We start from the raw sequence: 72,089 nt of genomic DNA, 5'->3' as shown, positions 1-72,089 counted from the left end.
AGCTGTGGGCTCTCAAACCCGGACAGCTTTGTTAACCCATTGGTTGGGTGACTTTAAACAGGTAGTTTATAATGTCTGCATATCCTAATCGGTAAAAAGGAAAATTAATATCTAGTAAGATTTTGAAGTTTAAACAGGTTAAAACGGTAGCGACTAGTTACATAGGTGTTATGTGAATGATGGTGATGATGGTGATGATGATGGTGATGATGATGATGATGGTGATGGTGATGGTAGTGATGATGATGGTGGTACTGATGATGATGGTAGTGGTGATGATGAGGGTGATGATGATGGTGGTGCTGACGATGATGGTTGTGCTGACGATGATGGTGATGACGATGGTAGTGGTGATGATGATGATGGTTATGATGATGGTGATGACAATGGTAGTGATGATGATGGTGGTGCTGACGATGATGGTGATGATGATGGTAGTGATGATGATGGTGGTGCTAATGATGATGGTAGTGGTGATGATGATGGTGATGATGATGGTGATAATGATGGTGGTGCTGACAATGATGATGATGACAATGGTGGTGGTGATGATGGTGGTGCTGATGATAATGGTAGTGGTGATGATGATGGTGGTGCTGACGATGATGGTGATGATGATGGTAGTGATGACGATGGTGGAGCTGATAATGATGGTGGTGCTGATGATGATGGTGATGATGATGGTGGTGCTGATGATGAGGGTGATGACAATGGTAGTGGTGATGATGATGGTGATGATGGTGATGGTGATGATTATGGTGATGGTGATGATGATGGTACATCAGTGATGATGATTGCTATAAACTAGGAGAGAGTAAAGGGGCCATTCCATTGGGCTCTACATACAAACACTGGCCTTGTGATCAGCAGACACCATGCCTCCCTTCTTTCGAGAATGGCTTCTCACTCGCACTGTATATGCCCTTGTCATCACTCTGGCATATATGAGAAGCATCCGATGAAGAAGACCGCAATGGAACACATCTCCAATGAGTCTATCCTTTTAATCCTGTAACTCCTGAGGGCCTTCCAGCTGCTGGGGTAAAGATATATTTTCTCTAATCTGTCATCAACAAGCATAGTTTCACAAGCACCCACATGGGCCATTGAGAGTGAGATTAAATTGTGCTTTAAATTAACTCAACAAGGGCCTCCCTGGTGGCGCAGGTGGTTGAGCGCAGTGTTGTGAAGCTGTCCACAGCCTCTGTAGTGGCAGTTCAATCCCCGCCATCTGTGGAGATGCCCACATGGCACAGCAGACCTTTCCTGTCTTGCCCGCTGCTCCCCCCAGCAGTGTATCCCATCAGTCTGTCTGTTCTGTTCCCGGATCCATCTCTAGTTAATACTTTACCCTCCTGTACATCTGGCCTGTACCCTGGTTTTTGTATAAATAAATAAATCTTTTAAAAAAAGAAATTAACAAAAAATAACTCAATAATACAGAGTCTACCCCATGTGCATACTCAAATGAAATAAAAGCATGTGCCAATGGAAAACTTATGGACAAATGATCACATCAACATTACTCAAAACAGTGGAAAAAAGGAAACAGATCCAAATACCCATCAACTTACAATGCAGAAACAAAATGTACATTATTCAGCCTTTGAAGGAATGAAGAGATGAAGATATACAGGGGGTGATGGTGAGAAACAAGAGGCGGTGCGGGGCATTGGCTGACCCTCGCAGTCTCTGCCAGCACTGCCCTCCTGCTGCTGCAGCTGAAACAGTGAATACTTATCGACCGTCACTAGGTGCCAGGCACTCTGTGTCACGTGCTATTTAATTTAATCTTCCCCAAAGACACTGACAGCTAAGCAACTCTTCCTAATTAGCTGGCGCCTAGAGTTAAAGAACATGCCAGCAAAGAAATGACTAAGCTGGGATTTGGTCCCTTGGTGTCTGGTTCCCAAGCCAATGCTCGCCGGCTCTGCATCCCTACCCACCTCCCTGCAGATGGGACAGAAACTAGCTAAGGGTCTTGTACAAGACCTGAGCCAGGGCTATGTCCCCCCACCCTCCCCGACCCTCTCTTGGGAAGGAGAGAACCCACTGGGGGTCTCCCTGCATCTTCTCTCTCACCTGGACATCCAGGCTTTCTTTGAGAAGATGGTACTTTGCTGCTTTATTTTTTCACTTGAGCAACATGCATTATTTAGTAGCAGAGTTTCAAAAACATTGAAATGACCCTTGTAAACACGGTTAAAACGTTTTCCTTTCAAAAGGCTGTGCTGCTCTTTGTAGCAGTGGGATTTCGGCATACAGAAGCAGCTTTCTCTCTTTTTCCTTTGGTGCCAGATAAATCTTAATTTTGTTTGGCATGTAGTAAATATTTAGTTTTATTCTCCCAGTGCTAAAAGACATTTATACAAGCTTTTGGGTTATTTGGAAATTGTCTTGATAATTGACTGTTTTCACGGAGATCAAGAGGGCTTCAGGTCTCTCCTTCAATTAAGGTTTCTTTCTTTTTTTTTTTTTTTATTAGTGAGCATTTTTAAATGATCAAAAGAGGGACGCTTTTCTTACTCGAATGCTTTGGGTGTCTGGAATGAAGCAAAAATTTCATCTAAAGGGGAGAGAAGCCGACTAGGTGGTAACTTTCTTCAAATGCCATCATTTCCCTTTTTATTTATTGTCCACATTAAAAGTAACAACATACATTTATGAAGCAAATACAGAAGCAGTCGCGGGGTGCAGAGTGAGAACCTGAATGGGGCAGGGAGAGGGTTGTTCTTCTGTTCTGTTCTGTACATTGCAAACACTTTCAGAAAGGTTCTGTGTGAGCACCAGCCAGTTTCAAGTGGCTACAACAGAGAACATTTCTTTTAAAAGAGAGTAGAAGCCAGAGAAAGGTAGTAAGTCTGACTATTATTTCAAGAAGCCATTGGATACGTGAGCAGGATAACCCTAAAGTCAGCGGGAGGTCAGAGGAAAATGCACAGGTTGTTGAATCAAGTAGATGTGAATTTAAGCTTTAAGTCTCCTACTCCTACTTGCTGTGTGACTCTGGGCAAGTCAGATAACCTCTCTGTGCTTCGATGGCCTTCTCTGCCCACTGAGGAGTCATGGATGCTGAAGCTCCTCTCCTTCCTCCTTCCTGTTCCTCCTGCCTCCTTTTTCTTTTTCCCTCTTTCTTCCTTCCCTCAGCATATGTCAAGCATTGTTCTAGGAACCCGCAATGACCACGGACAGCAATTACAGAGGTTACACGGAGAGGAGTAAGCCAGAGGACAAATTAGCAGGAAAATAAAGGGGATAATTTCAGGTAATGACTAGTGCTATGAAAATCATAAAGTAAGTTAATGGGATGCTGCGTGGGGAGGGGGCGCCCCTGTGGATCAGATGTCTTGGGAAGGCCTCTAGGAAGATGTGATGTCTCAGCCAAGTCCTGGGGGCTGGGAAGGTTCAGCAATGCCAAGACCGGGGACAAGAGCAGGCACCAGTAAGAGCAGAGAGATGGGACCCAGCTGGTGCGGCTCAGCGGGGACAATCTCTGGTCGAGGCACAGACCAGGACTCGGAGTCCAGGCTTCCTGCCCTGTGTTCTTTCTGCTGCCTATCCCAGCAGCATCTCATTTAAAAGTCTGATGGCTTAGGCGTTGAGTCTCAGGTTATCACTGTTTTAGCCTGAGTTCGATCCCCAGCCAGGGAGCTACCCATATGGCGTGGCAGACCTCTCCTGTCTCCCTGCTGCTCCCCTCAGCAGTGTATTTCAGTAGATCCACCTGTTCTGCTCCCCACTCTGTCTCTGGTGAATCCTCTCACCCCCACACCTTCGGCCTACACCCCAGTCTTGTATGCAAAAATAAAACAAAAACAAAAACAAAAAAAAAAAAAGAAACTTAAAAAAATAAATAAGTCTCTGAAGTCACGTCTTACCCCGTGGTACTCCGCAGCACTGGCTGTACTCCCGGCTCTGTCTGCTGCTGGAGCCTCCAGGCAATCTGTGAAGGATGCACATGATCTTCCTCAGGGCCCTACACCTCCCAGGTTAAGGCAGGGTGAGGATCCTCTGACCATTTACTGCATCTCCCTTCCATGCATGATGATGACATGAGCAACAATAACCAAAATGGGGATGCGGAATAAACCCTGATTAGGTGCCATCATTGCTGTTCTAAAGTCATCACCCCCAAAAGATATTGGAGGTTGCTACCCCCACTTGAGGTAATCAATTAATTTTATTTTGGTCATTTGCCATTATGAAATATTTCCAGCATAGCAAAGAGCTCAGAATCATGTATGGCAAACACCATGTACGCAATTCAGCTTTCACGTGTAGGCAATGAAGCTGAGAAATGAAAGCAGAGCTATGATGAACTGCCTCTGGGGGTCCCCGAGTAGTGGGACAGGGACCCACTGTGCAGATCTTTACCCAGGGGGGTCTCTGCTTCAGCATTGCACACTTAAGCTGGACTGGACTGAAATAGAACTAGAAAAGGCCATCAGAATTCAGTACCCTCATCTGTGAGATGGGGTTGTGTCTCCTTATCTATGAATCACATGTAGTAGCTGGGGTATGTGGGGATGGGGCAGGGAGGAGAGAAGATGAACAAGATCTTGAGAAACTCCCCTGGATGGAAATCAAACTACTCTGCTGGTGTTTACAAGCTATGATGCTGCCCTTCTGCCATCGGGAAGCAAATGATATCACCCATTTTGTCCAGCATGTGGGCAGAAGAGTGTCTGTTAAGTTCTGTAACGGTGATGATGGTCATTTGCTATGTAGAGACTCAGCTGGACCCTTCCCAGTGCAATCCCAATGTGAGCAGTGGGAACCGATGGGACCCTAGTCCCACCCCCGAGTTTCTTGGAGCATTGAAATGGATGGCGGCATGGGTCCCCGATTCCACAGCCAGGTCTCTGCCGGTCCTGTGATGATGTTTCCATCCACTAATGCTCTGTGCCCCCGTGGTTGCCCTCCATTGCCCAAAAATATGCAATCACTTAATTGCCATAGCAATCCTATTATATAGCCATTATACCACGTCTAGTGGGGAAAGCTCAGAACATGTTATTAGTGCTGAAAGGGACAATTTACTGGATTTTGCTAAATGCCATCACTTCCCAAAAAATGAATCAAAATTACTTGATTATGCACGTTTCGCTTTAATGTGTCTCTACGAGAAGGATGGGAGGCTCATGGCCGGGGCTGCTGTCAATACCCAGTTTTGTGACAATGGTGGGGACAGCATGTCTCATCCTTCTGCTCCCACTGAGGTTCTCCCCTCAGATGCTGGGAGGGTCCGTGTCCTGTCCCGGTCCTGTGCCCGTGAGAAGGCCATCTGGGGTATGGCTTTCATCGGAAACTTCCAACCACACTGAATTCTACGGTGGCATCTGAGGGGCAGAGGCCACGTCAGGAGAACACAGGCATATCCACAACTCTGAAAATGAAACCATCAAGCCAAAACAAAGACAAACCAGGAGCCTTTGACTGAAGAGGGTGGAGACCAGTAAAAATGGAGCAGATCAAATGCTGGGAACAAGCTGTCCGGGGGAGCCACAGCTCAGCTCTGCCTGCAGACCAGGGCTTCCTCTACACCCCTCGACAACTGCTCCGTCTGTTCCCTGTTTTCCCACCACTATAAATCAGAGCAGTCATGATAATGAACTGCTTTTGAAAAGCTACACTGAGTCAAAAAAAGAAAAAAAAAAAAGGAGACGTGATGTGATTTTCTCCCCGCTCCTTCCTTTTCCAGTACAAGCTGTGTCGTTTAGATTTTGGTGGCCAGGCCTGTCTTGAAATGCCATAAAGCAGAATTAAAAGTCACCTGGGGTCACTTGTGATGAACCCTCTGGATGCAGGAAACCGCAAGGAATCAACGAGGAATGAGAGGAGCATCAGGACCCAGGATGCAGACACTCCCAGGCAAGGACGTCTCCAAGCAGAGTAAGAAGAATTTGTACAAGCCTTTGATTCTCTCTGATTTTTCTGAAAGCACAAAGAGGCTTCATATTTAATTTATGGCATTATATATGCTGCTCTGCGTGTGTGTGAATTTCCCAGCATAATCCTGACTCTGGTAGTTTGGATTCTGCATTATGGAGGTAACAACTATTCCAGGATCTGAATACGCATACTAGAGAGCTAAATTCAGGAGACTGAATGTGTAGCAGCAATTTTGCAGTGCTGGTGGCATTTCCCTTGCCTATAAAACCAATTTTAACTGCACAAAACCCTCAGCACATTGCATTTGGGAAATGCAGTGGCTGCACATTAAGCTGTTATGAATCACGGCTGTTGGGATGGAATGAAATGGAAACAAATCTGCATTTTATTTGCACTCGCTCTGCAATCCCATGCCATCCGGGCTGCAGTTACGGTTTCTGCAACACCGCTGAAAGAGGCGAGTTTTGCCAGGAAGCATTTTCATACTTGGATTTTCAGCCATGCGATCATTTGAAACTGCGGCTGTTCTTCCCTGACACTGGTCATTGAACATTATAATATAGATGGTTTGCTTCTATGGAAGAAAATATAATCCAAGTCAGGTCTGATTTGACTCAAGCACATATCTAACTCTCCCCTTCTAATTCAGAGGCAATGAACCTTAGGAAAGAGCTGTCAGGCTGCCTCTGCGACTGTGAATATTCCTTTGCTTAAGGAGCCATGAGCGTTCCATTGGCTGAGTCCAGCAGTCGCTGTAACTGGCCAGCGAGGCACCTAAGTTGGAGTAGGAGCTTGGACAATAGCAGGACAGGGCTGGTCGTATGAAGCTGCGACATCCTGGGGAAGAGGAGAATGAGTCTAAATATGTGCCCCGTGATAGGGGGATGATTAAGGAAACTATAACACAGCCAAGGCTATTGATGCAGAGTTCAAGCCTTGGCTTGGAAGCAGGGGTCCCCACAGGACTGCACAGAAGAGAACTGCTCCTGGAAGAAAAGGAAGGTTGTATAAAGCTGCTGAGGTTTGGGATGGGGGAGCTTAAGTAGTCTGTGTTCACCTACTTTGAATCGTTGATTCACATGTTACGTCTTTTCAATGTCATGGACAAATGCTGTGTCTTGTGCAATGAAGAATGTGAAGTTTAAAGTAATCATACTAGGAAAGTTGTATTGTGATGTGAATTCCCCAGTTTAAGACCTTGGTGATGGCTGATAAGAAAAAAAGCAGATGCTTCCAAAGGGTGAATGGCTCAGGGGGCCTCCTTGGTGGCGCAAGGGGTTAAGACGCAGCACTTTGAAGCTATCAACAGCCACTGCAACTCGAGTTAGATCCCCAGCCGGGGAACTGACCCCTTTGGAGCAGCAGACCTCTCCTGTCTTGCCTGCAGCTCCCTTCAGCAGTGTGTTTCAGTAGATCTCCCTGTCTGCTCCCCACTCTGTCTCTGGTGGGTCCTCTCATCCCCCACACCTCTGGCCTGTACCCCAGTTCTTGTACGCATTAATAAAAAAAAATCTTTGAATTAAAAACAATTCTCTCTCTCTCTCTCTCACTCTCTCTGTCTCACTCTCTCTTTCTTCAACTGTCATGCTGTGAGCTATCTTATAAGGAGAGCCTATGCATCAAGAAACTGAAGTGACCTGCAGCCCACAGCCACAGGGATCTGAATCCTCAATCATGGCAGGCAGGAGAACTGGGAGGAGGCTCCTTCCCCAGTCAAACCTGCAGATAAGACTCCAGCCCCTGGCCAATGCCCTGGCTGTAATTCACAAGAACTGAATCAGAGGGATCAGCTCAGCTGAGATTCCTGACCCACAGAAACTCTAGGTAATAAGAATTTGTTTTTTAAGCATCTGAAATTTGGAATAACTTATTAAGCAGCAATCCATGATGGATACGTCCTTCTCTAATCATGAGACAATACTCCCGAGGTTTCAGAGATGTTAAGAGCTAACAATCAAAGTCAATAGATAAACGGAAAAATGTTCATCATTGTTTTTAATAAAAGAGAAGAGTTCACAACCACAAGGAGATCCATCTCACACCAGTGAGAATGGTGCACACTTTGTTTTTAAAGATTTATCCAGGGCCTCCCTGGTGGTGCAATGGTTGAGTGCTGGGCTGCGAAGCTGCCTGCGGCCTCTGCGGCACCGGTTCGATCCCCGGCCGCTGGCAAGGGTCCCACATGGTACGACAGACCTCTCCTGTCTCACCTGCTGCTCCCCTCAGCAGTGTACTTCGTCAGTCTGCCTGTTCTGTTCCCTGCTCTGGTGAATTCTCTCACACTCCCACGCTTCTGACTGTACCTAGTGCTTGTATAAATAAACAAATAAATATTTTTTTAAAAAAAGATTAATCCAGGGCCTCCCCTGGTGGCGCAGCGGTTGAGCAATGGGTTGTGAGGCTGCCCGCAGCCTCTGCAGCACCAGTTTGATCCCTGGCCACTGGCAAGGGTCCCACAACAAAACAAAACAAAACAAAACAAACAAACAAACAAAAAAATAAGATTTATCCATTCATGCATAGAGGAACCAGAGTACAGGCCAGAGGTGTAGGGGATGAGAGGATCCACCAGAGACAGAGTAGGGAACAGAATGGGCAAAACAGAAGTACACTGCTGAGGGGAGCAGAGGGGAGACAGGAGAGGTCTGCTGCATGATGTGGGCAGCTCCCTGGCTAGGGATCGAACCTGTACTGCAGTGGCTGTGGACAGCTCCATAGGCTGCATCTTAACCCCTTGCACCACCAGGGAGGTCCAGAATGGTGCATATTAAATATATATAATATATATATATTTTATATATATATAACAAGAGCAGGGAAGGATGCAGAGAAAGAGAAAATTTACCTAGTCATCGTGGGGGGGGGGTGGTAAACCAGCTTCGTCATTTTGGAAAGTGATCAGGATTTACCTCAACAAACTAAAAATTGAAATACCACATGAACCAGCCTTCCACTCTTGGGTATCTGTCCAAAGAACATGAAACTATCAACTCAAAAATAATTTACAGTGTTTATGGCAGTGCTGTTTACAACAGCTAGGACATGGAGGCAACCTAAGTCCACTGGCAGAGAACTAGACCAAGAAGATGTGGACATGGTCCAGCCACACCATGGAATACCATTTAGCCAGAAGGAAAGATGAAATGTTGCTATTTACAGCAAAACAGAAAGAGCCGGAGGGAACCGTGTGTAGTCAAACTAGTCAGGATGACAGAAACATTGCATGTTTGCATAGCGGATGTTTCAATAAAACAAAACACTCAAAAAGAAACTGACACTAAAAAATGGAACTGAGGTTTCTGGGATTAAAATGCATGGGTGGGAGGAAAACAGTGGGTCAAAGGGAATGTTAGGGACCGTGGTGGAAAAGACTAATTGCCATGGCAGTGAGGAGTGAGTCCTAAGTTCCTGGCATAATATCTCGATAGCACCTGAATCTCAGAGGTATTAATTGCAACTGCTCTTGATATAATTAAATTCATATGAACACAGAAGGTGTCCTTTGTCCTCAACTATTAAGAGGACAGGAACAGGTAGATGCAAAAATTACTTAAATCTAACCTAAATCAAGTGCAATGCACATGAAGATATTTCCTTTACATTTTGTCTTTTTTTTAACTTTTAAATTTTATGTATTTTACATCCTTTTTCATTTTTGCACAAAGTATGCATTTTCATCTTGGTTATAGTCCCCATACAATTCCCACCCCCCTTGTTTTAATCCTACTCCCTCACCCCCCCACCCCGTAGTTTGTGTCTCTGGTAAATCAACAAGCAACTATAAGCCATTTTGTCAAATTTGTTTTTAAACCTTTTCTTCCATGAAGTCAGTTACCTTTTTTCTGAGTTCTTATGCTGCAACTTTATCTGTTTTAATTTTAACAAAACCCAGTGGGCTATTATTATTATTCTCATTTTAGAGATGGGCTGCTGGAGTGGGGTGGGGGTGGGCAGGTCACTTGCTGCTCCACCAGTAACCAAAGGCACTTGGCCTAGACCTTAGGACTGTGGACTTTCAAAGTCTGCCCCCTTTTCGCTACTCCAAGCCACCCCCAGGGCAGAAAGCATGTCTTCATTCATCTTTGCTGCCCCAGCTACATAGTGTCCATTTCCTGACACAGTTGGTATGACCATTAATAAAATATTTAACAAAAGTTAAGAAAGGAATTTGAAAATTTAGTGCTGCATTTCTGTATCTAGGCCAATCTGCTTCTGTGTGAACTCAGTGACGTGTTCACTTCTTACCCAAGGTTTTGAGGTTAAGTTCACATCTCTGGTCCTCTCTCAAAATCGCACTCATTTTGGAGCAGCACATAATGGGGTCCTCTTGGCCCGATGGTTCAGTATCTAAATCTCAATAAGGGTAGTTAGATTCTGAAGAGGCTTCTTTACAGGGAAAACAAAAGGTAAAGCCCTATTCCGGCCTTCTTCCTAATAGCTATACACTGAATTCCAATGCCTGGAATTCATATATTGATTCATCATTCATGTACTCATTCATTCATTCATTCATCCATTCATTCATTCATACCCCAGAGGGTATAACACAATTGAACTCATCCCAGTGCTTAGATTCTACAAAGAAACATAACACGGTCTTTGACGATGACACGCTCGGTCGCCACAACACATTGTGTTCTTTGATATGATTTGCCCGCAATACAACATATTGTAATTATAAAACTGATTCTAAAATACAGCATCAAAACATTTTAAAGAGAATCCCCTGTAATCCCCCCCTTAAAGATCCATAATAACTAATTGACATCGGTCACATTCCCTCCTAGACTTTCCTACGCATGTTTGATAAATACGGTAGACTCGACACACTGATTTATCAAATTTTCTCTCCTTAACATGCACTGTTTACATTTTCCCATTTTATTAAGCATTCTTCTGCCGTGCTTCTCTTTGTCTGGAAAGCTCCATGCCTTTGCTGTGCAGTGCCTTGTTTAACCATGTCACAGAGGCTGCATTCTTAATGGTACTTTTGTTCTTACAAGAAAATACAGCATTGTGAAACTGATGCTAGCACAAGTGTGGGGAAACAAACTACCCCCAAAGTTTCACCTGGGTTATTTCTTTTGCATTAGTTTGCCAAATTACTTTTGGGTAGCTTGACACATCTTTAATTTAAGTCCTAATTATTGTACATAATGCAGCTCACACCTGTGGTGATAATGCTTTTATTAGCATTAAAACTAAAGACATCAAAGAATCATATCAGGATAAAATGTCTATTTCTAATTTAATAGAATTGCAATTAAAGCAAATTTGATCTGAATGAAATCCCATCATAACTAGGTTTTATTTTTTCTGCACAGTGAGTGAAAATTATTCTCCCCTAAATTGAAGATTAATAACATGCTTTTAATGTTAAATGTAGCAATTCAAGCATTAGGTTGCAATTCAAGTTCAACATCACTGAACATTTTATAAACTTCACGTTTTAACATTTCTGGGAAGCGCTCGGAGGTAAATGCATTAGCGTTAAATGCATTAATGTTATTTTTCTTTATAAATGAGCTTATAACAGTGTTGTTACCTTCATTTGAATATTTTAATGAAGGGATAATATAGGAGAGTGCTCCATTTTCACAAGGTAATTGTTTCCTCCCTGAGTGGCTAAACTTGGACAGAAAGTGGACTTTATCTCATTGAAATTCTATTATGGCTGCATTGCTGCTGCAGCTTGTTCGGGGATCTCTCATTACCTGGTAACTGGGGCTTTTTGTTAATGCTGTCCTAGCCCCTGGCATCCAGTCGTCTGCCTTCCTAGGGTGTAATCCTGTCCTCTGGCACATCACAGCAGCAAACCCGGGGTCTCTTGCTCCAAGTGTGCGTTGGCCCAGCACATGGAATGAGCCCAATGGAGAACTCTGATTTAGTTGAGTTCAGGCCAGGGGAGCCATACGTCATCCAAATTGGCCGTAGGACCTAAAATGCGAACAGGGCACCCAACTGTGCAAAGCGCACTTGTCTATGAGAAGTCACCCTCTTTCTGCCACTGAGTCCCTGCGCCCACACATCATTCATTCATGCTTCCATCCACGCCTCATCTTCAAGGTTTGTCTTAGCCTCTTCGCACAGCCCAGTGCCTGGTCTCCCAAACATGTTTAATGAAAGGGACACTACACGTCACCTCCGAGACTCTCATACTCTCATACACAGACGATTCTGTTGTAGCCTCCTAGGTTAGAACTCAGAAGGAGAAACTTCTGTGCCGGTGAGATGTGCTCCCTAATGAGGGGCTGAGACAGAATTTCAAGAGGATTCAATTGATGAGGGAAGTTGATGAGTGTAAGTTGGCATCTGTCAAATCATATTACAAAACAGGGGCCTCCCTGGTGGTGCAAGGGGTTAAGTCTCAGCACTAGGAAGCAATCTGCAGCTTCTGCAACTTGAGTTCGATCCCCAGCCAGGGAGCTGACCCACACGGCGCAGCAGACCTCTCCTGTCTCCCCGCTGCTCCCCTCAGCAGTGGATTTCAGTAGATCCACCTGTTCTGCTCCCCACTCTGTCTCTGGTGAACCCTCTTACACCCCCCAAGCCCACATCTCTGGCCTGCACCCCAGCTCTTGTATGCATAAATAAATAAATCTTTAAAACAAAACAAAACAAATCATATTACAAAACAGATCACACAATAAGCAGGACACTCTGGTTCACAGGTCGCCTTACCAGTAGATGTTATTTTTCAAGCTACTGTTTAATGTCGTACTTACTACGATGAGAACAATAGCCACCAGCGACTGAGTCTCTGCTTTTGACAAGAGTTTAAAATGACATTCATTCAAGTCATCCCATAAGGCAACTAATACTTGTTGCATCTTACAGATGAAAGTACATGAAGAATTTGCCTGAAATTTAGATCAGTCTCCGAACTTGACCTCCAAAGTTCATCTTCCCCACAATAGCAACTTTGCTTATAGATCTGAGTTGCGCCTGAATGCCACCCCCCACCTCAGCATTTAAGCCTAGGTTTGCGACCCCAAAGCAGGTGAGAACCTCCCGAGAATTGGCTGCATTTGGGCAGTCGGTTGGCAGCGGGTAACTGAAAACACAAGTGTGTGGCCGGCAGGACATTCATTACAGCATATTTATGCAAAAGGATTGCTCTTAATTAAATATCTTGCCCATGTTTTGATTTTTAATTTTCTCCTCTAACAACACAAAGTGCCATTTAGGGCAAGGTTCGAATCAATAGCACATCTCCGTTCCCGTTAACTGTCTTGGTGACTAGACTTCATTGTTATCAAATCACTTGTCATTAAATAAACATGTTTCCACCTGGAACCAGGGAGCAGCCGAGGGGCGAGCTCCAGCACCACATCCCTCCCCTCTCTGGATGACACTGAACACAGTGAACACAGTGGCCGAGGAGGCTGAGCAAGACCCTGGGGTCCAGGATTGCAAATTCAGGTCAAAGCAGTTGGGATTCCATGGACAGAAGGGCCCCTGATTTCTCCAAAAGCTGAGAGATCCTGCAGCAGATGTTGTCCCAAGATGCTAAAATTGTAGCAACAATAGCTACAGCTTATTAGCGACTATATCCATCGGTGTATCACTTTACACCTCTATAATCAGTGTTCTCACGTACCAACTCGGAGTAATGACCGTACCTAACACATAGGGCTATAATGAGGATTAACCATTGATTTGTGTTATATATTTTTATCTATGATCACTCTTGTTCGATAAGTATTTCAGATGAGAAACATGAGTAACCCCAAAACTCTATTCATCTTACCTCACTGCAGCGCAGGTCCCCGATGGAGGCAGAAGGTTCCTTCTGGCCTTATTCTTTCCCATTGAGGTTGCTCTGAACTGAGGAATGTGAATGCTAATGGCTGGATTCATCCTCCAAATTGATAGCAGCTGGATGGTCACAGAGCTCCACAGCAGCTATGGGAATTTCAGTACTCAGCTAACCCCCAATCTCCCTTACTCAGATTTATTGATCATTAGTTTTAAGATGTTTAGGTATCGATGAGTAGTAACTGTTTTATTCTATTCTGTTGACAGCTAAAAACCTCTGTCCCAGGCACTAGGAAAAAGATTGGCATATCTGAGAAGCAGGTCCAGCACATGCAATTCCAGAAGTCCCTTCCCCTGCAGCCCCAGACAGTTCTCAACGTGAATCAAATATGAGAAGAGATGAGTGATTTCTGTATGTAAAGAAATTCAGTAAAGGGGGATTTTAGAACCATTCTAATATAAGCCATCTTGCTATCTGCTAGGTCAACTGAAGCTTCAATCTCTCTCTTTTTTCATAAATCAATGTTTTTCTTTTCAAGGAAAAAATGAAAGTATCTGGCATCGGCCACTGTCCTTTATTTCCCCAAACACAGACTGAGTTCATGTTCTATGTCTATGATAGCACAGTGATACAGATCCTCTGACTTCAAAACACACACCTTCTAATAGAGAAGAAGCAAAAGTAATCAATCTGGCAAACGAACACGTGCAGCAGGACCAAAGCAAACGTTTAGGGAGCACCTGCTTTTCACCCATCTTTGTGTTGACTCATTTCACATCTAAGATATATTAAGTGTAGCTTTGTCGCCATTCCAAGATGAAGGTCTGGGCCTCAAGTGGAAACCAGATAGTGCTCGAAGCAGACCAACTAGAGTTTTCTTGTGTTGCAGGAGCTGAGAAATTTGTCCCACGTGTCTAAAGGATTTTGAAACCTCAACAACAAAAAGAATATGCAGCTCACTAAAGTGACTGCCCAGCGCAGGAGACACATGCTATGTGGCCCCTGAACTGAAAGGTTACTGACCCGACTTGGACTCTCTAAGGGAACCCGTTCCCCTGTGGTTCTTGCACTTCATCAGTCGCCAACTCCATCAATTATTCCATGCCAGTTTCATGAGTAAATAAATGCCCCAGCATGGTGTTGGCAAGGAAGGTGATTTCCGAGTTGATATCCTCCCCGACGAGAGGCCAGCTGATCAGAGGTCAGTGGATGAAGAGGGAAGCCATGCTGTTTGTTTAAAGCACCCTCACCAGCTAATGGAATTTCTCCTTCCCAGTTATTGAAATCTGTGTGGGAGAGGGATGGTTTGATGGAATCAGCACTTTCAGAGACATTGACAGTCACTAAATTGGAAAAACGCAACAAACCCTGGGTTTCAGCGGGCTATTGACTTAATATGGATTGAGCCGGGGAGAAAAATATTGCACAGTGCGCAGTCCACACATCCGATCATCTCATTAAAGACTTTCCTCTGGATGACACAGTGGGCCTACTTCTCCCAGCTCCCAGCCGAGTGAATCAGTCATGCACGGGCTAATGATATAGCATTTCATGGCACTTGGAAGGAACTGCCATCATTCAGCATGAAAACCCACTTTGATTACTATTTACAAAAGTAAAGCCTTCCCATGCCCATCAGCACTTGACTCTGCCATAGCTCACCACGCCCATCTGTCTCCCGAGGGATGCCTTGCTGGAGGTGATAACAAACAGCAGCCTCCCAGCCTCTCCCAGCCTGCCAGTCGCCCGATTATTTAATTACAGTTTTCTGTAGCTTCGGCACTTCGCCCTTACCTGGGAATGTAAGTGAAATGTGTCAGAAATAAAGAAATAAATTACCAGCTAAATCAATAGGAAAGAACAGCACAAATTGGCATAGCAGCGGATATCTGTTTATCCAAAGGCTTTCAAAGTCATTTAGACCTTGATGGGAAAAAAAAAAGACAAGAACAGGGTAAGTTGGAAAGGAAGTGGAAGCATGAGGGAGAGATGTCTGTCTGAAGGCAGCCCCGCTTGTGGTGTCTATCTGGACCTTGGGGGTGCCCCTGGCTTAGCCTTCTTGTTACCAACCCAAGCACCAAGACGTGGCTCCCTATGTGGAAAATTTAAAGGTGATTTTTCACCTTGAGAGAGTTTCCTTCTGTTTCATGCTTACTCAGGCAAAACGATAAATCTCAAAAACAAACAAGTTGGAGAGACTCCTGCCAAAACTCCACTCAGAGAGAAAGGGAGACCACAGAGAAGAGCCCTTCTCTGTGGGAGAGGCAGAAGACTGGTGAGGCTGGGAAGCCAGGCCATTCTCTGTGCTCCTGTCAGGTATTGACAGCTGCTCCCAGCATCCCTAAGTCATTTTGATTCTTAATTCCATAGATTAAGTCAATGTGGATAGGTTAAGAGGTTGTGAACAAGTGTGCCTGAGAGTGTGTCCGCCATCTTTAAGTTGTACTTACGAGACATGAGCGATTGGGGATATAGATGGCTGAAGCTTCCCACTCAAGAGTGCGTTGGTCCGGAAATACTGTCTTTAAGAGAAAAACAATGTCGACTCCATTTAGCTGCAAGCAATGACCTCAACCAGAGGGACAAGTTGGAAATGCAGGGATATTACTAACTCTATGGAGTTGAGAGAACTTTCATCAATTTCTCTTCTCCTCTTCCCTCTCCCCTATCCTCTCTTCCCGGTCTCTCTGTCCAGACTTTCTCCTTTTGTATTTTAAATGGGCTTCCATCAAGAACTGAAGTCAGCCTCAAAGAGCATGGGGCTGATGTCAAAACTTGGAGCCCCAAAGGACAGAGTGAATTTCTTTTTCCAAAGGTAGTAGTTAAATTCCCAGGGAGGTTGGGAACTCCCCCAGCTTGGATCAATGTCTGGGTTTTCATTTCAGGGCAGGGAATGAATACGCACCCAGAGGGTAGAATCATAATGTCCACATCATAAGCGACTGTGATTAAATGAGACCAAACCATGGACACAAAGAGTGATTCTACTGTGTAGAAATGCTGATCTTAAAGACATTCATTTGAGGTTCTCTAGACCTCATTTTCTCAAAGGACAGAGTGACCACCTGTCCTCACTTGCCAGTGATTGAGGGGTTTTCTGGAATATGCACAATTGGTAAAAAATTGCCTCATTTGGCCAGGTCTAGGGGATACCCCTGAATGTGTGATGTTCGGTACTAAAATTGGGTCAGTCTTGAACAAACTCAGTAGGTTGGTCAGTCTTCTGCTAATTTTTATCTCCTGGATTTTTTTTTTTCTTCTAGCATAGACCGTGTATTATCATAACATTTTAAAACAAAACCTCTACTCTTTTCTCTTGATATGAGAATAATGGTAGCATTCCCATTTAGGGGAGCCATGCTTCAGAATAAAATATGTCTTATAAAATCATTAGCTCCCTAGGGGATCCTTTTCATACATGCCTTTAAAGAACACCTAGGAGTCCTATACACACACGCTTCTCTCCTGAAGTGATATATCAATAATGCTGTCATCTATTTCGATTTTGACATTACATAGATCAATACCGAATTACAATCACATGGTAGTCATAATAGCTGCATTCTTAGGAGTTTTTTAAACAACAACAAAAAAAATTTACCCAAGTGTCTAGAATATACATTTTAGAAGGTAAAATTTCAGAAAGGAGATTTTAGAATACATTTCAGGCACCCTGTTTAGAATGTGTTTTAGTACCTTAAAATTTTCATGGGACTCAAAATCATAATGTAAACAAAACTTTAAATATTAAAAAAAATATACCTACTGCTTGATTTCCAGCCAGCCAGAAGAACAGGAACAATCTAGACCTGATTTGTAATGTCCAAGGAGGAGGTCATGGGCATCTCCTGCCTGTAGCTGGTTAGTTAGAAAGACAGGTCTAAAGGATTCCAAGGAATCAGGATAACCTAAACAATTTAAGAAAGAACAGAGTTAGAGGGCTTACACTATATAGACTTCTCATTAAACTATAAAAATTGAGGCAGTGAACGGAAATAAAAATAGGATAGAAGCTTGCATAAAATAAGTATGCAGGTCAATGGAACCAGAAGAAAGCCCATAAATATAGTGTGAATCAATTGATTTTCAACAAATATGCAAAGGTAATTCAGTGTGAAAAAGGATAATACTTTCCATAAATGTTACTGGATCAACCAGATATCCATTAAAAAAAAGTGAACTTCATGTGATACAAATATAAAATAAAAATGGATCATACAGCAACATCTAAAGGGTAACACTATAAACTTTCTTTTATTTATTTATTTTTATTTTATATATTTTTACATCATTTTCCATTTTTGTACAATGTATGCTTTTTCATCTTGGTTATCATTCCTGTACAATTCCCACCTCCCTTTTTTTTGATCCTACTCCCTTCTCCCCCTCTGTAGTGTGTCTCTGGTTTATAGTTGCTTGTTGCTTTTGATTTTCACTTTGTTATAATTAGTCTTTTTCCTGATCCCTTATTTATGTTTTCTATAAACTTTCTAAAAGAAAAGATAGGGCAGTTTTCTTATGGCTTTAGGGTAGACAAAATTTCTTAGGACATGAAAAGCTTGAACCATTGGTGAAAAACAAAGATAAATTGGAGTTCATCAAAGTTAAAACTTTCTCTTTAATAGACACTGCTAAGAGAATGAAAAGGTTAACTACAAACTGAGGGAATGTATTTCAATAAATTTGAAATATTTATGTTTGTTTATTGGCTAGTAAGACTGATACATATGCCTCATACTTTTGTGTTTTATATATACTACATATGCACACATGTGTATATCAGCTCTACTATTCACTAAAAGATTAGTAACCCTATAAAACATTATCAAAGTTTTGAAATGTCACTTCACCAACAAAGATCTAAAAATGACCAATCAATGCCAGAAAAATGGTCACCAGTATGAGCTAACAAGAAAATGTAATATCAAACCACAGTAAGATACCATTCATAGCAATTAGAATGACAAAAATTGAAAAAAAAAATACCCTAATGATACCAACTGTGGGCAAAGATATGGAGCAATTGGACTCCCAGGGGATGTATAGTGGTTCAATATTCAAAAAATAAACATTTTTGAGGCTTCTTATGTGATTAAACATAAAGTTACCATATGATCCAACAATTCTACTCCTAGAAATTCATCCATAAGAATGAAAATGTGTTCACACATATACATTAGGTGTGCTCATTTGCAAAACCTTAAAGCTAGGAATAACTCAAGGGCCCATAAATAACTAAATAGGTAAAAAATTGCATATCCAAGCAATGGAATACTATACAGCCATAATAATGGAATGGACTGCTGACAAAATATCAAAATTTTGTGCTGAGTGAAAAAAGCAAAACACAAAAGACAAATGAAAGACATTTATATGAAACTCTGAAAAAGACAAACATAGTACCTATTAACAGAAAGCAGATCACCCAATGCCTGAAGTGAGGGTGGGAATGGAGGTGTTACTGAGAAGATCTTAATGTTTGTGGTTATAAAAACACTTAGATGCTGATTGTGATGTGACTATAAGCATGTATGTATTTGTCAAACTCATGAATGTTTGTATTTTGTATATAAATCCCTTTTCAAAGTTGTCTTTAAATGATTTGAAGAATGATGAGCCAGCAGAAACGTGTAAGGCAGAGTAGGAAACAAATTACAATTTGATCTCATCATTTATAGTAAACCCACATATAGAATTAGAGTTAAAACTGACAGGAGAGAAACCAAAGCAAACTATTTTAAATCACTTAGCAGGATTTAGACATTATTTCCTTTTGAATTTTTTGTTCATTTTTATGTTTTTTTGTTTGTTTTTACAATACATGGTGTTAGTTTCATAATTTGAAATCACACTAGAATTGCTTTATTTTCCTAACACAATCATGACATACAAGATTTCATGGTTGGTATGTACCTTGATGCTCCTGGTGATACCAGGAACTTGGGTAGACCCAAGTTGGAGCTTGGGTGACAGCCCTTTCCTGTTATTTGTGGCACTCCTTTCTCCTCCAGCTCAACAATCAATACTTCCCAGTATCAGTTCCCCAGAAGTGTGCCTCTATATCACCAGGAGGATTTGAAAATCACAGAGAGTAGGTTTCTGATCCAGTAGATTCTGATCCAGTAGCTGTAGTTCAAGGAAAGTTCAAGTTCAGATCCCCAGAGGCAGCAGGAGTTGCAGCCACATGAAGATGAACAGCAGGTACCAAGTTCCTACTATGTTTCAAGTCATGAACTTGGATTTTGCCTAATTTCTTCCCCTTAATACACAAAAAGAGTCTGAATTCAAGAAGTATTACTAACTTATCATTATCTTCAAAGCAAGCCAGAAAACCAACACAAAAAGCAAGCACGCATACATGTGTAGTGCAGTGCTTGAAAAAGTAGACTTAATTCATAATCTATAGGAATTACATAACCAATTTAAAATCATTGAGTAAACAATTGACTCTTTTTGGAGGAATGTTCTGAGCTCATTATCTTTTTAGTATTTATTATTCTCATTACACAGGAGTCACTTCATCAATAGCACTTTAGGCTAAGCTTTAAATACCAGAATAGTAAATAAAACTCCATTATCCCCTGTGTCTTAATAATGTTTTCTCCTTCTTGAGTTTTCTCATACCCAACACAACGCTCGGCACTGACTTACCATGACGATAGATGGCGTGCATTAAATTCTTGCTATGCTCAGGAACTGTTCTAAACACTTCGCATTTATTGATTCATTTAATCATAACCATTTAATCCTGTAGATTTAATCCTATAGATTATGAATTAAGTCTACTTTTTCAAGCACTGTGCTACACATGTATATGTGCTTGCTTTTTGTGTTAGTTTTCTGGCTATAGGGGAGGTGCAATTGTACCATCATTGTACCCATATTACATTCCATTTCTTGACATCTTGCTCTGTTTGGTGAGCTGAACTGTCGCCTAGTGTCTGGCCAGGGATTCCATATGTTGACCTCAAAACTCATTCTCTCTCCCTCCCATTTCCTAGCAAACACTGATGTTAGGAGAATTTACAGCAGCCCGACTTCATAGACAATGGAAAACATTGGGCTTAAATTAGAAACGTTTAAGAGTAATTTTTTAAAGCACGACATTCTATCTCTGAATTCTTTAAAATATTGAGAAGAGACAGAAGATGGTTTCTTAACTTGTGTTGGATGGGAGTTGGATATGATTTTATTTCAATATTGAAAGACACAAAGGTGGGGCCCCATTTAACTGAGGGGCTAAGGGCACATCACTCCTTTTGCTAAGACAGGTGAAGGCACCTAGAGCTCTGAGCTCCCCGACTTCTGGAATGTTGGACTTGCTGTCAGAATTAAACAGTTTGGTTTGGAATCAATTTCATTTTTTTTTTGGTTTATTTAAATTTTTTTCCAGATGGTCTCACTTGTGTGTGGAATATAGAGCAACATAACAAAGGGACAGGCAAAACCAAACCAATAATAAACTCTTAACATCTGACTACAAAACTGAGGCCACCAGATGGGGTGGGTGTTGGGGTGAGAGTGGGCAGGAGAGAGGGACCCAGTGGAACATGGTAGAGGATTCTTGGGGCACCAGTGGTAGGCAGGGGGTGAAAATCCACAAGTGTTGAGGTTTGAATCTATGACTGCCAGAGCAGATCCAGAGATATAAACCTACATTACATCAGTAAACATAAAATTTTGAAAAAAAAATCCAGCTTTATTGAGATATGATTGACACATGAAAATGGTTCATATTTCAAGCGTACAATGTGATGATTTCTTGTATGTATATTGCGAAAGGATCCCCACCAGCCATTTAACACATGAAGTTATAATGTGTGTGTGCATGTGTGTGAGCACGCACACATGTGTGTGTTCAGAGCACTTCAAAGCCACTCTCAGTAAATTCCAAGCCGCTGGCACCTTATTATCAGCTATAAACACCATGCTGTATGCTAGGAATCCAGGGCTTATTTTTTCAACACCAAAATGTTTGTCTCCTTTGACCAACATCTCCCCATTCCCCCACCCTCACCCCCTAGAGACCATTATAATCTCAATCAACTTCATTTTCTGCTGAGGTGCTTCTGTCTTGGGTAAGTATGAGGTTGTACTTTAAGGTAAAACTTCTTTCCCCACCTTCTCTTAGTTTACATAGATTGCTTCTGATCTATGTAGGGAGAGATAAAGATAAATTTATAAAGATAAATATATAAACATATATTTGGGTGTGTTTAAGGAAATTTACATATATATATATATCTTTCTAAGATAAATAATGTGATTATAATGTAATATAAAGTATTTGTGAGCAGAAAACTCACAGCAGTTGAGGGGACCACTTTGGAAAGCATCCAAAGATGATGTCGCTCTGGCTGAGTGTCTGGAGGATGACTCCTCCTGGAGAACGCATCTGCAATGAGTCTTGAAGCGCAGGAACAAATCACAAGAGGCGGCGAGTGGAGCACCAGGAAGAGAGAGAAAAGCAGCCACAGGCTGTTTGGGGATCTCAAATTCCATTAGCCTGCCTGGTACTGTGTGTGGCAAGAGATGAGGCGGAAGAGGGAGTGAGAGCCAGCTCAGGAGGAGCCTGGTGTCCTTTCATCCCAAGTACCCGGCTGTGGTGAGGACAGGAGCGCCATCTTCCAAGCAGGCCTTCCAGACCGTCTCTGGGGAGGTGCCTCTAACACAGCGGTCTGTGTATGCAGCCAGTATTTGAAAAGCTTTTCCTTCATGTTTCTTGATAAAGAAGGTCTTGCAACATCACTCACTACATTAAAATGCTTTCTTAGCTTCAGGGGACTGAAAACATTTTTATTATGTTCCAACATTATTTATCCTTCCTGTACACCAGAGTGAAAAGCAGAAAGCCAGAGAGGAAAAAAAAAACCCTCTGATGACTAAAACACAGCCCTGGTCCATTTGTCTGCCACTGCAGAGGTGGAAATATGACAAAACATGTAGGAGAGCGCTGGTGCCTGCCCCCCACCTTCCTAGGATGTATGGGTGGAGAGAGAAAGCTTTGAGGGGAGATGCCAACAGTTCGGAACTGAACCTTCACCCTACCCCAGGTCCTGAAACCCTATTTCAATAGGGCTCATTTCTGAGCTGCATCCTCTAAGAAACCACATCTGGTAGATCATCCTGGGACAGCCTATTTCTGGAAAGAAAATGATGCCGCAGTTACCATCATTAAATAGTGTCAGTGGACACTAATTCATTGGCAGAATGTGAGTAAATTCTAATTTTTTTAATAATGAAAATTAATTTGCATCAAAAGACTAAAGTATCTTGCAAGAGAAACCATCCAAATCAAGCTAAGGCAACCTGAGTCAGAGCAGCATCTTTCAGACAACTATGGGGTCAGCCTCTAGGTCGTTTCTAAAAGGCTACCTACCCACAGCAGAGAGTGCTTTTAATACCACTCGAGTGCAGGAGAACTGCTGCTTGCTCATCATTGTCCACTCACCCTGGAATCTGCTGGGATGCACCGTACCGTGACAGGGACTCGCTGTTAATGTAACTATCCAGCCAGAAATGGTTTCTTGGTAAATATCTTCTGCTGGCTCCCAGGTTGCAGGTCACTTCGTGTCTCATCTGTCCTAAAGTTGATGCCTCGGTGGGTCAGCAGATGCCTGTGGCATTTCTGCTCACCTCTCGGGGACCCTGGCAGCTCAGTGGCCTTCTCTCGGAGCTTTCTGCCTGCACACCCCGGTGTTTTTTCCACTCTACTGATGACAAATGAAGCCACCACAGCAACCTCTGTGTGAGTCCTAATGCCTCTTGAATTTTACTGAGAAAATAGTGTACAGGTTCCCTATGACTTTAGATCTCTTCCTCTGTCTGAGACTTTTCCTTCCACAAGTGGGAGTATGACCTAAGGAAGTGGACGGAGGGCAGAGTCCCACCTGTTAAACTCATGGCAGCCTCTAATTGTAATTTGCTTTGTATCCTCCTCTTCAAGAAATCTTAGCTGCCGAGCATGGAAATAATATTTCTTCTCAGTTCCTAGCACATTTATTTATCCATCCATCCATCCATCCATCCACCCATCCATCCATCCATCCATCCATCCATCCATCCATCCATCCACCCACCTATGTATCCATCCATCCATTCACCCACCCACCTGTCCATTCATCCATCCTCCAACCCTATTCCTCTTCTCATGAGCTAACCAACAATGTGATTATCACATGCCTTTTGACTTAAATGTTTTCTTGGAAAATATATGCGATGGTTTTGTATATACACATTTTAATTTATATAAATACAGAATATCCCATGATGATTTTTTAATTGAGTGGAAATCTTTTTTTTTTTCCTTTCCACGTTCCCTTTTGTTAATCTTGTGAAATCTAATTTAGTTTCAGCAGAAGAAAGTGCACTGGGCAAGTCTAGAATTAAACCCCAATATTTTCTCTCTCTGATGATCCTTCCTTTGGGCAGTGGAGACCTGGTATACTTCAAATGAGAGGGATGGAAGCGAGGGACCAAGTTAATTAATTAATTGGGATACAAAATCCCAGAAGTCAAAACTCTAAAGAACCATGTTACGATATGAACACTTTACAGTCACATGCACACATATGATCCAGTCCCTTTTAGGTCCATTTAAAACCAGAATATCAGCTCCACTAGCACACATTCTCCCTTATTTGCCTTGGACACTGTGATATAGCACTTTCCACCAGAGAACATTGACCTAATCCACATCCCAGTGGATTAGGTCTGTCAGCCACACGTCTGCTATCTCTGAGTCACTTCCTGAAAGGAATTTCAGTGAACATTTGTGTGTTAATTTTCACTAATCTTGCTCCCCTCTGATGTCTAAGTTGGGTGAGTTCCTGCCTATGAGCCCAGTGCAAACAATAATGGCACTTTTGTCTTGACAACAACAAAGCAGAGTTGGGACTAAATCAGATCTACATGCTAACCTAGGCTCTTCAACCTTGCTAATGGAGTCAGCTCTTCCCCCAAGCCCATGTCCTCCAAGTGCATTATAGGTAATAAAACAGCGCTGTAGTGAGAGTTAAATGAAATACTGTGTATAAACTGTTTAGCATAGTATCTGGCATACACTAAGAGATCGGTGTAATGCATGTGATTTTGTTGACTAAGCTATTCAATGTCCTATGTTTTACCAACTTCATTGACATTGACTCCTCTCTCTAAGGAATGTAATAGGGTGAGAACCCACTGTATTGTGTGACATTTTTTTTCCCATGCAGGTAGAAAAAAATGCCCTTATTAGGAAGGACCTGCACCTACAGAACAGCTATAAAATATCATGCAGACACTGCAGACCATGTTAACACAGGGAGTCTGAGATGTCGAGAAAACCTCAGCAGAGTTATTTCTCTGAGACTCTAGAGGATTCTGGCAGGTGCGGTCTTGACCTTACATGGCCCCTGCACCATTTTCTCTAACAGGAAGCTTGACGGCTTACTTCGTGTCAGACCTGGAGACCATGGCCCCAGGAAATTGGAAGCTTGGAAAATAAGCATTTGAAAGGTGAAAATACTTCATCTGGTTATTAGAAGAGGAGAAAAATGTTTGCTGTAGTAGAATGTCCAACATCTGCGTGGGCATGAATAGTCCCCACAGCAAGGTGGGCTTGGCTTCTTGATACATTCTAGCACCTTCTGGGAATCGAGCAGAGGGTAGGAGATTAACATCTGCAATGGACATCTAATGATTCCAGCAGGGGGTTGTGTGGGGGTCTAGTGTTGTTAGTTTTCCCCTGATTATTAAAAAATGTATATTCAAATAAAAACAAGGAAAACATGAATGTGAAGAAGAAAATAACCTTCCCAAAGGCTACCACCATAAAGAGTGACCGATACTATTGCATTGTGAACTTCCAATCTTCCTCCTTCCATTTTCATCATTTTAAACAACTTTATTTAAATGTGCACCATTCAATAATTCTTAGTAAATGACTGGGTTGTTCAACTATACCATAATCTAGCTGCAGAGCATTTTTCTCAGCCCAGTAAGATACTTTGTGCTCATTGATAATTAATCTCTATACCTTTCTAACCTCGGGTAACCATTTGCTCTCTACATCTATACATATGATTCTTTTATGAGTTTCATGTAAATGAATGATGTGATACATGTGGTCTTTTGTGTCTGGCATATTTCACGTTGCATGATGTCATGAAAGTCCATGTATGCCACAAATTAGCCTCTCAGGTCTTTGAATATCATCTTCTCATTTGCTGTCGCTAGAATCCCTTCTGGGGTTACTGTCTGTGGGGAGATTGAACATAATCCCATGTCTGTGTGGGTTTTCCCTGGGGACTCTGGTAGTTTCTACCCATATGCCAAAGACATGCAAGTCAAAGACATGTCGCACTTGTCCTAGTTGGAGTGTGTGTGTGTGTTTGTATGTGTGTGTGTGTGTGTCAGGATGCACCCTGTGATGGAAGGGCTTCCGGTGCATTCTCCCTGAGCTGTCCATGACCTGAACTGGAATAAGCACATTGGAAAATGAATGAATGAATAAATGAATGAATACAAATGATCGTTGAATATTAGAAGTGTTTGGATATTTATTTAGAAATTTGGTGATGTTTTTGGGATTAGGACTATCCTGGAAGAATTTGACTCTTGTTTTTATCAATTAGCCTATGATACAATTAGTTTTGTTGTACATCATTTTGCTTAAAGTCACAGTTTCCAAGAACCTAGTGGTGATGCTAAGTAAGAGGACTTACTCTACTTCATTCCTTTTATGGCTGAATAATATTCCACTGCATGGGGATGTCATGCTTCCAACTTGGGGTTACCATAAATTAGACTGTTAAGAACATTTATGTGCTAGTCACATTTTCATTTCCCTATAGTAAATACCGAAGCGTGGAATGGCTGGGTCATCTGGTTATATTTATACTTAACTCTTAATAATTGCCAAACTGATTTTGCAATATCACTTTACATTCTCACCAACAACATATGATGATTTCCATTTCTCTGTGTCCTCAACAAATTTGCCATTGTCTGTTTCTTTGGTGATAGCCATTCCAGGGGCATATAATCTATTTGTATCTCCACATACCTTTATCTAATCCCTGCGATAATTAAGACGGAAGCCTCAGAAATCCTTTCCCATCTTATCACACAAGTCGACAATCATGCTTTTCTGCTTATCAACAGTTTTGCTTTGGTTTTGCTGAGCCTTTTCCCTCCCTCCTTCATTAACATATGCATGTGTATGAATACATATTGAATGCATCATAGTTAAATTATTTTGAATAAAATTGGCATGACAAATCACTGGCACAGGTGGGATATTCTCTCTTCTTAAGCCCACATAGACATTGCTAATCATTCTGGCTGGATGTGGACAAGCTTCAGAATTTTTTCCAATCTGGAGCTCAAACCAGTTTCCATCATGAAAGATGAAATTGATTTACTATGCTTCATATATAAAGTTCTCTACATTGCTTTTTTTCACCATTTTTTCACCAATTTAAAATATAAGTATTATGTATTTTCATAATCTTAATGACCTGTAATATCCCATCACAGGAATATATTATAATTTATTTAACCATTCACCTATTTTGAAAATGTCACTTCCCTTGGTTTAGTTCTATCATAAATATTGCTACAGTGAATATGACGTATTTATGGATCCTAGAAGTAGCATCACTGGATTAAAGAGTAAGAGATGTTTGAGTCAATGCCTCACTAGGGTGTTCTCAGAGGATAACTGTTGTTTGCTTTAACCCCACTTTTCTGATGAACAACTGTCCAGCTCAGCATTTTCTTGAGATTCCAAAAAGACTATCAAGTTTTCTCCAGTTTCTACTGCACGCTTGTAACCTCCTGGGAAGTTCTTTTTTGGTTTTCTACACAAAATGGCAAGGATATTATTTCTCTTTTGTTACATTGCTCTTTGCTAAGCTTCTAACCCTAGAAATATCCCTCAAAAGTTGGGAAATAGTTCAAATCCAAGAATAAGGCATGAACCCTTAGGGGGATGTAGACAAGGAACTAGTTACAGCCGATAATCTTCACATAATTACCATCCCAGGAGCTCTTGCCTCTTTAGGGGGCTTCATTACCTAAGCAGGACAGGTTAACCCATTGGTCCTTGTGATTGACTCAACTTCTAGCCCTTCTCTCTTTAGAGGTCAAAGCCCTTAGAATTGCAAACCCAGCAATCAGGCCCCATCCTTGGGCAACTCCCCAAAAATCACAGAACAAGAGACACCTTTATCATTGGCAATGTGTCTGAAATTCTAGGCTTTTGGAAGTTGTGAGTCCAAAACTGTGGTTGAAGACCATGTATGTATGAGAAACATTTTCCTATAAATCCTGATAGCATTAGTAGGTATTCTAGGAATGTTGTGGAGTAAACAGGGCAATATATGCGAAGGTTCCCAGAAACTTTAACTCAAGTGAAAGCATACACATGACAATTCCCTCCAGGGTGCACACTTAACAGAAACAAGCTTAGAAAACTGCACTGGGAAGTTCAGCTACCATTTTTTGACATCATCCCTTTCCAGAATGTTCTTTGTCACCTTCCCCAAGACTGCATTAATGTCATGTGCTTCCTTTTATTTATTTATTTATTCTTGCTTTCCCAGCATGGAATATTAATCTTAGCATGGGTTCAAAACTCTCTCCCTCTAGGTTCCTAGGTCACCAAGAACTGAGATCCATCCTGGTTCTTGCTGAGTCCCAGCACACGGTACCCTGCAGGGGCACAATCGATGATGCTTGGATTGAATCGTGACCGTCTCCTCTCCAAAGCCAAGATGTAGCACCGGCAGTCTGGATTTTCTTCTCCCAGGAGTGCTGGTGTTTATAGGGCTTTTGCTAATGCCACAGTGACATGTTCTTTGCACAGGGCCTGTTGGAAAATTAGATCAGGTGGCTTCCCCACTGTAACATATGACACTTTTCTAATTAGGGCAATGTTTAATTTACTGTCTCATGGCTTTTTGAATAAATATAAATTGTCATACTAAAGTGACAGGTGTAAAGCCCAGGATGGCTGTGTTAGAGAGGTTAATCTGCTGTTAATCAAATCAGTTCTGCTTGACTTTCTCCCAGGGAGTGAGAGATAATGGCCCTGTTTAACTGGAGATTAGCCAGCTTTGGACTGGAAATCCCTCAGGGCTTACCTGATCCTCTTTGTGTCTTGCACAGAATGAAGATATTCAAATGTGTCGATAATTAAAGTTGGGACCTTTTCCCTCCTTCAGTCTCCCTTGAAGTGAGGATACTTCATTGGACCTTTCCATTTACTGAAACATCTTTTTCTTATTTATGTTAGCTCAGGAATATTACTGTAAAGCTCCCACAAAATTCTAAGTTCCCACCAGCACTGAGGTGGCTCTCTCAACTCCCACTGCTGCTGACCATGGCAAAGTTGTCTCAAGTCCCAAGATGGGACACGATGGGGAACTGGTCTTGTCCTTGACATGACCTTATGAATATGTCTCTGGCTAGGATGAGAGAGGTTTTGTGCAGAAGCCAATGAAACTGTTGGCACAAGGAATTGTGATATTGGGACAAAAACGCAGCATTAATTTAGGATCTAGGAAACCAAGCAGGGATTCGCCTTAACCTTTGTCAGGACCACAGCATGGCTTTGGGACTGTGAGGAGAACAGCCTTGATTTCTAACCTCAGGGGTCTGCAGCCTCAGGCACCCTGGAGTTCTTACAGTCTTCAGAAAAAATATCAATATCATTATGGATGTCAGCTCTAGGATGAGATGCCAGGATCAGTGACTTTGTAGGTAACAAGGCAAAACAAATACATAGAAGAAGAAATACCCTGTTCTGGGACTTCTACAAATATCTTAAGATTTAGGGAGGTTGAAACTTTATTATGCAGATAGTGAAGAGCCAACTTGCCAACAAGGTCTGAATATTGACTATTCTTTTGAACCATCCTCTAAAAGTAGGTGATGTAATAACATTATTAATACTGAACTGCTGAATAATTGGGTTGGTTTCAGAACCTAGTTTATGGCACAACTTATGTAATTCTGAGTATCATTATTATTATTATTATGTATAAAATAGGACATAAAGTTGCTAAATCATTATCATCATTGTAATCCCTACTGTCATCATTACATCATCACCATCACTCCTACCATTATCATCATCATCACAGTTATCACTATCATTGTCATTAGCCTCATCATCAAGATCATCACCATCAGCATCATCATTATTGTCTTCATTATCATCATTATCAAATCATCATCACAATTGTTACCATTATCACATCACCACCACCACCATCATCTTTATCATCACCATCTTCACAATCATCATCACCATCATCACCACCATCATCATCATCTTCACAATCATCACCATCATCACCACCATCATCATCATCTTCACAATCATCATCACCATCATCACCACCATCATCATCATCTTCACAATCATCATCACCATTGTCATCACCATCATCACCATCACCATCTTCACCATCATCATCACCACCACCATCATCATATTAGAAGAATGATAAGGGCTGAGGAAATTTACATTTAAATGACATCACATTATCACCTCCACTTTATAGGTGAGGAAAGGCATTGATCAGATTTCTGAAACTTGCCTGGGATGACACCGTTCATCAGGACTGCAGCTCCCAATTGAGCCCAGCTCTTTCCTGTGCTAACCACAGTGCTCTTTCCAAAAAAAGGGTTGATACAGAGCCAGGAGCACATGAAACAGGGGACTGAATGACAGTAAATACTGTGGGACTGCATATCCCATTAATTTAAGTTATGACGTTATGACGTGGCTGGTTGATTTCAAAAGAAAAAGCATATCTCTAATTACTTGATTTTTGAAATTTGCTTTTGTATTTCCCACCTACAGATTAATGATGTAATAAGAACAGACGTATTCTCTTGTAGCTCTCCAGCCAACATCACATTGTTAATCTCCCCTGTGACCCTGAATTGTCTCTGGATTTTAGAGAGGGAAGACAATGAATCCACTTATTTTCCTGTAACTCACCCGGCATGTAAAACAAATAACTAGGCTGACATGTCTGAAGTGCTGTGTCTTGGGCAAAACAAGGAGGCAAGACAGTCTTGCTCTCCTATTTATGGACTATAAACCCTTTACGGTGGCATTGATGAAGGGTTTATAGTCAGCACACAAGCTGGTTACACCATAAATTGTAATGTTATATGATAAACTGGGACTTTATAGCAGTAGTAGATATCAAAGAAAAAAATGAGTTGGAGTCTGAAAGGATCTATCATTGAGGATACTCACTGCAAGTTTAAATATTCAAGCTTGTTTTTGTCTTCATTTCATTCAAGCATCACATAATTCATGTTCTTCTGAGTAGAAATTTATAGATTTACCTACAGATCAACTGTAAAAAAAAAAAAACCCACAAAAAAAAAAAAAAAAAAATCAGAAGGCATCCTGAATGGTAGATGGCATAGCCATGATGTGGATAAGAACTAGAAGAAGAGAAACACTGAATTATTCATGCATTTAGGGCTTTCTATTTTTACACTGGCAGATGACAGGTAAGGCTTCCCCCCAGTTTGGGGCCTGCTAATATGCCACTGTTGCAAGACATCTTGGTTACTATATCGAGAAACAGAAAATATTTACAAGGGAAATGTGTTGAACATAACTTAATTGCCTCTAGTTTGCATTAAAGCTAAAAGCAGTAAAATGTCAACAAATGTTAATTTCCCAGCCTCTCTAATAGGCACACACTCTTTCAGCTCCCAATTCTGTCCGTATTCATTATGGAGCTGAAATTGCTAATATTTACTTATTACTTATTTATATTTTCATTTGAAAGTAAAAATAAGCTCATTTGCCATAATAACAGCTTAATATTTCCAGTGCTAAGAAACTGTCTTTTTAAAGATTTCTATTAATGGCCTCTCAGAAGAAGAAATCAGAGAGGTTTTACTTTTTGCATATGGAATACAAGAAAGTATCATTAACTTAGAAGATGATCATCATTCACTTTGGTGCTTACATGTGCTCTGGAAAGAAAGGTGCCTTGAATTCATAGAGGAGAGGAATGGCTGAGGGCTAAGACCCACCATTAAAGAACGAGAGGATCCATCCCAGGGTCTAGAACTTCATCCTCATCCCACATTTGCAAGTCTGGGATCATCTGGAGTGCCCTGTTGAAACATTGCAAGTTACTTGGCGGAGGATTTGTTGTTCTGAGCCAAGAGGCCAAGTTCCTCCAGTGAAATCAGTACCTGCTCTTGGAAGAGGTCACAGCCTGAATAACGGCCAGAGACAGCTTGTACCTGGGTTCCTGGATGCCCTGGGGTGCTACTCAGACTCTCGATGTTCTCAGACTAGAAGCTGGAGATGTTCCTCTTGACCTTGGACCAGTTACCTGACTTGCCTTCCTGCAAGTAGCTTTGGCCTGTTCTCATCCACATGACTCATACTAAGAACCAGAGCGACCAAAGATCTCAGTTTCCCTGGGACTGTGTAACTTTCTAGGATATGAGGTTTTCAATTTGAAATCCAGGGAATGTCCAACAAGCCAGATGGGTTGGTCACCATCCTAGTGACCCTTAAGGGACCAGAAATTTAATTAGCAGTTGGGCAAATCTAATGATCTCTCAGAGCAGAGAATGACGCAGAGAGACAAATATAGAGCCATCTGTATTCGGGTGAGGGGTAAATATCCAACGAAGGGGTCTAGAGCAGGGAAGAAAAATCAATATCACCTTGTATGACAATTATGATTGATTGGAAATGGCTGCCTGGGGTTATGTGTTGAGAAGTATTCTCAGGCTATTTAACAAAAGAAACATGAATTATAACCTTCACAGAGTGAAGGAAAATGATAGCAGTAAGTTCATTACTCAACAGGCAGACCTTGGCGAAGAGGGGAGAGCGAGAGAGAGAATTAAGTAAGAAATAGATGCGATGGCCATGTAAAAGTTCATTTTAAATTAATTCTTTAAAATGTTATGAAAAATGTTATTAAATCAACTATAAGCGATCACAACCACGGGGTGAAAGAACACATAAAAACCTTGATAGACTGTACTTTCAATGCATAAATATATTTTCAGCAAGTCATACTGTTCAGTCTGTTTTCCAACCTATTTCCAGTATTGTCTTACCTTGTTCACAGGACTATATTTTGAACATTAATTTATAAGAAAAATAAAATCCGCTGCACATGGTCTGTTTATCACACAACGTGTGCTACAGGCGTTCAGGACTGAATTGTCCTGACAGTCATTATGTAAGAGTCTGCACCACTTTGGAAAAGCTTGTCCCGCTCAAGGGGAAGGTGTTATTAATTGCCGTGTCTTGCTTGGCTCTGCTTCTCTCGCCTTTGCAGAGAACTCACACACTGGGTACTGCCTTTCATACTGAGGAAGTGCAGAACCAGCTGGCCAGGCTGCTGGCCTGCGGGAGTTGGCTGCAAGCTGGCTGGCAAGGGCTGGCTACGAGATAGCAGGCTGAGGCTGGGTGCTTGAGGGAGCAGAAAGCTGAGAGGCAAAGGCTGCTGGCCACAGAGTTCGCAGGCAGAGGCCGGTACCCACGAGAGGCATAGAGAGGCACCCAGTAGCTCATGGTAGCTTCACACCTCTAGGTGGCAAAGTGGGGCAATGAGGCAAAGGGGGGTAGTGGAGAATTACCAGAGCAGGGGAAAGGCTGCATGAGCAAGTATAAAAGTAAACCTACCCCCAGCAGTAACAGGCTTGTCCCACGGGCCCCCTCCTGCTGGCAGGAGTTTCTCTTGCGATAAACCTGAGCTTCAGTCCTGTGTGTCTGTTATTCTTCCATCGCTAGAACACAAGAACCACCGATCGGCTCCACCACCCGTGCAGGTAGAGGGCCAGTTCCATCATACAGATGAGAACGGTAAGACCCAGGTCCTTTAACAGCTTGTGCACATGGACCCAGGAAGCTTGTCATGGGGCCAAGATGGTGCGTGATGTCACACAAGAGCAGTGGTTCATATGCGAAGACTCAGATGGTTTACAAGCCAGGCAGGTCTTCACTCTCGTCTTGCAAATGGGAATGTCTTTTATCTGCCTCTGTCTCTCTTTCAGTTGGCATCACCCAGATGACACTTGGCTGACGTGTCCTGCTGAGCCTTTTCTTTTTAAGCCAGTGGTTCTGAATGTGTGTTAGAATCACCTGGGGTGCTTTTAAAATATACTGAATCCTGAGCATACCCCCAGAAATACTAGGTTAATTGCTAGGATGGTGCCTCAAACTGGGGTTTAGAAACACGGGCACCCCGGGTGATGCTGAGGTACATCCTTGCTGGGCAAGCATTGTTTTAGCAGCCTTGCTGTTACTTGGGAGCTTGTAAAAGTTCAGCACCCCAAGCGCTGCCCACCTTTTACAACCACAGTCTGCATGGAACAAAGCCTTCTTGTTATTTGCTGGTGCTTTGAAGCGCAAGGAGCACCGCGCCGTATGGGAACACTCCAGCTTGTGCATTCTCACTGGTGATGCGGTTTATCTTTGCAGTCTTCTATTTGAGTTTGAAAACTCAATGATGCTGGAAGAAAAACAAAAGATGAATCTTACCATTTAGGTCTAAAGAAGCATCTAGAACCATCCTTGAGGCATCTGAAGGATGTCAGTATCACGGAGCATTCCAAAACACAGCCCACGGTTTTGAGTAAGTTGGAGTCACCATCGATGGTTTCTTCGGCCCCAGCCTCAACTGGGGCCCTCGCTGGTGTGTCTTCGCAACTGTGGCCACATGACAGAGCAATGCCCAGAGGAAGGGAGGCTCCAGCCCCCCGCCCCACCCTAAGGAGCGGTGCAGATGGGCAGGGAGGAGAGCCAGGAAAGGCTGGAGGAAAGGAAGGAACAGAGACACGGGGGAGAGACCTGTCAGGAGGCCGACGACGGCACCTGTTACCTTGACTTGCCGTTTGTTTTGCTATTTTTCTTCCAGACTTGCTGGCCTTTCTTTCCCTTTCCTCTGGTTCCCCGAAATCAGGTGCCATAGACTGGGGCAGGCATCGGGCCTCAGTGGCTCTGCTTCGGGCCAACCCTGTCTGGCTGGGCGTTTACCCATGAGGGGATGGGTCACTCTGGGTGTTTCACTGGAAAGTATTTTAACTCTATTCTTTCTTCTCTCTACTGCACACTAATTGTACTAAAGTTCCTTTTTTATTTTAAAGATTTATTAATTTATTTATTTTTAAAGATTTTATTTATTTATTTACAAGCACTGGGTACAGTCAGAAGCGCGGGAGGGTGAGAGAATTCACCAGAGCCAGAGCCAGAGCGGGGAGCAGAGCAGGCAGAAGGACCGAGGTACACTGCTGAGGGGAGCAGCGGGCGGCAGGAGAGGTCTGCGCGCCATGTGAGACCCTCCTCCGGTGGCCGGGTAGCAGCCGGGGATCGAACCGGCGCTGCAGAGGCTGCGGGCAGCTTCGCAACCCAGGGCTCAACCGCTGTACCACCAGGGAGGTCCCTAAATTTCCTTTTTATTGAAGGTCTTACGCAGTAGAGTATGTTTGTTTTGATCCAGTGGATGGCAGAACCCATGTAGAGCAGGCAGGTTTGAGGGTCCTGGGGTGCTCTCACTCTGCTCAGCCGGCTGCATGATCTTGGGTAAGTGACTTAACTTCAAGAACGTCACACTGTTCCTCTGAGAATGAGATAAAGTATGGCTGCAAATTGACCGATAGACACGGGACTCAGCAACTCCCAAGATGTTCAGATGCTCCCAAGTTGTGTGGTCTTGGGAAAACACGTTTAAAAGCAGTGTCGGGCCTCCCCGGTGGCGCAGCGGGCTGAACGCAGAGCTGTGAAGCTGTCTGCAGCCTCTGTGCACAGCCTCTGCTGCGCCGGTTCGATTCCCAGCTGGCCAGGGAGATCCCCACATGGCAACATGGCGCAGCAGACCCCTCCTGTCTCCCCGCTGCACCCCTCAGCAGTGGATTTCGGTCCTTCTGCCTGTTCTGCTCCCTGCTCTCTCTGGTGAATTCTCTCACCCCCACTCTCTGGCCTACACCTCAGTGCTTGCATAAATAAATAAATCTTAAAAAAAATATTAAAAAAAAATAAAAGCAGTGGAAATCTTTCCCTTATCCCAAACATAAAAAGAGGCGATAGATACAGCTCGGTGTTCAATGAGGAAACACACGTGACTGGTGTCAGCGCGGGGACGCCTGGCATTTGGAAAAAGCTCGATAAATGTCTGTGGCCGTCGTCATGATCACCATCTTCCCTCTCTCCCTTCCCTGCGCATGCATTTGGCTTGGTCTTGATACAGTTAATTTTGCCTGGGAAGAAAAACTACAGAGAAAATGGAAACCTTTATTGCTTTTGTCTTGTTTGCTTTTCCTGCTCATTTTCCCCAATTGGCAAAGTTTTATTTTCTTTGTTTCCTTCCTTCCTCTGATGTACCTACAGAACATCACCCGCATTTCATTGGGGTAGCACGTCATTATTGTGTTCTAAATGATCATCTCCCCCAATTCCTGGCATCGGGAGCGATGAGGGATTTGGCTGGGGGAATGATCTTGGTGTTATGCCAGGATTTTAATCACCAGGAAGAAAACGACTGTGATCAGGGTCCCTGGGAAAGCAGGTGAAATGGCATGATTCCACCTGGTAGCAAAAACTGAGATGGGCACAGGGCCAAAGTGTGCAAGGCAGGTTTAGAGGTGGACCTGGGCAGACGACCCCCACCTCCCAGGTGGCACTTCCCGGCAGCGAGACCGGGCTTGAGGCAGCTGCACAACGCATCTCCATCCCATTTCTTAGCCTGCATTCGTCCTGGACGGATATTCCTCTGCTTTGGATCTATGACTTTTTAAAAATAATAATAATAAATGTCCCCAAAGAACAAATGAGTGAGCTGCTTCTCCCCCCTACCTCCCCCCACCCAAAGTTGGAGAATCGCTCCGCAGCCTCTCTCCTGAACAGAATTACCCAATTATCTTCTGAATTATAAAAGGGAAATCTTACCCACCAACTGTTCATGGCAGCCTAGGATGTGCAGTGTTGCAAAACTGTAGCAAAAAAATGTAAACAAAAGAATCCCACAGAACAGGGGGCAAGCTGTCCACATATGCCAGTCCCAGCGGCTTCAATCAAAGGCAGAATTGCTTCCCCAATAAATGAAGCCAGTGCAACTAATAAACTCAGGCGCTAATTGCTGGCTGCAGATGTATTAACTGAAGCAAATGCTATGCCGGCAACCATTAATTATCTAATGAGGCCAGCAGTGTTCTGATGAGGTGGGGGCTGATTAAATATTAAAGAGTGGCATATGGAAAGTGCCAGGAACAAAAGATTTCCATCTGAAAAAAAAAAAAAGAATGAACGAAGGAGGAAAAAAAAAAAGAATTCTTTCTTTCTTTTAAAGACAAGAGCCATCTCTGTGTCTGCGAAAGGTAATTAAAGCCCCATTGCTAGCAAGTCTCAAAGTGAGTTGGTGAAATGTGACTTCTGAAGCTTTAGCGCAGATGAAAAGGTTTCACATTAAAAAGGGGTGACAAAAACATTCCGATGTAAAAGCAGTTGCCTCTTTGTTTAACCCTTGGCGCGAGGGTGAATGCCTGCTATTGAGTCATCCTGAATCACACCCCCAGGCCTGTGGATGCAGAGGGTGTCTGGGTCTCTGTGGAGGCTCTTCCAGCCTGGTTTTTAAGTTTCACTTGCAGGTTTTGCATAATAAGCCACCAAAGGAGCTCCTCGGCAAGGGATGCTAGTAATGTGCCCAGCACCTTGCTAAATGTTTGACACATGATCTCATTTCATGCACAGAGTAACTTGCAAGAGAGGTAGTTACTCCTCCTATCTTAAGGCCAGACATTTGACATTTAAAAGTGCAAAGGACTGGCTCAAAGTTGTGCAGCCAGGAAGAAGACATGGAGTTTAAATACAGGGTGTTGGTTCCATTGTCTTAGCTGGTACCAGATGACCCCAGGTAAGGGCAGTTTGACTGTCAAGGGACACCTGAAGCTTTTCTTGTGTGGCACCTGCTTCCAGGGGAAAGTAGGGACTAGGTTTAAAGGGATTGCTGATTGTCCCTGGAGAAGGTGGTGGTTTGACTTTCAGAATGACTGACGTGTGAACATCCTCATGTCTTCTTATGGACCTTCTCTGACACCAGGGGAAAGTTGGGGTGACATGGTGTCTCTTGGCTCAGGAGCGTTTCCTGGTGCAGGTGGGAGTGTCAGCACTCAAGCCAGGACCCTCGTAGGTAAACCAGGAGGTCTAGATAGACTTTTATCCAGGACCTCTTAATTTAAAACCCAAGTTACATCCCCAGTCAGGGAGCTACCCACATGGCGCAGCAGACCTCTCCTGCCTCGCCTGCTGCTCCCCTCAGCAGTGTATTTCCGTCGATCTGCCTGTTCTAGGGTGACTGCTCCCCACTCTGTCTCTGGTGAATTCTCTCACCCCCCACACCTCTGGCCTGTACCCCAGTTCTTATATGCATAAATAAATAAATCTTAAAAAAATATTAAAAAACCCAAGTTACAGATGTGTGCGTTTTTACTGGATTGAAATCAATGTTGTATTAATGAGGAATAAAAATGTGGGGGGAATAGCCTTTGGAGTGATTTGGGGGCCAAATCTGCATCTACGGGTGGTTGGTCATTTCCTCCTCTATGTCTCATTCTCTTAACCAGAAATTGAAGTGACTGATGCCTGCTTTATCTTGCATCTTTAAACTTACCAATCCAGAGTGGGGAAAAGAAGAACATTCAAATCAGCCATTAGTAACAGGCACCAGCATTCACAGAGCACTTCTCAGTTGGGTGAGAACTTTGCCTTGATGTCTCATTGGATTCTTCTACAACCTTGAGATACAGGCAAGCTTTTGAGTGTTCTGTTGAGAAAAGTTACCCTTATTAAAGTGGAGCTGTTGTAGAAAAGTTATTAAAGCAACGTGCATTAAAAATAAATCAAGGTCATAAGATAAAACCACAGACATTTCTCTCCTGTCCATGCTAGCTATTAAGCATCGCATACCTTGTGCATTTTAATGGAAGTAAGACTTTTAAAGGAAAAAAAAACAAACTAAAATATGAGAAGCTGTGAGAAGACTCACAGCATCTTTGTACTGGAATAAAGGTCCCTTATTTTCTTCAGATCAGTCTCTTCTCTTCCTCCAATCTGCAGCCCAATATCCCCTGACATGTATTCCATGCATCCTGCTTCAGTGAGAGGCTGCAGGAAGAAAGGATAAAGATTTTATACAAGTTCGAGAGTCATGCAACACGATGGAAACAGCATAAATTACAGATCTAAACAACAATGTGGAGAAATCTCCAAGCATCCTGGTGAGTGGAAGTCACTCTCTCGTATCAGCTTTGGAACAGACAAAATTAATCTTGGTGGGAAAAAATGCAATGGTGATTGTTGAGGGGATAGAGGTAAAGACATTGAAATAATTTCCTCTGGGGGCCTGGGTAGGGTCAGGACTGACTGGGAAGTGGCATTGGGAAGCTTCCAGGATGGTGAGCTCGAGTTACACAGAACTTTGCATTTGTCAAAATTGATAAAAATCTAAAAATAGTGTTATTTAATTAAAAATACTTTAAAGGTGCTGATTCTTTAAAATCTTTAAAATTTGTACATTTTACTTTATATGACTTTTACCTTAACAAAAAAATGAATCAAAATATATTTTGGTGGAGAAAAATGCAAATGTTTATGCTGAGGTGTTTCTATTTGAAGAATACCAGCGTCCTCCAGCTTGCTTGGGAAAGTCTCCAAATATAAGATGGTTTGATAAGTGGAGAAGGGGATAAATGGATGGGTAGATGGATAGATAGATAGGTAGGTAGTTTGGGGGAGAGAGACAGCGTGGGGGAGAGAGAAAGAGAGAAAGAGAAACTGATGATAAAACAAATAAATAAAAGTTAATTATGGAATCTGGGTGGACAGCACACAGGTATTCACTGTACTATTGTTTCAAGTTTTCCATTTGTTTACAAATATTCCTTATAAAATGTTGGTTAAAGAAACAGGCTCTAGGGCCTCCCCTGGTGGCTCAGCTGTTGAGTGCTGGGCTGTGAAGCTGCCCGCAGCCTCTGCAGCGCTGGTTAGATCCCCAGCCAAAAGCAAGGGTCCCACATGGCGCACAGACCTCTCCTGCCGCCCGCTGCTCCCCTCAGCAGTGTATTTCATCAGTCTGCTTGTTCTGCTCCCTGCTCTGGCTCTGCTGAATTCTCTCACCCTCCTGCACTTCTAACTGTACCCTGTGCTTGTATAAATAAATAAATAAATCTTAAAAAAAAAAACAACCAAGCTCTATATTTAGGAAATATCACATTTATTCCTCACATCTTCCACTTGGGGCTATTTAAGCTCAGAAATATATTAAAACCTTTAAGTCTTGGGGCCTCCCTGGTGGCACAAGGGATTAAGCATCAGCACTATGAAGCAATCCACAGCTACTGTATGACAAGTTCTATATCTGACCGACCAGCCAGGGAGCTACCCACATGGAGCAGCAGACCTCTTCTGTCTTCCTGCTGCTTCCCTCAGCAGTGTATTTCGATCACTCCACCTGTTCTGCTCCCCACTTTGTCTCTGGTGAATCTTCTCACCCCCACACCTCTGGCCTGTACCCCAATTCTTGTATGCATAAATAAAGAAGTTAAAAAAAAATTCAGGTTGCTTTGAGTACCGGGACATTCTGGTTGTGGATCAGAACTTCATAGTCATAAAGTGCAACTTCATGAAGTGCAACTTCATAGCGCACTTACTTAGCTACCTGGTTTTAAAATTCCTGTATACACTACTAGGCCTGGAGACAGATCCCAAAGTCTTCGAGAGATACATTTTGGAATTCTTAAAGGATAAAAAGACTCTGGCTGAGGAGAAAAGAATGACAGAAATAAAAGAAGAAAATTAACAGAACTTAAAAAAAAAACATGAATTGTCAGCTTAAAAGAAATCAAAGAACACAAAGATTTACAGACTTCATCAATCCTAGTGAAATACCTAAATCTCAAAGATGAAAATATGCTTTGCACACTTTGTGATTAAAGGAACAGACTACAAACATAGGGCAGAGAATCAGGCATGTTTCTGATGTCTTGTCTCCCACACTTAATAGCCCAGGAGGGGAAAAAGACAATGATTAAAGTATTCCACCTTTCACCAAAACAAAACTCTTGTTCAAGACTAGAGGAAAACCTATTCAAAGAGAGTAGTTGAGGAAATACATGAAACAGAAGCCAGTGAGACAAAACCAAGCATCTCCAGACAGGAAAGAGAAATATCTAACCAATAGAAGGGGGTAACAGATTTTTTTAAAAAAAGATTTATTTATTTATACAAGCACTGGGTACAGTCAGAAGCACGGGAGGGTGAGAGAATTCACCAGAGCCAGAGCTGGGAGCAGAACAGGCAGACGGACGAAGTACACTGCTGAGGGGAGCAGCGGGCTGCAGGAGAGGTCTGAGCACCATGTGGGACCCTCCTCCAGTGGCTGGGGAGCAGCTGGGGATCGAACCGGTGCTGCAGGGGCTGCGGGAAGCTTCGCAACACAGCACTCAACCACTGCATCACAGGGGAGGCCCAGGGGGCAACAGATTTTGTACTATTATAACTGGTCTAATGGGTGGGTGATCCGGTGACCAGGAATTCTAGTTTGTGCTTAGACAACCATTCTCAAAACAGAAGGGGTTATGCTAAGGGGTTATGCTAAGCAAAATTAATCCAAAGAAAGATAAATACCAATGGTGTCACTTATATATGGAATATGTAGAGAAACAAAGGGTCAAAGACCCAAGATTAAAACCAACCCTAGAGGGCCTCCCTGGTGGCGCAAGGGGTTAAGCACCACACTATGAGGCAATCCAAGGCCTCTGCAGCATGAATTCAAGCCCTGGCCTGCCAGGGAGCTACCCACATGGCACGGCAGACCACCCACGGCTCCCCTCAGCAGTGTGTTTCAGTCAGTCTGCCTGTTCTGTTCCCCACTCTGTCTCTGATGAATCCTCTCACCCTCCCCCACAACTCTGGCCTGTACCCCGGGTCTTGTGTGCATAAATAAATCTTAAAAAATAAATAAATAAAATAAAACCAACCCTTGGAAACTGACCATAGATCTGAAGCATCCCAAGGGTGAGAACAGAGGGAAGGGCAGGATGAGGCAGAGGCCACGGGCTCTTTGGTGGCAGGAGAGCTGCGGTGACCATACCTGAGGGGAGAAATCCTTTATATCAAAAAGTGAACAAGGATGTAAACCAAAGATCCTTCATTAAATTTAAAAAAATTGAATGACACTCTGGAATGGACTTTTTAAATGATGTAGATGAAAAGGAGTTGAGAGACAGGGGTGGGCAGGAGGACGCACTTCCCAGGTGCTGGAAGGGGGCAAGTTAGTGGACAAGCAGGGGAAGACGTGGCTGCTGTTGGCATTGGCTGATTCCTAAGAGCAAAGCTTAGTTTTGCTTGTTTTATGTAAATGAAACAATCCACTATTCTGTGGCTGTCCCCGAGGTGTGGTGTGGTAACATAGAGGTTTTTGTGTGGCTGTTAAGCAAAGAAAATCTAGTGGAATGGAATTTCGGTGCAGCCGTTCCAAGTGTTAAGGGGGCTACTTGGGTGAATGTTGATTGCAAAATTTTGGATCAAGGCTGGTTGTTGCCCGCACCTCTGCATGTGCTGCGGTTGGCGGGAATGCCATGCCCAGCAGGCACATTGCCAAGCCCGGCCATGGGGATCTCTCGTTCTCGCTGGAGAAGGAGGCATCGGAGGAAAACAGACCCTAGAGGAAGGGTAGGCTCTTGTGTGGAGAGCTCTGGAGAGGAAACCTCAGAACGCAGATTACGTTTTTAGAGAGGCAAGTTGCAAACACAACCCCTGGGCAGACGGAGAGAAGCTGCTGAGACATAAAACCCAACAACCCACTGCTGAGAAGCCCTTGGTGCGAGCAAGGTGTCAAGGGGTTTTACTGCCCAGAGAGGGAAGTGGCACATTCTGGAAAGGATGTCGCCCCCAAAACTGATTTGCCTTAAGTGTAAGAACGATCTATCCCCCACCTCCATTTTCTTTTTTGATAATCCCCCTCTTTATTATAATCTTCTTAATATCCATCCGTTACCCTTTAGGCAGAGAGGCTTCTTAAATTCAAATATCAGGCTATTTTTATCATAGAAGAATATGTAAAGCAATAGAAGACAGTTTAATGGGTTTTGGAGCCCGTGGCCCTCTTTAGCATCATTTCCATAATGAAATCCGGTGACAGACGGCCATGTTGCCACAGCTGACTGTTCACAAAAATGAAGGTGAGCATCAAGTTGCGTAAGAGAGCCAGCAGAGCAGGATGCCTGATGCCCACCTTGGAGGGACGCCTGGCATTTCCCCACTTGTAACAGGCACCTGATATCTCCCAACTGGTCATGGGCCCCTGGCAGGTTCCCTCCTGGGGGTGCGAGAGGGGTGTCCCCTTCCTACCCTCCACCAAGGATTACACCTGCTTGATTCCATGAAGCTCAGTGGTGTTCAGGACACGTGTTGCCTGCATCCTGTGAGATGGAAAATGAAAGGTGGTCTTCGTGGAACAAGGTCTCAGGAGGAGAGGACTTTGCCCTGGGAAATGTCATGATGAGAATCTTGAGGCTTAAGATTTCATGGGGTAGCACGGGGGGAGGGCAGCAAAGGGGCTGAAGACCTTGAGTCTTGACGGCCATGTGAGATAAGCTTTTGGTCTGGAAGGGGATGTGTTGGTTTAAGCCAACAAGCCTTGATAGAAAGCGTAAAGCTACAGAAGAGAGTCCAGGGTGTGTGGGCTGGGGACCAAATAAGCAACTGCTAGCAAGGTGGATAACCAAATTTCCCCTGCCTTTTGAAATCTGTCTTCTCCGAGTTGTACACGGAGGATGCTGGTTTGGAAGAGGGTAAGAACTTGAATTTGGGTGCACATGTGATGTTTGGATCTCGGGAGTTTGCTGAGTGTTTGTGCAGCTTTGGAAATACATTGAGTGGCTTAGGGAGAGGCAGTCTGTCCCCCAGGGTCTGTCTGTCCTAATGTTCACGGCAGTGCCCCTTTGGCCAATCAATGAAGATCTTTGGCCCAGCTCCAGAATGACCTGACCCAACAGGGAAGTTAATCTACTGGCAGAATTACTGTCCTTCTAGAGCAGGGAGAATTATCAGAACAGGTTGAATTAGCCTTCTTCCTGTCAGGGCGAGAGTTTTTGATGGCGACCTCTCTGGTCTTTAAATCACGTCTATGGTCATTTCTATTACTACCCCCCTTTTAAAGATGGCAAACAGAGGTGCAGAAGGGCTGATTGATATCACCTGTACTGTTTATCAAGTGCTGGCACTTAACTAGAGTCTTCTCTACCTGCCTGCAAATTCCAGCTCTTTTAAAGATCCACATTTTACTGCTCTTTTAGTGATGAGCCACAGGCGACCCCTTGTTTTGATGGCGGGACTGAAATTCAATGTGAGATGGCAGGACTTGCTGAAGGACAGGCTGACTTATTGGCAGTTGAGATTGAAGCTTGGCTCTCTTGGTGAGAATTACTCTCGGTGCATTGAGAAGCATACAGATCGGGTCAACTATTCACCCGGCGCTGAGCTCTTCTAACTGCAGTAGTAAAGTTGGCTGCATTTCTCTCCAAGCCTGTGGTATTGTCGAGCCTCTGTGCAGCTTGGTTCTCAAAAAAAGAATGTGCACAAAGCAACAGTGGGGTTTACACTGACCTCTTGGATCTGACCACGGCAACTTTGTTCTCATTAAAATAGGCTCTAGTGGATGCAAAGGAAGCAGATGTCCAAATGGCATGGCCGGAGGGGCACCAGAAATGACCTCGTCCTCATCAAATTCTTCTATCACTCAGCCAGGGGCTGCAGGGAATGTGGCGAGTGAGTGAATGGTTATTCATTCAGCAGTAACTATTTCACTTAAAATATTTTTAATTGTGAAAAAATACACAAGACATGAAATCGACCACCTTGACCGTGTGGGTGTGTCCTGTTCTGCAGGACAAAGCACATTTAATATTGTGCAAACGCCACCATCCATTTCCAGAACTCTTTGCCTCGGGCAAAACTGAAGCTCTGTCCCCATTAAGTCCCAACTCCCATTTCTCACTCCTCCAAGTCCCTGGTAACCATTTTGCTTTCTGTCTCTGTGCATTTCACTACCCTCTTGGAATACTCACAGAGTTACGGTGTTTGTTTTTTAGGTGATTGGTTCACTTTACTTAGCATCACATCCTCAGGATTCCTCCACATTATAGCCTGTGACAGAATTTCCTTCCTTTCTGAGGCTGAGTAATGGTCCGTTGTGCGCCGACACCACGTTTTGTGTATCCATTCATTTGCCAATTCAAAATGTGGGTTGCTTTCCCTTTGGCTGTGGTGAGAGTAACGATGTATGACCATGGATATGCAGATGTCTCTTGTGAACTAGCTTCGGATTCCCTTGGGTGTGTACCCAGGAATGGAGCACATGGCAATTCTATCTTTAAGTTTTTGAGGACCCACCCAACAGGTTCCCAGCTGTAATTACGTACCACCAGGAGGCAGGGATGTATGAGCCAGAAGCATCCAGGTACCGGTTCATTGGGGAGGTAAATGAATATAAACAGGCAATGACAGCGCATGGAGATGAGACGGAAAGGACTAAGCTTGAGAGAGCTGAAGAGCTTGTTGTTGCCTCTTCTAAGAGAGCCAGGGGTCTGCAAAAGGGGGATCTCGAGTGTGTGTTCACTGCCAATGGAGGCTTTTTATGCCAGAACAGAGATGCCTCGGGACTGGTGACTGTTGCCTTCAAGTCTCTCAAGAGTTATCATGTAGCAAAAGTCTTCTGTGTGACCCGATATGGAAGGGAGACAGACTTTAGATCAACAGAAGAAAGAGCGAGCCAAAAATTAGAGCCGTCCAGCACTGGCACAGGCTGTCAGAGGTGAGAGTTCCACATCACATTCCCAATGACAGCCTGTCAGCGGGTGGCAGGGAAGATCCATGCAGCAGTTAGGGTGGAATTGATGAGTTCTAAGACCTCTTCCAACTTGTAGATTCTATTTTTGTAACGCCGGTTCCATTAACAGATCTCTTAAGATTCAAATTTAGTCTCGTAATGCTTTCAATAAATCGGTGGTTAAATTAGCTCCTGTATATTAAACACTACTATCAAATATAACTATCGATCTACCTACCTACAAGTCCAGATGGCTTTTCTCTCTGACCTACGATGAAGAGCAGTGATCATTTATTAAGCAACCTACTTTTTGTGCCCAGTGCTGTTCTAAGAGTATTATAAATTTTCATTCAATCTTCATATGAATCTTACACCTTGCTTACTATGACTGAACCCACTTGATGGACCCAAAGCCTGTGTCAGAGAAGCTGAGTCATTTGTCCAAGTTCACAGCATTGATTGTGTTGACAGTGAACTTGGACCCCAGGTGGTGGACTCTCTGCTGAGCCCTGCATAGTCTCTCTTGACAGAGCTGTCTTCATATGGTCACCATCAACTATTATTTCACTAACTGTCTCTACTGTCCTATGAAACATCACTTACAGCATCCTTTTGGAACCCATGAAAAAATGGGAACTTCCTGCAGCCTGCATGTGAAGCCAGGAACTTAGGCAAAACTGCCTCCTAAAACCAGGGATGGATTTTATCCCTCGTGCTACTGCCCTATCAGGCACTGGAGCATCCTAAGAATAGGAGGGGAGGTTTGCTGTCCATGATCTCACAAGACCAGATTATAAAGGAGAAAATTGCATACAATAACTTTGGACAGATGTTTAGTTCTAACTCACCCTACCCCACTACCCCACCCTGTCAAGAGAAACATGTTCTTTGGAAGTTTTGTGTACAGATGAATTGTCATTTAACTGCCTCTCCTCCTCCTAATGCATCACACATAAGGCATTGTAGAGGGCTTGGTCATAAAATGGAATTGTTTTATTTTTAATGTTTATTGCTGGAGAGGACCAAGTTGAAAATCAAACACACGGGTCTCCTGACTTTAATCAGGAGGAAACTTGCTAATAGATTTTTTTTAACTTTAAATTTAACAACTTAACAACTTGGCAATTTAATTAACTTTTTAAACACAACATAAACCAGCCCGTGGGACTCTGCTGTCGTGCTTAATTGTGGCAAATAGCCTAAGAAGTGGCAAGAAAAACAGATGAGACACCTTTATGGTGGAAGAGGCACCATCTGTAGTTACCAGCTAGGATATTTTGTCACAATTCATCCCCAGGAAGTGTAGCTCAAGACTTTCAAATGACTCTCGACTCTCGGTTGACTTTTCCCAACAACCACAAGGAGAAATGATGCTACACTCTATAGCAGGAGAATTTGCTCCTGGCGAGTTCTAGGGAGGACCTGCATATTCTTTTGGTTAATTAATGACTCCAACAAACATGTCAAGTACTTCATACTGGGATAATTTTAAGGGAGAACCAAATAACCAATAGTCATGCTTCTGAAATGCTTCAAGTCAAGAGTCACTTGCATCCAAGAACTTGAATCCAGTAAACACAACTCAACCCTCCCCCTCACTGCACACCATTATCACCATGTTCCGTACCAGGAGATTCACACATGTTATTATCATGCTGCCTTTGTGGGTAGATTTTATTATCAGTGCATCATCTAGAAGGAAAGAAGACAGTGTGGGATTATAGAAAGTGCTTGAGGTCCCAGAGCTAAGTTACCTGGCTGGGATTCAAACCCAAGCAAGGGTCACTCATTCCAAGTCACGAAAGCAATGCTTGCCAAATATGAGTTGCTTCCTGCCATGGTTACTTACTTCTACTGCTATGTCAGTGTGTTTCCCAAACTAGAATTTAATTTTTTAATGAAATGTAGCCCTACTTTTAGCAGTAAGTTATTTCAGATCGACCAGCATTATTTCATCAAGGTCACAAGGCTAGCTGTCCCAGTATTAAAGTGGCTGCACCTGGGACTCATTTCTTCACTGTTTTCCACTTTCCAACTCGAAGAGGATCAGAAATTTTAGAACAAGAGTTGTTACTCCAAAACCTTATAGTTTTATGATTTTTCATGTCTACTTTTTCCTATTTTCTCCTAGATATTCTAAGAAAAGCAAAATAAAACTACTTATTGGGGGGAATCTAGCAAACTCAGAGTCTTATTAATCACCAGAGATATAAAATTAGGAGTAGAGAAGCTTAAACAAAATTCTGCAGTATTCTGCAGATAAAATACTTTCTTGACAGACTTTAGAACCCAGGGCCTCTGGCTCTGTGATGACACTTCTTTTTATAATCTCACCATCTCACTTGCCACGGCTCCACCTCAACTTCCTTCCATTGCGGGGTGCAGGCTCAACACGCCAAGCTGGATTATTCTTCTCTGATTGCCATCTCCCTGGGCAACATCGATGAATTTTATTAAACAGATAAGTTGGCCCGCTTGCCTTGAGCTGCTGGAGAATCATTTTATTGGGGATGGCTTGTTTCTACTTTATGCCAAAACTTGTGCTGGGTCAAGATTCTCCAACTTATGCTTTCATCCAGAAATAACCTGGGCCTGCCATGGATCCGTGTTTCTTATTGTTTTTCTTATAATAATTAGGTACTTAAAATGTTCAGGTTTCCCCAGAAGTCATTCGGAAAGTCAATGTTACCAGGACAACTTGGCTGAAAATGGCAGGGGCAAGAGATATGGGGTCAGCATCGCTGCCCAGGACTCAGCCCAGAGTTTTCCCCTTTCCTTGGCTTTAGGCGTTTGGTTCCTAAGTAAATTCATTACGCTTTTATTGTTAGTGAAGTATTGCATGTCTTAAACAATTCAACTTGATGAGTATGTACCCAAAATGATTCTTTAATTTCCGAAGTGGAAACTGATGACCCAAAAGAAAAGCAGGCTCACCTCGATGATCTGCAAAGCGTTGTTACAAAAAACCAGGACCCAGACTGAGCTTTTCTCAGCTCCAATCCTTGTGCTTCCACAACACCCTAACTGCTGTGGGGTCCACTTCAGAACAGGGAGGAAACAGGCACTTTCTTCTGCATGGCCTATTTTTCTTTGACAGTGAGTCGATTTTGTGGGCAAAATAGGAGGTTGTTCTTGATAGTTTCCCAGCTCCTGCACAGCTCTTATTTTCCGTGATTCTCTCTCTCTCTCTGAACTTTTCTTTTATTCCCCTGGGGTAGGGATGTAGTGCGATGTGCTACAGTATGAGGAAAAACTTTCAAAGTCTTCGTGGATCCTAAATAGACTTGTTTAATCTACACGGGGATTTGAATCCTCACATAAGACATTTTGCTTAATTAAGCCACATTCAAACATGAAAAAGTCATGTTCATACAAACGCAAGGATCAGATTTACAACTGCTGAGCACCTCGATGGCTGGATTAGTCTCAATTAGCCACATCCTGTTCTTGCTGAGAAAAGGTCACCAGAGTTTTCAGTCCTTCAGTTACTTAAAATTCAAGGCAACCAGCTCAACCATGGTCAAATGTTTAAAAGAGACTTGGTTTATCATGAAGGCTTTATGGAGGAAGTAGGATTCAGTCGCTCATTTAGCACACAGGTATGAAGGGCACCGGGACATCTCATAGGGCGAAAACAAAGGACCTGTACATCGTGAATGAAGACCAGTCGGATCCCTACCTCTGGGATGTTGGAGTTGAATGAGGCTTCAGGAGACAGGGTGTCAAGAGAAGGGATGAAGTGTGATCACTGGAAACTTAAGAGAAGGTTTAGAGTCGGTTCCAGAAAAGGAAGCAGCACACAGTAGCAGAAATAGGATATTTCCCCCTGCCTCTCCCTTAAGGTTATTTATCACTTTATTATTTTCATAAAAGAAGTACATGTTCATTATAAATATGCTGAGTAATATCAACCAAAAGAAGACTGGTGCAGGGGACCTCCCTGGTGGCGCAAGGGTTGACACACAACCCATGAAGCTGTCCACAGCCTCTGCAGCATGATTTCCATCCCCACCAGCCAGGGAGCTACACACATGGCGCAGCAGACCTCTCCTGTCTTGCCCGCTGCTCCCCTCAGCAGCGTGTTTCAGTCAGTCTGCCTGTTCTGCTCCCCACTCTGTCTCTGGTGAATCCTTTCACCCCCCCCCACACCTCTGGCCTGTACCCCAGCTCTTGTATGCATAAATAAATAAAAAGAAGACTGGTGCAATTCACCCATATATTACCATCCTAAAGAACCATCATTAATATTAAGTCACTATCACAGTACATGTTGTTTTGTGCCTAAGAACAAAGTCAAGAAAAGATAAATACTTTTACCTAACATGCAACTTTTTTTTTATCCCTAGCATCACATTTAATAGTACTTGGAGTTAAAAATAGAAAAGTAAGCTTACAGTGAATTTGATGGCATAGTTGAGATTCAAATAATGTTTTTCCCTTGCAGATGATATAATTTCCTAAAAGGTTCTAATGCAAAGAAAAAAGATGTTACAAAACATTAAGAAATTGGATTCATTATTGTGTTTTAAGCTACTTTAACTTTTCAGATGATATCATTTGGTTCTCTGCTAAGAAAGATGAAGTTCTTAACACAAATTTCTCCCAAACTCATTTCTCAACAACTTCAAAAATTTTGTGAAATTATTATTAATTTTGGCATCGGTAAGGATGATGACATTTGCATTTGTTCTGTAATCATGATTTTCATAATTGCCAACTATTAGAACTATATTGAACTAGAGATAATGTTCAGCTCTTTGGACCACAGTTTCTTTATTCCTGAATTCTTTGACTTCTCCCATAAGTGATATCAAACACTTATATGTGAGTGAATCATTTGGGGAGCTTGTTAAAATGCAGATTATGGGGGGCCTCCCCGGTGGCGCAGCAGTTGAGCGCTGGGTTGCGAAGCTGCCCGCAGCCTCTGCAATGCCGGTTCAATCCCCGGCTGCTCCCTGGCCACAGGAGGAGGGTCCCACATGGCGCGCAGACCTCTCCTGCCGCCCACTGCTCCCCTCAGCAGTGTACTTCGGTCCTTTTGCCTGCTCTGCTCCCCGCTCTGGCTCTGGTGAATTCTCTCACCCTCCTGCACTTCTGACTGTACCCAGTGCTTGTATAAATAAAATAAAATAAATAAATAAAAATAAATCTTAAAAAAAAAATTAAAAAAAAATGCAGATTATGATTCAAGAGCTTTACAGGGAGGGATGCAATACTCAGCCTTTGTTTCTAGGTGATGTTGATGAACCCCAGTTTTTATAATGAGGCCTAATTTTCCAAAGAGCTGGGTTCCTTGAGGTTTTTATGGCGATTCACTGCGTGTTGTCTTTAGAACAAACTAATTCCTTGGCTGGGATTATAACTGAATCACATTTATCTCTCTATTATTCTATTTTCTTATAGCATTAAATATGGTTTGGAAAAATCTAAGACCAGTTAGAATTTCACTCTTTTTTGATGATTTTCTTCTTAAAGAATAGGGAAAACATCATTTCCCAAATCTTTAATGTTCAGTGATATAAACAAAGTAGGCATTTTGCCTCTAGGTATTTATCCGAAGAATATGAAAACGTTATTACAATGAGATAAGACATTCCTATGTTTACAGAGGCTGGATTCTTGATGGCCAGGTCACAGTAAAAGGTGACCCATCAATAGATGACTGGATAAAGAAATTATGAAATATACGCTCGATGGAATACTACACAGCCTTTAAAATATGAAACAATAACTTGGACAAAATGTCTAGATCTTAAAATGATTTTGTCAAGTGAACTAAGATAAAGCACAGGATGGTATCACTCACTTGCAGAACAAAAAAATAAATAAAAAAGACTGTCAAAACAATAATTCTTAGACTGTGAAAAATATACTGATGACTCTCCAGGGAGGGAGGCCGAGAAGAGATGGGTGGAGAGGGAAGAAGTTAAGGTATTGGCCCTGCAGCTTTGGTGGGGAGGGAATGAGGCATCTCACAATTTGGAAGTACCAAGTGCACTCCCTAAATTACATAGCTTTGTAAACTAGAGGCAAATCAAAAGCATTCGAGAGGAAAAACCCGTCTCAAAGAGATCGTTCTGCATCACGTTCTCATGAGAGATGTTTTGTCCCTTAATAGTATGGATTCAGATTTGTTTTGTTTTTTCATTTCAGAGTTTTTCTTTTATGATATCTTTAAAGACTTTTCCTTCTTTTCCATCCATTGAGTTCTCTCCTTCACAGACAGTCCTCCTTACATTATTTTTTTTATTGTGCAGATCATATGATCACTTAGGTCACATGATAAATTCTCTCTGTATAGGACAGTTCACATGTTCAGAAAAGAAAGCACATCCAAAATTACAGTGTGGGCACAGATCAGGCCAAACAGAACCAGGTGTTTCTAGTAACTGTATGTTAACACAGTGTTGGAGGCGGCCACCCTGTGTAGTGAGCAGAAGGGCCTTGACCTGAGTCCCTAAGGCATGTGAAAACACATGCGTCTCGGAGGAAAACCTCTGGGTGACAGGACTTGGTGTTGAGAGGCTGGAAGTGAACTACATACATCTCCACAGTTTGACAACAACAAAATAATGAGCGAACTTTCCAGGCTCTGGCTAGGAGGCGATAAGATTATGTGTGTGAGAACTAACCACCTGGTACCCTACTGTCTGAAGTAAATAAATAATAGTAAGAAAATAGACTAATCACTCATACATGTTATTATTATGTGGTATGCTTTGATGTTACACCTGCTACAATTAAAATAGTATATAATGAGCACTAAGACAATAAACATTTGCTGCATGCTGGACATGAGAGTCCTCCATATCTGATTTCCTTCACCGTCGCGTTTGAGGTTCAGACTCACTAGAAGTCCGCAGGACAGGTATGGGATCTTGAGCAGTTTATAATTAAAGGTTTCTAGAGAGCTGGTCTGCATAAATACCAAGACTGTAAGTATTCTATTTACATAAGTGTTTTTTTTAAATAGCATTCTTCTTATTTTAAATCATTTTTATTTGTTTCTCACAATGAATATCTTCTCTGACCTCAATTTTTTTTAGAATTTTTACCTGCCTCTACCCCGTTTGTACCAAACTTTTCTTTTAGATCAAATATTTCTCTCTCAGCAATATCATTCCCAACGTTCACTGTCCCTCATGTTTTCCCTTGCACATGCTGTCTCTTATATTTTCTTCAGTGATTTCATCTTCTCCTTGGTTACTATTATTTAAAATGGGGCTTAAATAAAATTTAAATAAATAAACAAATAAATAAAGTGGGGCTTAAGTTGAGCCAGTGCTTGATCATGTCTGTATTTCTCCCCTTTTCTGCAGTATTTTACATGTGCTGTCAGGTGAGCTCATTCCTGCCCATCATGTGTATTTACTCCTTCTTCAGTCTCTCTCTCTTGCTCCTCTTCTCCTGGCTTCATACTGCAGCTCTTTCTTCACCTCCCCGTGGTTGACCAGACTACGCATATCTCTTTTCTTCCGTGACACACAGGTGGTTCTGGGTTCCTTCCACCATGGAGACGGCTGAGTATTGATATTACACCTGCTTGCTCCTTCCGTCTGAGGTTATAGATGGGGAGATACGTTCCCCAAAAGGGGGAAGTGCTTTCCCAGTTGGGGCCATGCTCTGTATAGACCCCAGGCTCTGCACACGCCCGGCTCCTCCTCACGAGATGGATCACCTGCCCCCCGAGATGACACCGCCAGCCTTGCATTCATCTTTCAACTTACCTTGCTCATTAGAGGCCACAAACATGTTCTGCTTCTTTTGTTTCACTTTCTTCCTCCCAGAAACTCTTACTGCATTTCTCCATCAAAACAGCAGAAAGCGAAGTGCAGACACTCAGTGTGTCCTCCCGCAGGTGCTGAGAGAACTGTGACAGCTTCTCAGAGGCCACGGCCCGGTCAAGAATTCACCAGACCAGGAGGAGGGTAAGGTGTCTCTTAGGCATGGGTCATGGTTTTACCTTGCTTGGATGCCAGAAGATGGTCCCTTTTGCTTCTGATTGTATTTCATTTTTGCATCAAATTTTAGGAGAGGAACATTCTTCCCAGAAATTTCTATCCACTTTTTAAGATGAAAGATCCCACAGCATTGTTTCATAATGGTGTCAACTTGCTCTACCTCCTGTCTTTTCTCACTGGATGTCCACAAAAGATACCAGGTTAAACATCTGTAGCCTTGTTTTAAAAACTGAGCTCCGTTCATGGCTGAGTCAGCAAAGCTTGGTGAATTAGTGTGGGAGCAGGCGAGGCAGCGGTGAGCGGACATGCCCTACTTCATCTGCTTCCCCAGGATCCATGACAAGCAGGCGTTGCTATTCCTGTCTCTCAGATGAGGGTACTGACTCACATAAATACCTTGTGACCTGGTCAATTAATAGTGTGGTAGATACAGGTGCTAGGGGGGGTCATTGTGAAGTCATCACTTTCCCCTTCTCCTGTGACTCAGTCCCAGCCTTGCAGGGAAGGGAGGACCCCTCTGTGCAAGGGTGATTCTAGAGGACCCGCCCTGGCAGAGCACCACCCACTGATGCTTTATGTACTTTATACTATAAAAAACAAAAATTGCCAATGGTAAAATACTGACACACAAATCTGATTTGCAGCCTGTCTTAAGAAATCTGAAGCTCTAGCCCCCGGGGATTTTAGTCCTCACGGGACAGTGGTCACCTGGACAGTGCTCATGCCGGTAGGACATGCGCAGCCATTGCCTTCCAGCTCACTGGTCTCCGTGCCTGAGCTCTGCAGAAATTTGTGTTTGCAGCCAGACCCAGAGGAAGCTGGGCCCGTACCCTCTGCCCTTCCAGACAGCCGGATGCAAGTGCCTCCCACCAGAGTAACACCCAAGGCCACAGAGGGTTCAGTCCCACTGGGCAGGTCACAAAGGACATGTATCCCTCTGGCTCTGGCAGGACCACTTTATCCGGCCAGGACGTGCTGCGGCCTCAGCAGGAGCTGCACAGACAGTGATCTGCCAGGGTGTTTTGCAAATCCTTCAGGAGCTGCTGAGTAGAGGCTCTGGTCTCTGGGTGTCGCCCAGGGAGAGTCAGTCTTGTGCGTGGCAGGGCTACGGCCTCTCCGGGGAGAAAGAATTAATGAGAGCTGTGAAAGGTCTGTCCTCAGAGCCCCAGGGAGGCTCCCGACGAAGGAGCTGCCAGGCTGAGGGATAAGGGACGTGTTCCAGGAGAGCAGTGACTGCGACCGTCATCTAGATCAGCTCTCCGGGGAACCCAGCACCCCCCTTTCTGGTCAGCCCTGTGAGCTGTGAGCTGCCATCTGACTCAGCACTGCCAGGGCCAACCTGGCCACCCTGGAATTTGCAGGTGGGGGTCCTCGCTTGTTCCAGGAAGGCCCTGCGTAGCCTATTCATGCAGAGATGCCCTGGGCCTAAGGTTTGTGCGGTGAGCCTGGGAATTTGCGTGTCGAACAAACAGGTCAGGTGCTTGATCTGGATGGACCAGGGATGGAGGGAAACATGGATCAATATAGAAATTTCTAGAAGAACAAATTGGTGGAAACAGAAAGCAGGCTAGTGGTCGCCCAGGGCTGGGAGTAGACTGGGGGATTGACAAGGGAGCTTGTGTGGGGGATGGAATGTTCTAACCCTGGATTAGAGCTAATCTAGATGGCGGTGGTGATAGCAGCACCACTGTGAACATTTACCAAAACACACACACACACACACACACACACACACACACATCCCTCTCAAAGTAACAATGATAAGCTGTAATGAGGGAGCAACAGAGGAAAATAATGCACAATGTGGGAGTGGTAGCGAGTACCAGGATGGTGGCGACAACTATGTGTGGTGCCCCTGAGCAGACGCCGGGTCACGCGTGAAACACACACATCGTTATTTCTCTCCTACCCCATGAGACCCTCCTGTTCCCCATCCTCACCTTGCAGATTGGAAACTGAGGCTTGAGGGGTTAAATAATTTCCACACCCTGCCCAGCGACAATGGGAGGGACTGAGACTCTATTTGAACATGATGGTGTCCCCGGGGAGGCCGCCCTTACTAGTGCACTCAGGTGTCCTGACTCTCCCAGGAGGCTCAGTCTCCAGCCGGCATAGGTGTGTCATCTGACTCCACAGCTCCCAGCACCTGCACCCGGGCAGCGCCTCCACCCTTAAGCCTTCGTTTTCACATCTGAAGACTAGAGATGATAAACGTATCTACCTTGTGAGTTTCTCGGAAGAAATGACCTGAGGCTGGAGTGACCTGGTCCATGCATAAAGCTCCAGCCAACGCACACCTAGTAAAGTGAAGACAGGTCAGTTTCAGCAGGGTTGTTGGTGCAGCCCATGAGCTTAATAAATAGAGAGCCCTCGATTTATTTAAATCTTTGAAGCTCCTGCTCATCAGCAATCACCTGGGCAGCCATACCCGCCCAATCCCTGTGGCGTCACCGACCCAGGTCTTGCAGAGACAAAGGAACACTCTGTGGGGGAACAGCCCTGAGCGCTGGGGACTGGAATAGAGCATTTGGGTGTGCCGCAGGCCAGAGCTGCGGACCCAGCTGACCCCTCCATGGGCAGCTCAGGACAGACGGTTGATGACAGAGCGCCTTGGCGAGCCTCGCCAAGGGGCCGACTGCCGAGCTGTAAAGAATGGGCCTGTTCCTTGCTGATGTCTATTGTTTTTATGTTTCCAGCATCTGTTCAAGCCACAGGCAGCACCACAGAAACATTTTTTCCCCAAATTTGCAGATCTGTAGAAATCCTGGTTTTCCCTTTTTCTGAGAGGCTGCTTTATTTGTTTGGGGATCTTGGTGCTCCCCTTACCTCATCTCTTTCTCCCTGTAAATCCCGACAGCGCCATTCTCCGGGCGGGATGCCCCGGGTGTGCACCGAGCCCGCCTTTCTGGATGTTTCTGGGACCATTTACCCCCTCCACGTGAAATCCCCGAAGCTACTGGGCGAAATACGGCTTCTTGGGGACCCTGGGATCCGGCAAAGCAATGCAGCGACATCCTCCACATGTCCCCCGTTGTGACAAAGCAGCCATTTGTGAAAAGCTGTTCTCCCACCTGGAGGGCGATTTCACTCCTAGCACAACTAACAAAGTCAGGTGTTTCAAAATGACGTGCCATTTTTGGTGTGTGGGGGTTGCTTCCAACTCCTCCCCTTTTATTTAGCTTTTCAACTCCCAGACCGGCACGGCTGCTTGCTAAAACAGACGCCCCTGACTTCTCTCCCTGCATTTTTCAATTCAGGGGAAAATCAGCCAAAGGTGAAGCTGACTCTGCAAGCGTCATTAGGGGATAGCAGGAGACCGAGCCACTCAGGGGGCCTGCCTTCCTTCGGTTTCAAACTGCAGAAGTTAAGGCAGCGACTTAGAAAATGGTTCTCCTGACGCGTAATGATGGCCTCCGTCTTCCTCAATCTGATTGAAAATAGATCAGGAGAAAAAAATACCCGAAGCCAGGACCCAGAATCTGTTCATTCTCTGAAGTATCAGCTTTAGAAGGTGGGGGGTGGGTGAGAAATCCTGTGTTCAGGGTCATTAGCGACCCCCCCACCCTGTGCCTAATACACACTGACTTCCCTCAAGTCCTGTCTCACATTTTACTAGATGAGAAGGGGACTTTTCTTCTTATGCAGACGAGCAGTAATTTACAGGACATGTACATCCATTACCTGATTCTCCATTCCACTGATATTCTTCCGATGGTCTTAATAGACCATAAAAATGGTAATGCCGGGGCACACTGTTAAATGCTCAGCTATTTAGCGCAGCAAGCCCTCCTTGTTTAATAGTCTTGCTCATTTAACACGTACCATTTGTAACCGAGTAAATCTAATTTCGAAGTAGGTTGGGGAAAGTTAAGCCACCTCTGGGAGTCCTGCGCTGGCTCCTTCCTGGAGGGAACACCACTAATAACTCACTTCCCAGCCTCTAAGCGCTGCTGATGCAGCCAGGTTCTCAGAACGGCTAATGAGCTTGGCTCTTCTTATATAACTTAAAATGTGAGGTTCCTTTTCTTTCCATGTCAGAGTCCTTTGGACCATCCAAGGGTGCTGAATATGCCGACATGGTAGACAATTCATGCCGATGGGTCGATACCTAAATGTTGAAGTGTTACTCGAATATATTCTGGCAGCCCCTCCCTCTTGGAATTCAGCTATATCTTGAATCAAGTACAAAGTCTAAACTGACCCCGAGAGGGTCAAGTCTGTTAAATATTTTCTATCCAAAACAACAACAAACCCACAATGATATAAACAGTAAAAATAACCAGTAGAAGCAAGGGGGAGGCAGTTTGGCAGGGTGGGGAGTGTGGCGAGGTGGTGAGTGTCCTGAGTGATGGGGCTCCACTGATGGAGGCCGAGCTGGAAAGATGGACCTGGTGGCACCAGGCAGGTCTTGTGATGAGGGAGGTCTTGGAAGGTCTCACAGAGTATGTTCAGATAAGGGTTTTAGCTGGAGTGGGTTGGGTGCACAGAGGGAAGAAGCAGGTACTAGCAGCATTAAGTTGTAGGGTACAGAATCCGAAAATGACCCCCTCAGGCCCCACCCTTCAAAGTCCAGCACCCTTGTAATGTTCTGCTCAGCCTGAGTGTGGGCAAGATCTGTGACTCTACTGAGTTAGCAGCTCTGTAACTGGCTTGTGACTCTGTTGACTGAGGTCATAATGAGGGAAATTTTACTGGGTGGGTCTGGCTTAATCAGTTGAGCCCTTCAAACAAATTGTAGCATCAGAAAGATGTCCTCTGTAGTTGTTCAGGAAGAAGCAAACAGCTCTGCTGTGAGCTGCCAGTGGAGCAGGAGGGGGAGGGTCCTATGGTCACAGGGAAGGGACACTGGCAGAGAACTAGGAGGGGACCAGAGCTAGACCAGGGGCTGGAGAGCCCAGGTGAGCAGCACCTGGTCCGAGCTGAACTGTGAGATGTGAGATGAGGGTTCGTTTTAGCTGGTAAGTTTTTGGGTCTTTGTTATGCAACAGTAGAAATCCAATACAAGTTTAGACAATGAGACTAAACCTAAATCATAAAATCACACTCTACAAGATGGAGGCTTATTTCAAACATGGGGTGTGCATCCCTTGAGCTGTTGGCAAGGTGTTCCCATGCCAGGGGGCTCTCAAGCTTTCTTTACTTGACTGTAGATGTTTCTACGATCACTTAATTATCTTGCATCCATGATCATAGTCAAGTGCTTAGGTCAATACCCGTTAGATTAAGGAGATCACCCTTCTCCCTGCCTGAACAGGCTCTGCCCATGAGAAATTTGCTTTGGTGGAATTTGCTCTGGCCACAGTCCAGGGAGGGAGTTTCCAGCCCAAAAACTCTGAAGTTCTTTATTGTTAGAGCTCGAGGAAGGTTCATTCAGACACAGGTCTAGATTCAGGCTGAATTCAAATTCTCATTCTAACTCTCTGCAGCTCAATTTCCAGATTGTCAAAATGTTTGGAGGGATGACATGATGAAATGAAGCAATTCCATGTAAGCTACTTAGAATAATACTGAACCTTGGAAGATGTTCGTTTTATAGATCAGTGATGATTCATCAAAATAGCACACACATAGTAGGGCCTTCTCTGTTGAAGGAGTGAGCAAATTCACCAATAATTGAAGTGTGTTGGTGGTAACGCCAGAGGCCAGTCTATGAATTGAACAGGATGACTGTGACTGCCAAGTATTTGGGATAATTATCTCAGTCTGACCAAGGCAGCCATAGGGGAGGTCAAGCACTTCCCAAAAGTTGCTTGGCAAATGACCAGGGCAAGTGGAGATTTTCTTTTCTTTTGTTTTCGTACAAGACTTGATCATTGTCACCGTTCTGTGATCTCCAGGTACATCTGTCATCAGACTGATGGTCATACTGAGGTTAAATGTGTCCGGATGGGCAGGACCTGAGGTTGCTTTGCTAGCATCCGGGCACAGGGCCTGGCTGGACACTAACACTTGCATCTGTCACCCTTATCGCCAACCTCTCTTAACACATAGACTTCATCCTCACTCATTTATTCCAGCCCAGGCTTGCAGCCACACCGCCATTCCATTTCATTCCATCAACATTACATTCCACGCTCTAATTTTTTATGTACTGATGTCATATTGCAACCCCCAGAGGGCGATCTTATTTCCAGTTCCTTCAGGGAGGGGGCAACTCAGACTTGCCATTCTGTCTCATCGATGGAATAAATCACACACACTGAATAGACCCAGGGAGATGACAAAGCCAAAGTCAAAATGTATTTTGCCCAAAGTCATTCTAGACCAAAGACAATTCACAGACAGTGAAATGAATATTTTTCCTTTAGTTTTATGATCTGAAAGATTTATGGACCATGACTTTAAAAGCCTATTTAAGTTATGTACAAGAATGTCCTGATTTTTAGATGTATGCTGAAGAATTTAGAAACCAAGTGTTATGATGTCTGCAACGCACTTTCAACTGTGTCAGCAAAGAACACTCATGGCGTCCGCGGAGGATGGGGCTGCAGGAAGCACCTTGGGACAACCATCAACTACTGTGGATTTGGGGGGAGGCACGTGCATCTCCCCATCTTTCAGCCTTCCTGTGCATTTGCAAATTTTCATAACTTAACATTGAAAAGCGACGTCAGCTGGGTTTCCATTCCATTTCATACATCCAAAGGAGTAGACGTGCTCCTTTCTGTCTCAAGCCCACCCATTCTGCTGTATGGGGCACTTTCCTAGTGCCTCCTCCCACCATCAGCTATATTTTGTATTTTTACTCTTTTCTCCTCTTATCACTGTGTCGTCCAACTCTCTTCTTAGAACATGGATTTACTTCCTGCTTTTTATGTAATTTTACATTGAATAATAGGGTAGACTTTCTTTGTCTGTTTCTTTTCACTGATGTCTCATTTAATAAATCAAAAACTCCCTAGTCTCTGAGATTAAGTCCACCCAACACTCCGTTTCTCATGAGGATGGGAAAGGCTCTCATTTTCCCCCTACTCGGCTGCCACCAGACAACTTTGCATTTAGCATTGGGGCCCAGAAGTTACATGGAATTAGCTCCAACTCAATTTGGCTCACTTTGAGCTGAGCCTCTTAACATAATTTTCAAGTGTTTGACCCAATCAAGATCATCAAGTGGGAAATTTGAGAAAATCTGATTACTGAAGTTTTTTTTTTTCCCCCTTTAAAAAAAAAATCAAAAGAACTATGGGGAGATGTTTAAAGAAATGGCGCTGCCTGGGGGACGTGGCCATGAGTAAGACAAGACATGTCAGAGTCAACTGACTGGAAAGGCACCCTGGGGTCACCATAGAGAGGACACAGCTGAGCGCACCGAAGGACACTGATCCCGCAGCGAGACTCCAAAGAGGCAAATGGTCCTGCTAGAGGCTCACTCCTCAGGAGAGCGACCTCTCTGAGGTGTCTGCATTAATTGATGATGGTGGCATTGGTCCCCTGGGGTTACTAAGATCTTATCAGTGGGGGAGTCTTTGACCAGAGGAAGTTCCTCTGAAGATTTATTAGTTCTGTGACCTTGGGCAAGTGATTTACTTATCTGTTTTTGTCTGTTAGTAAAATAACATGGAATACTTTTATTGTGGAACCATAAGGATTGTGAGTTAAGTATGTTAATCCTCTTGCTCATTATGTGGCATGGACGGAGCATTTGGCTCAAAGGCGTTGCTGTTGCAATTAGTACTTAGTTCCCAGAACATAGACATTTGGCTTGGGAATTGCTATTTAGAAGAAATACTGACTCAAACATCACTTATCTAAAGAAAGTTTACATGGCACACCCTCAACCCCACATCTAGAGGAACCTCAGCTCCATATTAGTGGATTTCCCATTCCATATTCTCAGAAAACATGCACTTTCATTCTATTACTTCCCAATGTCTGATCACATGCACACACACAATATCCCTCGTATACAAGCAGAATCTACTCTTTTTTATATTGAAACATAAATTGCATATAATAGAAATCATTATGGAATACAGTTCTACAGTTTGAGAAACACGGCCCAGTGGCCACCACCAAAATCAAGATATAGAACAGATTCCTCACCCCCAAATTTCTTCATGTCCCTTTGTAACCAACCCTTTTCCCCACCCCCAGTTTTTGCCAAACATTGTTTGGTTTTCTGACTGTAACAGGCATAATGTCATAAAGATAGAACCATGCAGTACATGGGTTTTTGAATATGGTTTTCCTCACTAAATAATTCATTTGAGATTCACTTGTGTTATTGAGTGTATGTGTAGTTTATTGATATTCCTTGCTAAATAGTATTCCATTGAATGGATATGCCACAGTTTGCTATCCATTCATCCATTGTAAAGTATCTGGATTCTTTCCAGATTTGGGTGATTGTAAATAAAATCCTAAACATTCATGTGATGGTATTTGTGAGACTATAACTTCCTTTTCACTTGGGGGAATATATAGGAACGGAAGGCAGGTGGAGGGCCTAGGTGCAGTATTTTATTTCTTAAAGAAAAGAAGGAATAACTAAGGCAAATATAGTAATAACTTGACAAATGTGGGTAGTAAGAATATAGAAGCTCTGCCATATTCTATAGACTTTACTTATGTTGAAGACATTTTATTAAAAAATAAAACTTGGTATTTTTCTTTTTTTTTCTTTTCTTTTTCTTTTTCTTTCTGACTTATTTCACTGAGCATGATTCCCTTCTAGCTCCGTCCACGTTGCTGCAAACTGCATGTGTTTATCTTTCTTGATTGCTGAGTAATATTCCATTGTGTATATGTACAAAGTGAAAATCAAAATCAACAAGCAACTATAAACTAGAGACACACTACGGGGGGTGGGGAGCAGGGAGAGGAAGGATTAGGGTCAAAATAAGGGGGGGTGCAATTTTATGGGGAATAGAACCAAAATAAAAATGCATACATTGTGCAAAAATGAAAAATGATATAAGAATTACATAAAACAAAATATTAAAAAAATTAAAAATTAAAACTTAGATAGTTAGGCAGTATGAGTCAATTCAACAATTCAGATGATATAGGTTCTGTTGATTATCTTCATTTATACATGTAGGCTTTGTCACTGTGATAAAATTCTTTCCTACCTAAGGATACTAAAAAATGTAGCCATTCCACTGAAATCTCTTAATGATTCTATAAATAGAAATGAATCAACCTCATCTGACAAGGAGGCTGCTCGGGATGATGCAAGTCTGTTTATGGCCCACTGTCCAGCCTCTCCTGAGCCCCACACAGATGCCCACAAATTCCCTCATCCTCCTGCCCCTTCTTTTGCTCTCTCTCTCTCCTGTCACCACTGCACTAAGGGGCATTTTCACTCACTCACTCTGCCCTTCCACCTGTGCTTCTGAAAGGAGCTTTCCAGGGAGGGCAGAGAACTTCCAAGACACTAGTTTCTCATGAACACAGATCATGGCAGAATTCTCTGAGCCCCATCCCTACTGGGGAGAGGAGGCAGATTCCAAGAGAGGAGGAAGGAGACAGGGAGACTTGGCAAAGGAGTGGAGGAGGAGATGCCCATCCCGCCACACAGTCATCAGGCAGCGAAGAGCCAGGCTGTCCCCACCAGCCGTCTTGAAGATGATGGTGAGGACACTTCCAGGCAGAGAGCACTTTTCATAAAGTGCCTTTGGATTAGGTTTCAGAAAATGGCATTAGCTGTGGTGGTGATGAATGGTCTTTTAAGCCTACAAAACATTCATCAGCTCAGCACTCAGGCCCTTCAGGTAAAGCAAAGAGAGAACATTGACTGGGAACGTGAAATATGGGGCAGTTCACCATCCACTAACTAAAATGTTTCATCTGGTAATCACTCTGGAGCAAGATTTATTTTTGGTTTCACAAACATCTTTTTAATTTAAATTAGATTTAAGGGATCCTCTCCCTCCATCCTCTGACTTCTCAGAATTTAGCATGGGCTGACTTCTATTTTTCCATTAACCCTCTCCTAATCATCTCCAGTCAAGTGTTTCCAAAGAGACATTTAAAGGGGGAGATGCATAATTATCATTAGCTCCACTGGAAGTTTGGGGTGAGGATGTTTTGTGGGAAGTGGTCTGGGAATTCTTTTCATGAAAGGGATTATGGCAATTATATGCGATTGGAATCTGTCTTTCCAAACTTGTTCAGCAATCCTTGACCCCTGCTGGGAGCTTGGCTGGGACAGTCTCTACTCTGTGGTGTCATTTTTTGTTCTTGTCCACTCCACCCAGAGTCAGTCATATAATCCCCACTCTTTACCCCACAGCACTCTCTGGTTCCTTCTCGAAGGTGTCTATCATTTTTTCCCCACATGCCCACCACTAGCCGCATCACCTGTGAGTTCCCTGTACCCCGGAGGCCCTCTCACTTAAGAGAGAGTCTCCATACCCGTACTAGTGTCTGGCACATAGCAGACACTTGGTGAGCAAACACTTGGTGAGCGAAGGAAGCCATCTTCCATGTGTAGAATATCTGTTTGATTCCTGACAGAGTGAGAAAGAAAGGTAGCCAGGAGGCAAGCAAAGATGCCACAAGGAAGGAAAGAGGAAAATAAAGAAAATTGTATCCCGTGACAAAACTAATTGAACACCACTTTCTAGATAGTAAGACATGACTTGAAGACGAAATCTTGAAAGGGGTAGAGAATCTAGAAGACAGAAAACACCCTGATCCATGGCGTGCTGACGAGTCTCAGAAATAGATTAATTTCTTAAGATTTACTTACTGTGTACCCTGTACAATTACCTTTCATTTCTGAATGCAGTCTTTTCAATTTCCTTAGAACAACTTCAATATAACAATACCTTAAATTGAACTCCCAGTTAAGTTTGAATTTCTTTCTCTCTCTCTTTCCACTACTCTCTGTCTGCTTAAACATTAAGAATGTCTTTGTTCTTCATCAAATTTACTCAAGTATCCCATTTCTTGGAGATGTCAGTTTGGAAACCCACAAAGGATGGCTTTTGTTTGTATGTATTAGATAAAAATTATCTGATGTTGAGATGGAATTCGTAGCAAAATCCCCATGCTTCTCTTTTCCTTGCAGGGATTTACTGAAAGGGGTGTATTTATAGACATGCAACATCCTCTGTGATCGCCATCAATACCCGTGGGACCTGCTTCTATTTGCTTGTGGATTGTCTGCATCGTTCTATCATCAGCATCAGATGTGTACGTAAAATCAAATAGAATTTTGATTTGTGAGGATTCAGAGAAGAACTTGTTCACCTATGTGAATTTCTTTTTATCTCTCCTTCTAGGTTAATCCTCATTACCGATATTTTTGTCACTGCACTAGCTCTATGCTAGGCAATGTGCTAAGTGTCACGTGCCCACAGAGTTTTAGTGCCAAAATTGGCTCTGCAGGGACCTGGGTTTAGATCTCTTTACCCCACCTAAATCTCATCAGCTCTCTGCGCAAAATCATCCTCAATGAAATACTATCTAATATTTAAAAAGAACACAAGACACTTGCCATGGAAACACACCCTTAAGATAATTCCCCACCTGCTCTTCCTTTACAACAGGTTGTCTTGCAAATTCAGGAACCACCTCTGAGCACATTTATTGACAAGCTACAATACCTGACCCCAACGCGCCAAGCAGGCTGTTCTAGAGACGGCAGGAACAGATGCAACACGGGCTCTGTGAGCAGAGAGAGATGCTCAGTGTTCCACTAGTCAGATAAGAAAGAAGACGCCTTGGAAAAACACTGTGATTTCAATAGCAACTCTGTGCACACATGTAAACCACTGCGTACCTCCTCTTTCACTCCAAAACGGAGGGCACTGTCTTACCCCATCCAGGCTGTGATAACAAAACACCCCAGACTCAGTAGCTTATAAACAACAGCCACGTTTTACTCACAGTTCTGGAGGCTGGAAATCACAGATCAAGGCAGCCGCACGGTCTGGTCCTGGTGAACAATCTCTTCCACTGCAGAGTGTCAACTTCTCCCTGTGGGGGTGGGGTCGAGGAAGCTCTCTGGGGCCTCAAGGGCACTAACCCTTTCATGGGACCTCCACCCTCATGACCCAATCACCTCTTAAAGGACCCACCTCCTAACATCGTCATAGTGGGCTTAGAAGCTCAACCTATGAATTTTGGGGTGGGACACAAGACTTCAGAACATAGGAGTGTTTAATATGACTCCACAAATGGCAGCAGTGCCATCTTGGACACAAATGCCTCTGCTCACTGCAGCACAGAGATGTTTTCAGGCTTCCTCCTTAGGACTACTCTACACTGCGCCCCAAAGTCCCCTCTTGGTGATACTTCCTTCCTGCCACCTTCTGATCCCATAGATACAAGTGTCACCTCTCAAGTAGCGCATCACCTCCCCGGTCCAGTCCTGCGCCCACCAGCCCCCACCTGCTATTTGCTTTCTTCATCTTTTTTTACACTGGGCAAGAGAACTAAATACAGAACTTTTGTAAATTCTGCATAAATATAGCCAAAATGACACTAACAAAGCATATGGTCATCACACTAACAAAGCAATGTAATAGGCATTTTGTTCTCTCTCTCTGTCTCTATCTCTCGCTTACTTCTTCAGGGTGGAAACCAAGGCAGGAAAGTCCTAATTCGCAGCTTCGGATGTCAGCCAGTCTCTTTCCTGTCTGCTGATTAGACATGGGTAAGTGATTTACACTCTCTAGACCAGTGCTGTCCAGTGAGCTCCCGGGATGGCGGTCACGTCCGGTCTAGAGTCACCAGCCACATGTGGCTACTGAGCACATGAAATATGGTTGGAGAACTGAATTGTCGATTTTATTTATTTTGATGAACATAAATTCAAACTTAAACAGCCACATGTGGCTGGTGGTTATCATAACGGCATGAGGGATGACGGCTCCAGGGAAGCCAAGCACCCAAGAGCTTGTTTCTGGAGGGGAATAGATGATGCAGAAGGGAATCCCTCTCCCTGATTCCCTCTCCAGTTCCTCTTCTTTCTCGCCCTCCTCCTCCTACTTCTCCTTTCTCTCTGACACATTCCATCACCTTCAGGGACCAAAGGGTTAATTCCCAAATAGCCCCAGCAAGGCCACCTGAGATCTTTGTCTTGCCAAATAACGCCTCCATGCTGAATTTGCAGAAAGGTTTCCTTTCTCCTCCGGAGCTGAGCGCTGAACAAGGTTATTAACAGGCCCTTTCAAGTTTTCCCTTTGGGAAGCTGTACAAACAGCTGCACTAAAAGGAAGAGGAAGAAGTGCTAATGCATCTGGAACTCGTCCGCACACCTTCTAGCGCCCCAGGCTGTACCCGGGCAACCTTGAGGTGGAAGCAGCGCCAGGCAGCACAGGTTGGAGGCCTGAAGAGTTTCAGCAAAGCTCACTGCTGATGAGAGAGCCGCCAGGGCCTGCCCTGTTCAGCCATATCAGGGAGAATAGGCTGTTCCCCAAGATAAAGATGGGTTTAGTTTTACCATGATTGGGAGATGGGGTGCTGATTTCTCCACTTGGAGGACCTTGCTGACTGTGAGAACTTCCTGCTGGATTTGAAGGTGCCCGAGCTCCCGTGGGCTCACAGCGCTGCATCTGTGTGCTGTGCTGGGGATGCAGAAATCCTGTAGGAGCTGTAACAAGGAGAAGAGGCAGTGAACAGGCAACCTGGTGTAAAGACAGTCAGCTGGTGAAGGTCTCAGCTTGCGCAGTTCACCGTGTCGCCTGGGAAACCCCCTGCTCCCCTCGGGACTTCACTTTCTTCATCTCACAGGTGAGAAAGCTGGACCAGATCCGGATGGAAAACGTGCTCATCTCACAGGTCAACCCGTGACGGTGTTGACTCTGTGTGGAGAGGGATTCAGAGGTCACGCCCTCGCTCTTCAACAAAGGGTCAGGCAGCCAAACTGCATCCGTTAGCCACAGCCAGGGGAAAGAAAGACTGATGACACATCTCTCTTATTTATTGTCCTGGGAGAAGATGATCTGTGAATCCCTCCTAGATGAGAAAATTCTGTTACTTCGACACTAATATTTCCCTTGATGCTTAAATCCAGATCATTATTGTTATCCCCTCCCAATCAAACCTTAGCTCATCTCTGCCTTCTGAAAAAATAGAGCATTATAGACTGCTTGTAGATATCAAAACTGAAAACATATAAAGCACAGAACTTAGTCTCTCCATTTGCCAGTTTGCAGCTCCTCTTTGCCCTGAGCTCTGCTGACATTCAAAGACAGAGTGTGCAGCCCCGCCTTGGCCTTGCTGGTATTTTTCCTTCTCCCTCAGCCCTGGTCACGTCGTGCCTACCTGAGCGTCCATCGCTCCCCCCAGATGCCGGGAGCCACATCTGAGCAGCTGGAGAGCTCCTGGGCAGGGTTTTGATCAAAGCTGGGCTTTTCAGTCCATTGTGTTCTCCTCAGATAAGCTGTCACTGTTCTTTTTCTTTTCCGTCGTTTAGAGGAAGTGCTCCTTTGCACAGCAAAATTCCATTCAACAAACACTTTCCAGTGTCAATTGTGGGCCGCTCTGGTGCTAAGAGCAAGAGAAAAATAAAGATGAATAAGACAGCGCCTGTGTCCTTGAAAGGGTCACACGCTGGTGAAGGAGAGAGACTTGGATACAACCAGAGGTAATAAAAATCAGCCTGTGATAAATACTTTAAAAGGGGCATTCAAACACAGAACACTCAAAGGGTGGGATAGAGAAAAACACATTCTGCATGAGCGGGCTTTGGGTGGGCTTCCAGAGGAGCTATTTGAGCTTGGCAGGGCAGGTGTAGGCTTGGGGGGTGATGGGGGAGAGAATGAGGAATGGGTGTTTTCCAGTGAAAGTAGCCAATATGTGCAGAGTATGGGGGCCAGAGGGGCTTGGTGTGCCTCAGGAAGAGGGATGAGTGGTCCAGGCTGGAAGGATGGGACGTTTTGTATAACAGCAGTGGAAAGGGCGTGAAGACACTGGGGTCAGAATTTAAGGGCCTCAAACATTCCATTTTACAAAAATGATATTGAACAGTTTTTAAATGTAACCGTCAGCCTGGGGAGGACATCACGGGCCCTGCCCTCCGGACGCTGCAATGAAGTCGCTCACACACAAAGGACCTTTGCAATACGATGTACGATTGCTTCTCAAAGGCAGAAATAAGGAGTGTCGGGGTGGGCGTCTAATGTCCAATCAGGATTCTAGAAAAGGGACTGATGAGCAACTGGGAGACAGGATGCAAGATTTTTCCCGGCACTGAGAGCAGCGTAAGCAAAGCCTGGAATCATATTCTTTCACATTTGGGAAATTGCGATGAATTAGGAAGGGACAGCACGGAGAGCCAGTGGGGGGAATTGATGGAAGCGGAGGCCGGAGAGCTGGAGGCTTAGTGTGAAGGATGAAGGAGACACTTACCTTCTTAGAAAGCGAATTATAAATTTAAAAAAAAATTCAATGGAGGATTTGATCCCACTAATAGTGCCCATTTTAAATGACCCGTGATGTGTGGCATGTAATCATCACCCCACACTTATCAGTCCTTATCATTTGAAGGTCAGTTAATTTTCTACTTTGTGCTGTGGTGCCATATGCTCAGACCTATATGTTACAAGATGACATTTTATTCTGATATGGAGATCCTCTGTCATCCTGCCTGACGCTGAGCAGTGGTTGGAAACTTGATGACTTGAATGTTCAGTGTCACAAACCACATCACCGCTGGGCATGTGCGGTGATGGAGAACTTACATGTGGTCAGAGTGACTTAGGAAATGAATTGTGCTTAATTTATATTTAAACTTAAATAGCCAGATATGGCTACTGGCTGCCATATTGAATACTGCAGGTCTAGCCCTCGAAAACATGAGCATCTGAGACACGAAACATGACAGGAACAGATGACATAGAGTTTTTGCCATTTTGTGCGGTGCCCCAAGATGTTGGTTTATACTGGATGCAAGTGCAGGGGTTACTGCCTGGTTGTGCTTGATTCAGAAGCCGCCTTTGTGGTGGGGGACAGTGGAGGCCACCTTTAGGGGTGACTCTGGAGATGCCCTGGTGCTGTGCCTCAGCTGTAGGGATGCCCCCTGGTGTAGGCCAGTGTTGCATTAGGCAACACCACACTGATAAAGAAACGGGAGCTGTGCAGCAGACTACATAATGAAGGATGCTGCTGAAGAGCAAGATCCTGGACTTTTTATTGATAGACTAATCAGACAACATCAGTTGTGAGGAGAAGGAGGGAAAAGGGAAAAGGGAAAGAAGGTCTCTAGAAACTGTGTTGACATCTATATTATCAGGCATTGGGGGTCTGCTCTCCAGGCACTTCTCATCTGTTTGATGACCTGGTATTGTAATTGAGATCAAGCCCTAGTTCCCCAGCCATGGTTTCAATCTTATCAACAAGGCAGTCCACTGATCAGCTTCTGGGGTCCCTTGTTATACATGGGTATTCAGCCCCCCTGTGTGTTTCCAGTCATACCTCATGATGCATGCCCTTCCCTGGGTGATCAAGCTTTAAGCTCTTGGTTGATTTGAAAAGCACCTTGTAAGGTTTGGCTCTGACTGATTGATCAGGCAGTTCTGACCTTGTATAGGAATGCAGACCTGCAGGTAACAAAAATGGTGGCCGAATAGGCCATTTAGGATTAGTAGATCCACAGGCCAGGGGGAGTGAGGAAGCACAAGCGTGTTGACCATCACCGGGGTCAAGACTAAAGCACTTCTGACAAGTGGTTTCCAGGCAATTGAGCCAGTCCATTCAGTGGCTGCTGGGAGTGGGTGCTTTGTGGCAGGACGGATGCTAGATGGTCCTGTGGGGTACTTTTGATTAAAGGAAAAAAGCAGATTATTAATGAATGGAAATATGTGCATTTGGAAATATGTATACGTGTAATATCTGTATATTTTCTGTTTTCCAAGAAGACCTAAAAAGAGATGGAATCAATATTGGGAAATGTAACTGTTTTGTTACCAAGCTGTAATGAGGAGAGAGAGAGAGAGAGAGAGAGAGAGAGAGAGAGAGAGAGTGAGTGTGTTAAATAAAATTGCCTGCAAAAGAGCTGGGCGAGAGAAGCACATCTTAGAGATTCCTACCCTAGTCAGACTCACTTAGCCCCTTAATCCCTTACATTGGCAGCTGAATCCCAAGGACGAGTTCTGGTGCACAGAGAAGCAATAAACAAACACAGCGCAGGGCTCCAGGCACCATGGGAAAAAAGTCGCCCATTGCTTGTAAATAGATTGCAATAAAACAATAGCGACGGAACATTTAGTGGAAGAGAGAGTCAAGCGAGAGGAGCTCTGGTGTGGTGGCCTTTAAGCTGCAGGAACAAAGAACATTGAAATGGACTCAGATGAATCCTTTAAAGACAACCAGCTTTTGAAGGCTTATTAATCAACCTCTTGGGCAGAATACCAGACAATTTTTACTGGAGTGAAGGCAAAAACAAATAATAAAAATATAGTCAATCAATCGTCTAGAAGATGTGTGTTCCGATGTCAACAGGCCCTTCTCCCTGCTTTATTTTCATGTATCTGCAGTGATAGGACTTAACATCTGCCTTTCAAAAACTACAAAAGAGTGGAAAGCAGTTTATCACGGACATCTGTGGGAGTCTCCCCAGAATTTGCTTTTCCTTTCCGTTGTCCAAACACCTGGTTCCTAATTGGGGTCCATGGGATTCTGACTTACCCCACCCCCGCAAGCTAGCAGGGTGTAGGGTGGGGAGCATGACTTATGCTGAGCCCACGGGGTCATCTCAACCTTGCTGGTCATTGGTAGGTCGGTTCTAATAAGTTCTCAATTATTTATACCCAAAGAATCTGGACTAATGTAGTGTTCCCACGTCAGCGTTCAGGTCCTCAAGTGCACCTACTATTTGTTTCCTGTTTCTGCTGTAACTAATGACCGCAAACTCAGTGACTTAAAACACACAAGTCTATTATCCTACCTGCCGTAGCTCAGGAATTTGACACTGTCTCACTGGACAGACATTCTTTCTAGAAGTTCTGGGGGACAATCCCTTTCCTTGATTTTCCATCTTCTGGCAGCACCCACACTTGTGGGCTGTTCCTGCATCTTCAAAGGCAGCAACAAGGTATCTCCATAACCCGCTTCCCTAGCCACAGCTCTCTGCCTCACAGCTACCTCCCTCTTTTAAGGACACTCTGCTGGGCCCACCTGTTTTTATTGGGCCCACCTGGAAAATCCCCAGGATAATCTCCACATCACAAGGTCAGTTGCTTAGCAACCTTAATGACTGCAGATGGCTGTAATTTTAATTTTCCTTGGCCAAGAAGGTAATATATCCACAGGTTCTGGGGATCAGCACATGGGCGTTTGGAGGAGAGCAACCTGCCCACCACATTTAAATCATCTGGGCCTTTCTTCCACATCACACCTCCACATCACACTAGCTGCCTCCGTGTTGACTGGAAAGGCAGCTGGGCCTTAGAGATTTGGGGTCAGATGAAGTTCACTTTAGGTCTGTTTCTTATGCAGCTTGGTGACTTAATTTTGCCCTTTTGACATGTCGACACTGTGGCATTATGTCAATATCATTTTAGAAAACTTTAAAAATGATTGCACATTAGGAATTAAGACATCTCTGCCTCCACCCCATCTCTTACCTCTGGGAATAAATAAATAAATCTTTAAAAAATGAAAAAGATCTTTTCTTTCTTTTTTTAGAGTATTATCTAATATGGAAGTCAC

The 72,089-nt window shown here is 43.7% G+C and overlaps 2 long non-coding RNA genes across 22 annotated transcripts; one reads left to right on the top strand and one right to left on the bottom strand.

The window, feature by feature from the left end:
- Positions 1 to 15,325: 15,325 nt before the first annotated feature.
- On the bottom strand, positions 15,326 to 54,234 carry LOC119241951 (uncharacterized). 15 transcript variants are annotated; one of them, XR_008551268.1, is made up of 12 exons: positions 53,253 to 53,916; positions 49,920 to 49,992; positions 49,205 to 49,273; positions 41,689 to 41,787; positions 38,683 to 38,801; positions 38,308 to 38,460; positions 33,327 to 34,155; positions 31,639 to 31,789; positions 30,909 to 31,011; positions 17,414 to 17,559; positions 16,102 to 16,173; positions 15,326 to 15,445 (listed from the first exon to the last, which is right to left on the bottom strand). It is a non-coding gene; the product is annotated as an uncharacterized LOC119241951 (long non-coding RNA). The 15 variants fall into 15 exon arrangements; XR_005124412.2 differs by having other exon boundaries at positions 17,418 to 17,559; XR_005124411.2 differs by lacking the exons at positions 15,326 to 15,445; positions 16,102 to 16,173; positions 17,414 to 17,559 and adding exons at positions 28,203 to 28,502; positions 28,777 to 28,862.
- On the top strand, positions 54,029 to 70,835 carry LOC119241950 (uncharacterized). Of its 7 annotated transcripts, none has more exons than XR_005124407.2 (8): positions 58,219 to 58,444; positions 58,913 to 58,973; positions 64,501 to 64,625; positions 64,982 to 65,101; positions 66,010 to 66,090; positions 66,958 to 67,169; positions 67,855 to 68,025; positions 70,512 to 70,835. It is a non-coding gene; the product is annotated as an uncharacterized LOC119241950 (long non-coding RNA). The 7 variants fall into 7 exon arrangements; XR_005124405.2 differs by having other exon boundaries at positions 66,550 to 67,169; XR_008551273.1 differs by having other exon boundaries at positions 64,982 to 65,168; positions 66,550 to 67,169.
- Positions 70,836 to 72,089: the final 1,254 nt, after the last annotated feature.

Source organism: Talpa occidentalis, unplaced genomic scaffold, assembly GCF_014898055.3.
Source record: "Talpa occidentalis isolate TD23 unplaced genomic scaffold, MPIMG_talOcc4v2.1 talOcc4.12, whole genome shotgun sequence".
Classification (NCBI taxonomy): domain Eukaryota; kingdom Metazoa; phylum Chordata; class Mammalia; order Eulipotyphla; family Talpidae; genus Talpa; species Talpa occidentalis.
The sequence above is the reverse complement of the archived record's forward strand: the minus strand, read 5'-3'. Positions and strand labels throughout refer to the sequence as shown.